The 72,089-nt window shown below is 39.5% G+C and overlaps 1 protein-coding gene across 2 annotated transcripts; it reads left to right on the top strand.

Annotated features, from left to right (window-relative positions):
- The first annotated feature begins 18,164 nt into the window (after positions 1-18,164).
- Positions 18,165-67,334, top strand: LOC118820475 (zinc finger and BTB domain-containing protein 7C). Of its 2 annotated transcripts, none has more exons than XM_036588833.1 (3): positions 18,165-18,289; positions 62,623-63,973; positions 65,201-67,334. In XM_036588833.1, the coding sequence occupies exons 2-3, from the start codon at positions 62,637-62,639 to the stop codon at positions 65,781-65,783; spliced, it is 1,920 nt and encodes a 639-aa protein (XP_036444726.1). In that variant the 5' UTR covers positions 18,165-18,289; positions 62,623-62,636; the 3' UTR covers positions 65,784-67,334. The 2 variants fall into 2 exon arrangements, with proteins under 2 accessions (XP_036444726.1, XP_036444725.1); XM_036588832.1 differs by lacking the exon at positions 18,165-18,289 and adding an exon at positions 51,712-51,976.
- Positions 67,335-72,089: the final 4,755 nt, after the last annotated feature.

Here is a 72,089-nt window from a genome sequence, read left to right as displayed (position 1 = left end):
TTTCAGATGTTTAATCGTAAAAGGTGCTTCATCATAAAAATCTCCTCCCACTTCTGTGCACTTTAAGAGAGAAACTCCTATATTTCATATCGCTGTTGTCGGAAGAAAACCTTGTATCTCCAAAATGGTAACTTTACAGGAGAAGGAAAAAAACTTCTTTACTTTTAATGTAAGTCAATGGAACCAGACTTTTTCCAAGTAATTTTGGGCCGTTTCTTTTGGTCCATTCTTCATGAAATTTACACCCAATATAAAGGACAACAGGCATTTTCAAATTATGTCAAAAACTGAAAAACAAAAATGAAGATAGAAGGTTTTCTTCCGACATATGCAATGAGGCAAAGGTGCAAAAGAGCTCAGACTGCCCTTTTGACCTTATTATGGATGATGTGCCTATTTAGTAAATCATGACAACCACATTGTACATGCAAAACAGGGTTTGTGCAAAATTAGTAAAGGTGTGCATGTCCCAAAGTTTTAGACACCTGCTCCTCCAGCGTTTCTTCTGAAATGGAGGGTATTAATAGTGAGTTTGACCCTCTTTGCTGCAGTGACAGCCTCTACTCTAGATGCTCTGGAACATTGCTGTGAGGACTTGATTGTGCATTAGTGAGGTCAGGTACTGATGTTGGATGGTCAGTTCTGGATTACTCCAACTCATCCCAAAGGTACTCCATCATTCCATAGAACACAGTTCCACTGCTCCACAGCCCAATGCTGGGGGGGCTTTATACCCCTTCAGCCCACAGTTGGCACTGGGTATGATGACCTATACTCTAGGTCTAGGTCCAGATTCTACCGGTCAGTGCTTTTCTATGGAGTGCACAAACTGTGTGTGAGCACAATGAACGCCTGCATCAGCGATGGCTGCACTTTACAGGAACCGGATTCATTAGTATAAAATGGCTGTCTAGATACTTTTGGACACATGTATGTTACGTTCTTACAGGTACTAGATTGTTTTTCTGCTAAAAGAAGCAAACTTTTCATTTAATGTGTTTCTATACAAACACTTTGGCAAAAGAAGCACCTCTGAAATGAAATCGTGATCTAGATCCTTCAAGAAGGCTTCATTTTCTTCAACGCAAAACATTTTTATCGCTTTGGAAGAAAAACACAGATTGCACGATTCTGACAGACAAAAAGAACATGTTATCGATCAGTGCAGCTAGAGATGTGGTGAGATAGTTAAGTAAACTTCCTGCAAGCAAACCCACATTAAGGGGGTGATGGTATAAAGTCTTTAACCTTTATAATGTTCTAATGTCAATTTGCATCACACATCCTGCCAACAGTGTAAAAGAACAGAGAAAAAACACCACCACTGCTGCGTTCTATAAAAGGGAAACACGTCTTTGAAACAAATACAGTAAAGGCCGGCAATTAGATTTTACATACTGGAGTGGAAAAAGAACAAAACGCAGACTAAGGTCAGTATCTACAACACTGACCTTTGATTAGAGTCTTACAACTGACTTTGTCCCAAAGCAACTTTACAGGAATGTGGGTCGAGCTCCCTAATAAGCACCAATGAGTGAGATGGAAAAACCTCCTGAAGAACATTAGGAAGAACTTTGAGAGAAAACATAACTCAAAAAGAAACCTCTTAAAAAATGAAGAAGAACCACAAGAGGAACCAAGACTCAAAAGGAGAAACTCCCTAAGAACATGAGGAGGAACCACTTAGAGGAACCAAGACTCAAAAGGCGAAACTGGTTAAGAGCATGAGGAATAAGTACTGAGAGTAAAGATACTCAAAAGAAAACCCACCTTAAAAGAATGAGGAAGAACAACTAAGAGGAACCAAGACTCAAAAGGAGAAACTCCATCAGAAAGAGCCAATAAGAGGAACCAAGACTCAAAAGGAAAAACTTCTTTAAAGCATGAGGTACAACCAGTGAAAGGAACCAAGACTTGAAATGAAAAACTATCTAAGAGCATGAGGAGGAACCTTTAAGAGGGACCGAGGTTCAAAATGAGAAACTCCCTAAGCCCATGAGGAAGAACTCCTACAAGGAACCAAGACTCAAAAGGAGAAACTCCCTAAGAACATGAGGAGGAACCACTTAGAGGAACCAAGACTCAAAAAGCAAAACTGGTTAAGAGCATGAGGAATAAGTACTGAGAGTAAAGATACTCAAAAGAAAACCCACCTTAAAAGAATGAGGAAGAATTACTGAGAGGAACCAAGACTCAAAATGAGAAACTCCCTAAGAACATGAGGAGGAACCACTAAGAGGAACCAACCTCTCAAAACTCTCTAAGCACACGAGGAAGAACCATTGAGAGAAACTAAGACTAAAAATGAAAATTTTCCTAAAAGCATGAAGTAGAACCAGTGAAAGGAACCAAGACTCAAAATGAGGTGTTTCCTAAGAACATGAGGAAGAACCACTGAGAGGAACCAAGACTCAAAATGAGAATCTCCCTAAGAACATGAGGAAGAACCACTGAGAGAAACCAAAACTCAAAATGAGAAACTCCCTAAGAACATGAGGAAGAACCACTAAGAGAAACCAAGACTCAAAAGGAAAAACTTCTTAAAAGCATGAGGTAGAACGAGTGAAAGGAACCAAGACTCAAAACGAGAAACTCCTTAAGAACATTAGGAAGAACGACTAAGAGGAACCAAGGTTCAAAATGAGGAACTCCTTAAGAACATCAGGAAAAACCACTATGAGGAACCAAGACTCAAAATGAGAAGCTCCCTAAAAACACGAGGAAGAACCACTGAGAGGAACCCATCCTCTTCTGGGCTGCACCAGCCAGTTAAGTTACATGATAAAACCCCACAGCATTGAGAGCCATCTCTTATTGGAGATGCGCCACCTCTTTAAAGAGACTAATCAGAGGAGATATCTGAGTGGTCACTGTCCTGCACTGTCCTGCTGCTGACCGGTTTCTTCATTGCATCTCCACATTTTGTGCAGTAATCCACAGAAGACTGGTTCATGTGTTCATTTTCAGAAACACATTTCAAGAAAACTGATTGCAGGTTTTAAGACATTAAACACAACTGTCTAAAGTTTGTCTGAGCAGTCATGTGACCCCATAACAGAAGCCCACTTTGCAAAACACTGCATGCAAAAATCAAAAAATCAGTCTGAATCATTCTACAAGCCAAATGCGTTTAGTTACAAATGACAGAAGACAATTCAGAAGTGTTTTACTGAATGGCTACAGTTAAAACTATGTATATTTGTGCTAATTGTAAGAAATATTGTAAATTGACATAAAATATGCATATTTTTGTGTTTGTGTGGTGGCAGAATGCTCTAAAATTTCTTTTGCAACCCCGTCCAAACAAAATAGTGCTCAGTCATATACCTGATACACATGGTTTAAAACTATCCATCCATCCATCATCTAAACCGCTTATCCTTCTGGGTCGCGGTGGGGTGCTGGAGCCCATCCCAGCTGTCATTGGGCGAAAGGCAGGATACACCCTGGACAGGTCACCAGTCCATCATGGTTTAAAACTAATATAGCTTTATTTTGCTACAATATTAGGCATTGATTCTTGTTTCTTATGTACAATAACATAACAATGTGCTATACTGATATAAGACATATTAAAGGAAATGTTTGGGAAAACATCTAATTTACATTTTTACACTTATCTCTGAGTTTGTCGATCAGCCAAAATATGTTTGGCATCCAAATTTTCCTTCTTTAGTTTTAAGACCGGTTTAAAATGGAGCTGTGAGGCCAATGCTGCTAACAAACAATAGAAGTCAATAGTCACCCAAATCACACAAACTTCTCTCAATCTACTCAACACACACAAGATTGTGCAGACTTGTAGGTGTGGTTTGGGACACAGTTCACTTACTGTGAATTAAATCTATGAACACAGCTTCACAGTGTAGCTGGATGCAGTGGGCAGTCTATTTTTTATAGCCTTACAACTTTTGTCTAAAGTGGCCTCCAGTGTTCAGCTGTATGGTGAGGTTTTGTTCACGTTTATAGTTCACAGTAAGGCACGCTGTGCTCTAAACCTCACATAAAAGTTAGCGTCAAAACTAAACCCCTTAAAATCCCAAGCTTATTACATATTAAGGCTTATTATTCAGTAACTACAGGGACTTCAATGCAAACTGGTTGAGTTATTCTTAGTTTATAGAAGTGTGTAATAGAACAGGGCCCTGGCCATTTGAGGGGTTAATGAAGACCTGCACTGCAAAAAATAATATCTTAACAAGTGAAAACTTCTTAAATGCAGGCGATAAAGCTGATATTTCTCATTATAAGATTGTTGTGAGAATATTATAAGACTATCCCACCTGATTCTCTACATTTCGTACTGTTTTAAGTGATTTTATCTAGTGAAGGTGTCTTATTCTATTGGCAGATTACTTGTTTCGAGAAATAATGAAGATAATTTGGCTTATTGCAAGAAGCAATGCTTAAAACAAGGAACATGATCTGCCAATGGAATAAGACACTTTTATAAGATAAAAGTGCTTAAAAACAAGTAAAAATGTCTAGAAATAATTTAAATAATCTTACAACAGTCTCATAATGAAAAATATTAGATATATTGACTACATTTAAGATGTTTACACTCGCTAAGATATCATTTTTTGCAGTGTGGGGAAGTATTTACAAGAAAAATTTGGGTGACTACTGACTTCCAGCATTGGTTACCAGAATTAGCCTTGCAGCTCCAGTTTATAAGTTAAGAACAAAATGTGGACACCAAACGTGTTTTGGGGGTTCTTGCATGTACAGCCTCTTTCGAATCCCACAGCATTTCAATAGGATTCAGATCTGGGCTTTGACCAGGCCATTCCACAACCCGCTTCCTTTGAAGCCATTCTTTGGCGGATTTACTTGTATGTTTGGGATCATTATCCTGTTGGAAGGTTCACTTCTTCAGTGTCAACAGCCTAACGTTCTCCTCAAGCGCTCTGTGGTATGAAAGATAATTCATACTCGATTCTACGTCTGCAGGTTGGCCAGGCCATGAGGCAGCAAAGAAGCCCCAAGCCACAACACTTCCACCATCATGCTTCACAGTCGTTATGAGGTTCTTCTGATCAAATGCTGCCTTTGACTTCTGCCAAACATGAATGTATGGATCATTTGACCAAATTGGTCCAAACAGTGTAAAACCTGATTAAAATCTTTTTGCTTTGAATGACCCTATGGCTTCATTATGTTTATTTTTACTAAAATAAAAGATTTTTAGTTCCCAGAATTCAATAGGCCTTCTCTGAAGACCTAGGAGGCCCTGAAAGCTCCCCACTGAACCTATATGTAATAAAAATGGTCTAAACCTTACCACAACTTTAACCTGAGGAACCATAAATTAAGACTTTTGTTTATTTATGTCTAGAACATGTCTAGAAATAAGGTAAATAATCTTACAATATTCTTACAACAATTAGAAATATTAGATATATTGACTACATTTAAGATGTTTACACTTGCTAAGATATCATTTTTGCAGTGTGGATATCATTTGTGTGTGTTAAGACAAGTTTTGGGGAAGTATTTACAAGAAAATTTTGGGTGACTACTGACTTCCAGTGCTGGTTAGCAGCACTAGCCTTGCAGCTCCAGTTTATAAGTTAAGAAGGAAATTTGGACACCAAACATGTCTTGGTTGACTGATTACATCTACGCTAAGCAGAAAAACAGTATAAATTTGTGTCAGTTTGTCGTGTCGTCGAGCCGTTTCTTCAATAAAGATGAATACACTGAGGCGTCATTTGCGCTGACAGACAGACAGACGTGCTTATTTGCTTTTGAAACTCAAAGCAAAGGCTGTTTCAGTGCGAGTGAAAGCGTTTGGGGGATTGAGTCAGCGGTTTAGAAAAAAGCACGCTGTGTTTGGAGGACGGAGCTGCATGAAGCTGTAAGGAAGATCTACTGCGAGTGAGCGTGTGCGGCACCGATGGTGAGGCAATAGGTGCAGCTCCAACCAGCGGCATGAGCAATAGGCTAACAGCCTCGCGCAAACAAGTTTAGACACGAGGGAGTGGGAGCGTGAGAGCATGTGAGGGGGTTTCGAAGGCTGCGGCTTACCCACCTACCCTGCCTGAGAGTGAGAGAGAAAAGTGAGAGAGAGAGAAAGAGAGAGAGAGAGAGAGAGGTAGAGCGAGAGAGAGAAAAAGGGGCTAGAAGGAAAAGGAGAGAAAAGACAGGGGGGAGTGAGAGAGAGAGAGAGAGAGAGAGAGAGAGAGAGAGAGAGAGAGAGAGAGAGAGAGACGGAGGGCTGTGTGTATGTGAAAATGTGTAGGAGAGGCTAAGAAAAACATTCCGGCTTGGCAGCAATATCATAGGGGTGAGAGAGAGAAAGAGAGAGAAAGAGAGAGAGAGAGAGAGAGAGAGAGAGAGAGAGAGAGAGAGAGAGTGAGAGAGAGAGAGAGGGTGTGTGTAAGGGGAGGGGGAGGTAATATCTGAGTGTGTGGTTAGATCACATTCCTCTCCTTGCCTTCTCATGCAGTGGGCCTGCCTCAGAGAAAGAGAGATAGAGAGAAAGAGAGAGAGAGAGAGAGAGAGAGAGAGAGAGAGAGAGGGGAGTTGGTTTGTGTGTGAACCAGTCGGACCACTCCAGGGGTGTAGCCCTGGCACGGCCTCTCCCTGAGAGCCACTGGCACTGCCAAACGGCACGCACATCTGCCTGGTTTCTCTCCTAGGTTATTGCTTTACATTAGTTATTTCGGTGCATGGCGTACAGCCCTGTAGGCTCAGACAGAAACGCAAACAAACCCAGCCAAGCTTGTTTTTATACATCAGGTCATGGGGTCACACACATACAGTCACGTAAAGAAGTGCACCCCACAAAATGTTTTGTTTTTTTCGAGATATGTGGGGATATCAGTACTTGATCTTCAGTTCAGTGGTACGTACAGCAAAATATTATGCAATAGAACAAAAAAACAAAAGAAATTTGACTTTGCAATCATTTAATTAAAGCATAATTAACTGAGATGAAAGTAAGTACACCCCTGGCTTCAGTAACTGGTACTGCACCCTTTGACAGAAAAAAACCTTCACGTAGGCGTTTTCTATAACTGTCCACCAGTATCTTCAGGGAAAATCTTTTGCCCACTCCTCCATGCAGAATTCTTTCAGCTGTGCAATGTTTGAGGGGTTTTTGCATGTACAGCATGTTTCAAACCACCCCCCCCACCCCCTCACCAGCATTTCAATGGGCTTTGGCTAGGCCATTCCACAACCTGCTTCCTTTGGAGCCATTCTTTGGTGGATTTACTTGTATGTTTGGGATCATTATCCTTTTAGAACGTCCACTTCTTCAGTGTCAACGGCCTAACACTCTCCTCGAGCGCTCTCTGGAGTGAAAGATAATTCATTCTTGATTCTATGTCTGCAGGTTGGTCAGGCCCTGAGGCAGCAAATCAGCACCAAATCATAACACTTCCACCACAATGCTTCACAGTTGTTATGAGCTTCTTCTTATCAGATGGTGCTTTTAGTTTTTGCCAAATATGAATGGATCATTTGACCGAATTGGTCCAAACAGTTTAAAACCCATTTTGGACTTCAACTTAAGATTAAAATCCTTTTGCTTTGGATGACCCTATGACTTAATGATGTTTATCAATACTAAAATGAATGATTTTATAGTTCCCAGAAATCATTAGGCCTTCTCTGAAGACCTAGGAGGCCTCGAAAGTTCCCCACTGAACGTATATGTCATAAAAATGTTCTAAACTCTAACCTGAGGAACCAAAAATAAGGGCTTTTGTTCATTTAATTTCTAAAAATGAAACATTTAGCACCTTATTATAATCATGTAAGGTTTTAATAATAATAAATGAAATAAATAATTACTCCAGCACAAAATATAGTTCCTTTAGAGTATGTGATTGTTGGACTACTGAATGAGGACAAGAAGGTTCAGTCACAAATCACTGTATATTGCAGTCATTTGATTAATATTTTGTCATATAATAAATGAACATAATGTAGCACTGTTTAATACAATAAAACTTCATTTTAAAGTAGTTTTACTCAGCAAATTACCACCACAACAACAATGCTGATTCCATTAGTGCCTCTCTGTGATTTTCAGTCTTATTTAGCACCAAGCTAACAGCGTTGCATGTCCCTCCTCCCACTCTGGGGCTGAACCTCAGATGGCTCCATGCTCCCTACATACTGCACTATGTAGGAATTAAAATGCCAGCTCTGGCAGCCAAACAGTGCATAAAACAGCTAACAAGTACTGATCTGGGATTCAGCAAAGTTACATAGCACCTTATAGGAGGAAGTTATTTGAGATTCAGCCTGAGTTTGATGCTACTTAAGGCAGATCTGACGACATTTGAAGCATGTAAGACATTCAAGTGACATATTTTGTCTTCTTATTGCATTTTTACAGTGAATAATATAATGAGTACTTTAATTCAAAGTCGGTGACATTAAAAGAGGAGTTGATTAGCCTGTTGGCTATATGTTAGCCTGTTAGCTAGTTGCTCATCCTAGTTCTAGGCTGTCAGCTCCTCAGTTTAAACAGAACTGAGTTCTCTCTTCATCAGTACAGTCGGTGATCCATGAGAGCAAAAAATATATTCCATTCACAGAAACGACTTTTCATGATTTTTTCCATTAATTTTTTTCCAGTTCAATTGTTGTGAGCCGGTCATTGGGGTGTGTATACGAAGTATTTTAGAACAAGCTTAAACATGACTCAGCCACTCAGATTGAGGATCTATGCTATAAATGAACTTAAATTTCAGCCAAAATGTAAAGTTTATAATGAGTGAAAGTTTGTGTGAGGCTGCCAGCAAAAGTCTGTCTCCAAAATCTGACTAAATGGCACTGAACCAGGCAGCAAAGTGTTGCACAGAGTTTTCATAGGTTTTCCATATAAACCTTAATGGACTGTATTGTATTGTATTGTCCTAAAGACAGGAAGCAGATAATCCAAGCAGGTAAAAGGACAGGAAGCGTTGCTGATATCGGATGGATGACATTACTGATTGGATCAATTGTTTGGCTTTTTTAAAGGCAAAACTGACCGATAAGGATTATTCAAGTCACTTGTACTAACGTTATTTCATGGGCATTTGGATTCATTTGGAGTGGTCATTGAAAGAAATTTTTGTTTCATACCACATTTATGTTTGTAAGTATTTTTTATTTTGATTTGAGTTTGATGGAGTTAGTTTTATACATACAGTTTTGTTTTGTGGAAAGAAAATCCTTCCTTTAGATTTTTTCCAGTAGTTTGTACTGTAGTAGATGGAGATGAAGACTAATTAAGGCCTGATCTTGAAGGTCTTGAAGAGGACTCTCGGTTTTGGTCTTGACTGGGACCCCTTTTAGACTCGGTCTTGACTCGATTTGGTCATGGACTCGGCCTTGGACTCGACAAAGGTGGTCTTGACTACAGCCCAATCCTGTTTAATCGGATTTAGCTCAGCACAGTAGTTGAAATTTTAAATAAAAACAATTTTTATTTGAAGTTTCCGATGGTTTTGTTCAAATGCGGCACTTCAGGTTGTTTCTAGTCTGTTCAAACTTATCAAATCTCAAAAAAAACAAAATAGCATATACTGTGTATCATAAAAACGTCTTTAAGCATTGTGGTGTTATATTCGTGTCGTATTGCCCACCTTTAAACTCTACCAACTCCAAAAGAGCTTAAAGTAGATATACAGTAGTGTTCAAAAGTCTGAAATGACTTGCAGTATCAAAAGGTTTTGTAACTTTACATAGAATAATAAGTTATATAATGTGAATTTAACTAGTTTAAAATGATTAAAGTGATCAAAAGATGTTTTCTGGACATTTTATTCAGTATTTAAAGAATTCAGTGAAAAATAGCTGAATAAAATAATAAAGAATTTACTGTAATAATCAATTTAGAATCATTTGTGTCAGGATATCTACACTGAGATTTGAGCTCCACTATGAAATATGATGATGATGATGATGATGATCCTTTTTCTTCTAGGCCCAATCTAATTTCACCCCTCGCCCCTACCGCTTAGCCCTTGCCACTCCGTTTTGCTCCATTTAAGGTGGAATGGGGAAATTCGAACAAGAAGCTGGTGAATATCTGACTTCAGCTTCATATCACTGAAGAATTAGGGGTGGGTGATAATAAATAATTGCCCCCCTCTTTGAAGGCTTATGATGTCCTAAATGTAACTAAAGCCCAGCAGTGAGGAGCTGAACTTTACCCTCCTCTGCTGTCACTGCAGACTGGCAGGGTCGTCTACAGAGCAGCGCTAGTAGCTGTTAATGAAGTCATGCTCTTTTTATTCAAGAGTCCCATTTCATAGGGAAGATTTCAACCTTTTCCCCTTGTAACTCAGTTCTGAGGGGCAAGTTGACACTCGAAAACAAGGGGTAGGGGTACAAATAAGAAATGGGACTGAGCCTTAGAGTCCTTCTAATTATTTGAAACCTGTGACGTTGTACAAGACTAACATATTACAATGATTTTACACACTTGTTTGCAATCAGATTTGTTTTATACTGTTGAAAACATTGATCCCAAACTTCTGAACAGTAGTGATGTGACTTGGTCAGAAGGGGTTACTGCTGTTCTTAGCTTGCTAAAGCTGATGAGTTACTGTATTTACCTGAAGCTAACAGTTATAATGTTTTTACAGTGGTACGGATGCAAAAGGTAGACCGAGCTTTATGAAACGTCATAAGAAAAAGTGTCCTGAAGTCAGCTGATTGGTCAGCAGTTTACGACGTCTTCAATAAAAAGCAGAAGAGACTCTGAGACGGTTCTTCTGAGAATAGTTTAAAGATCGCTTTCCCCGTAACGTGAGCTGTGAAAGTTACAGACAAAGCATGTAGGAGTTTATCTGTTCATAGAACTGCACAGAGGAAGATTTTTAACTTCTCAGAAGAGAAAGCGTCGGCTCTCCCCTCGTTATTATAATGTTGGAGCAGCAATGAAGTTAAAGTAGAGTTGTGTGTGTGTATTTAGCTCTTTACGGGGACCCAGTGCCCCCCCAGGATGATGAAAACAGTAGCATTTACACACGTTCATACAGAAGACCATGGAAACACTGTGGGTGTATGTGTGTTTTTGTCACCTTCTGGGGACCTAATGGTCCTGTGATGATATGAAAAAATGCTTTGGCATAGTATGATTATTTTTTTTTTGCGAAGAAAATATTTTTATACACAGAAATACAGTTTTTAGTTGTAAAGACTTTTGGTTATTGAGAGAATGGGACGGTTGAGACTTCAGAAATACTACAGAAACACACAGTTCAGTGGAAACTCCCCATAAAAAAATGTACAAGTGTGTGTGTGTGTGTGTGTGTCACCTGTGGTGTACGGCAGGATGAAAGACACACAGTGGCGAAGTGTGAGGAAGTGGTTTATTCTGCCAATTCAGCTGAAAACAGAGAGAGAGGGGGGGGTGTCATAATCTGCTGTGTGTCACAACCTGACCTCATCGTCAATCTGCAGAGAAAGAAAGAGAGAGAGAGAGATATGAATCGCACTGAGCTGAACTAAAACATACAGATTAGGATAAATGCAAAAGTCAGAGACCACCTTTCATTTAAGCCATTTCCAGTCAAAACTCCCATTAACTTATTCATTTTTCAGGAGATATTTCTGAGGAGACTAGATATAAGATAATCCACCTGCATAAGGAAGGAGAAAGTCAAAGGAATCAAAAAATAACTAAGAGCTACAGAGAAAATCAGGCTCCTAACAACCACCTGGAAGACCTGGTAGACACTAAAACTGTCCCCATCAGATAAACAGCACTGAAAGCTCTCATCTCTGAGAGAGAGGAGAAAATCAAGCTGCTTCAGATCTGAAAACATCCACAGGTGTTTCTGTCCATCCTTCCACTGTGAGAAGACGACTCAGCGCTGTGGGTCTGAAAGGATGTGTAGCTGTTCAAGAAGAACCTCACTGAGAAAAGGAGACGGACACATCAAACAAAGAAGCTGAACAATGGACTGACCACCCCGGAGTCCAGACCTCAACATCACTGAATGTGTTTGGTTACTTCAGAAAATGATCAACCAGCTTCTAAGACTGAACTTTGGAGGCGTGGCTGCAGATTCTTTCAGAAACTGAAAGCGAGTCTCCAGAAAAGAATGGAAGCAGTAATAAAAACAAAGGATGGGCACACAAAATAAAAAAAAAATCAATATTATATGTTTTTCCTGACACTGAAAAATGAATAACTTGTGCTTAAAAGCCATTTTGACAGGAAGTTCAATAAATGAATGGTCTCTAATTTCGTTCTGAAAAAAAGCTTAGCAGACAGCATAGCGGTTTCATTGGCTGTAATACAATGATGCCACTCACAGAAAACAAATGCAGCTTAAAAAAAACATTCTTTGCCTATTTGATTGGGTTGGCCTGTGATCAATCTGGGTGGACTCTACGGCCCAGTGTATGCCTGGATTTATGACATAACTAGACCTGATGACGTCAGGGTGGACCAGCCCAGCAGGGTGGGCCACCATAGGCACCACCTCTGACTATTTGGCATTTTCTGAAGTACCACATGTGTGAAAACAGCTGTATGACACCAAAACAAACACGAATCAAAGGCGTAAGGGTTGCACTTCTGCGAAGAGGAGAATGTTTAATATTGTGACAGAAATGGACATCTGTCACGCCTCTCCTCGGCTCTGTTGAAACCCCTGCTCCTCGCTCCATTGCGAACTCCAACTCCCAGAATCCTCTGGGAGGTCACCTGACTCCAGACTCTGTACAGCCCACCTATCCACGTTCAGCCTCGCCTGATTACTGATTGCTTTCACCTGTTTCCTTTGTCATGTGTTCCATTAGAGTTAGTATAAAGGCCGGGCTTTCAGACCAGGTTCTTTGTGAAGTGTTGCTTCAGCCTGCTGGGAGATACTGAGCCATTTGTTTTCACTGGTTTTCCTGGTTTGTGATTTTGCTTTGGTTTTCTCATTTACGACTTCTGCCTGACCCTTTGGACTCTGTTTGCCTTGATCGTGACCTTTTCGCCTGCCTCTTTGACCTCGTCTACGTCTCGCCTGCATATACCCGTTCACCTGTGTTTGACCTTAGCCTGTCTCTGGATTCCGTCTCTGGTTTGTCCCTTTATTAAACGTTTTAACCAACAGCCAACTCTGCTGGCGTCTGATCCATCCAGACACCTCACAACATCAGCAGATCTTTCAATGAAAGGGGGGTGAAATGGAAATGCCCATTTTTTTTTAGAAGGTGGGAAACTCATATGTGAATAATGAAGGAGGCGATCATGTTATAAGGTCAGGCTCTGCTGACGTGCATGTAAACAACAAAACTAACTCCATCTGCCTACATTTTTTCCGAGTAAACGACTGCGCACCTGTCCGGCCGGACACTGATGGATGATTGTCTGTCAAGCTCTCCTGCTACCCACTTCAGGCCAGTTGCCCACGCCCCAGTCACCGCCACTTGCCCAGCTACCGCCACCTGCCTTGGACTAGCTGCCCACCCTACACTGAAGTGGACTACTAACTACTACTACTACTATTAATATTAGTAGTATAATAATTTTGTAGGTAGTTTGACCAGAGGAGGATGGGTCCCCCCTTGTGAGCCTTGGTTCCTCCCAAGGTTTCTTCCTCAGCTCTGAGGGAGTTTTTCCTTGCCACTGTCGCCCCTGGCTCGCTCACCTGGAGGATTTACATTTCATGTTAAAACTGTGTCCTTAATGGATTTCTGTGAAGCTGCTTTGTGACAACATCCGTTGTAAAAAGCGCTATACAAATAAATTTGACTTGACTTGCCTTGACAATAATATTCTTATGGTTCAGTTGTGAACCTTAAAGAAAAATTCCACCACTTTTTAAAAATTTCTGCATAATTCAATCCCTGAGATGTAAACAAATCGTTCCGAGTGGTTTGGTGTGAAACGCTCTGTTAAAGAGAAAGTATTGTTCACAGTGGTGGTGATAGGAACCAGACATCTGAAGAGTTTAATGCCTCTAAAAGCTCCGTCACAGAAAGTTATTACGTGAAATGAATATGCTGCCTGATGCTGCAGACATTACTTTATGATAGTTTTGCAATAAAATTTAGACCTAAAGTGTATTTTAAATCCATTAAAGGGCAGAGAAGTAAATGCAGGGCATTGTGAGGCAAAATAGTCTCCAAAAATTTTTTTTTTCCAAATTTCTCACTATTTTACCATCATTAACATTACATATAAAACTCAGAAGACCCGTGTAGGTTCACTGGTGGTTTTAAATAATAAATAATTGTATTGTAGACATTGTGACCCCTGGTTCCTATCACTACCAGTATAAAGAAATCTGAGCCTCTGTAATGAACCATTGCATATCAAGCCACTCTGAATGACTTTGTTTACATCTCAAGGACTGAATGATGTAATAAAAGAAGGACTGGGTTCATTTTCCATTGAAAAGATGCATATTTGTACTCACTACTTAACTTTTTTAACCCCTTAAATTGTCAGGGCCCACCAGCAGGCCCACACTTCTATAATCTAAGAATAGCTCAGCCGCATTAGCTTTGCACTTAAGTCCCTGTAGTTACTGAATAATAATGCTTAGTATAAAAATAAGCCCTAGATTTTAAGGGGTTAAACCAAAAAAAACATATAAAAGCCACAAGAGTCAAAACAGGAATTATGGAGTCAATGCAACTTCCAGAATATAATATAATAGCTCCCTGACTAAAGGTGCTGGGGACGTACCCTTGAGGATACCACACCAGTGACTAGCGCTGAAACTTGAAAGCCACAGTTTTGCATTTCTTTCTGAGGGAGTATGAGATTTTCTCACAGTGCTGGTTGGTAAGTTACAGGTAATCTGGGTCTTTAATCTTAATTACCGTGTGTGCTACTCACTGCTTTGTCGGTCAATAGCAGAAACGATCCAGCTCCTAGATATCGAAATGTGGGCAAAATGTTTTGTCTGGCGCAACACAATGTAATCTAGATGTCTAAATGATGGAGTTTGCATAGGGTGAATGAAACAGTAATGTGTTTGTCGAGGCTACTCAGTGCATTGTGAAATTATCTTTATGGTTCACACCTGTTTTCCAACCTGCATGTGCACAAAGCTCAACAATGCCATCCCCACACCCTTTTCAGAAGCCACTTAATCGCACCTAACCGGCCAAACTGATAGCACCCCTCCCGTACAGTCAGCGCCTATTAATTCCTTAACACTGCTGGGAGAGGCCTGGAACCTTTGTACCATGCAAAATACATCTTTTAAGGTGTCCAAAATGTGTTTCAAAGCATGCTGGACAGGCACGTCAGAATAGACTCCTTTTATATTGTCAGTCCAGTCTGGTTTTTCCTATCAAGAGTCAATTTGAGCCAATCACTCAATTCAGTCATAATATAATTATAATTAATTCAATTAATTATTATTAATTCAAGTCGTGTCAGGTTTCCTAAGCTGTAAGTTTAACCCCTTAAATGGCCAGTGTCCGTCAGCAGGCCCAAAGTTTTATTACACACTTCTACAGCCTGAGAATAGCTCAGCCAGTTTGCACTGAGGTCCCTGTAGTTACTGAATAATACGCCTTAATATGTAATAAGCCTGGGACTTTAGGGGGTTAATTCATATCTAAACTCTCTGAATTTGCTGTATTTAGCTGAACCTCAGCAGCAGGACACAAGAGCTCCTGACTTTAACCCTTAAACCCCAGCCTTATAACCTAGTTAGTGATTTTAAAGATGAATTTCACCTATTTTTTTTCCAACTGTCTGCATAATTCAGTCATTAAGATGTAAACAGGGTCATTCAGAGTGGTTTGGGGTGAAGTGGTACTGCAGAGAAACTTACAGACTCAGATTTCTTGGTCACACTTTATTTGAATGGTTCCTTATGAATGATCTACTGACACATAATTAATAATCTTTCTGGTGATACTCTGGTTGATTATCAATAACATTAAGGTTACGGTTAGCTTTAGGTTTGAGATTAGGGATAGATTTAATAGAATCTTTCATACACAACTTCAAATTCAGTCGCATTTAATAGATATTTATTTGCATGTTAGTTAAAGATAGACTGACTGGCATCTACAGCGAACCATCCAAATAAGGTGCTACCGACTTCTTTACAGTGGTGGTGATGGGAACCAGGGGTCACCATGACTACAACACAAATATAGACATTTTATTTACTATCCAAACCCACCAGTGAACCTACACGAGTCTTCTGAGTATTTACATGTAATGTTAATGATGGTAAAATAGTGGTGAGTCTAAAAAACGCATCATCACTGTCCTGGGAAAACAGTTATCTCCAAAATGCTACGTTTACAGGAGAAGGAACCAACGTTCTCTACTTTTAACTTAAGTTAAAAGTAAGATATTTAATATAAGCTACTTTGGAGCATTTCTAATGGTCAAGTCAAGTCAAAGTTTATTAATATACAGCTTTTTACAACAGGTGTTGTCACAAAGGAGCTTTCGCCCCCATGAGCATCACCAATAGAGACAGTGCCAAGGAAACAAGAGGAAGAAACCTTGGGAGGAACCCGGACTCAAAAGGGGAACCCATCCTCCTCTGGTCGACACCAGATAGAAAACAGTGTTAGTACAAACTATTAAAATACAGAAACGAGGAAAATGGTTCATTCACCATGACATTTGAACACAATGTAAGGGTGGGCTGCTCAAATGATGTTGAAAAATTGAAAAAATTTGTAGATATTTGTTTTTCTTCAGCGACAATTTGTTCCTTTGGGGACTAGTTTGTCCCCAATTAACACCCTAATAACACCCTGCATCTACACTTCCTCCATGAAAGGATAAAATAAACACATTATAGGCCAGAATTGTATCACAAAACTATGGTAAAACAATGTCTCAGGCATCAGGCTGTGTATTCGTAACTGTTTCATGTGAAACTTTGTGAGGGAGCTTTCAGAGGCATTAAAATGTAGATAGAGGAAACTAATATGTAACTAAAGTTATGCAATTATGAGAATGACGTTTGCATTGGAATGCCAAAACTGGACATCTGAGATGTGGAGTGAAGTTTTATGGACTGAATTTATAATCCGGAATACTCGGCTTGTAAGAAGCAGAAAATGCAACCAACTTCTAAGACTGAACTTTGGAGCTGTGGGAAAAAATATTTTTCTTTAAAAAAATGAAAGCGAGTCTCCTGAAAAAGAACAGAAGCTGTAATAAAAGCAAACTAAGCACTGAAAAATTCTGTTTTTTTCTTTTTCTGTTAAACACGTTTTCTGCCTTTTTTCTGATGTTGAACACTAATTTTGACTGGAAATTAACCCCTGTGTGGTGTTGATGTTGTTACTCAGTGGTCTGGTGGACCCACCACATTATTGTTTTTTTAATTCAATACAGCCACAACTGTTTATGTAAAAACACCAGATGTTTAAAATATCACAAGTGTCCAGCGTAGGGTTCTCCTTTAGCAGCTGTAGCCAGTCAGCAGCCTGTCCATGCTGTCCACCCTCACACACACACACACACATATATACACAAACACATACACTCACAGACACACACACTAAAAGCAGGCCATGTAGGAGGAGAACAGACTGAAGGACACAGCACCTCCACACTTTTACTCCCCGCAGGTTCACCCAACACCACGTGTAATATAAATGTGTGGGGGGTGAACAGAGTGAAGACACTGAAAATGGGTTATTTTATATGTTCTTCACAGAAAATGAGCAAAATCCAAGAATCTGAGGTTGAAATAATAATAAATCACATCATTTTTACTTTTGGTAAACATTGAAAATGGGTCCCACAGACCTGAACACCACACAAGCGTTAAATAAAATAAAGGTCTCTTGAACTTTTACACAACCCCCTACATAATACATATGGGACGTAACATCATTCTTGCATTTATGTACTTATGGTTATATATGGAACATGACCCTTTGTCCCGACAAGGTATAAAAACAAACCTGTGTGTGCAGGTATGCTGGCAGGGGTGTGGGTGTGTGTGTGTGTGTGTGTGTGTGTGTGTGTGTGTTAGGCTCAATGAGCCGTGGATCAGGTGGACACGTGAGGCTGACTGCCAAAATACTTTTGGTTTGGAGGGAGGGATGTAGGTGGGTGCACACGTTTGTTTGCTTCGCTATAGTGATCTCTCTCTCTCTCTCTCTCTCTCTCTCTCTCTCTCTCTCTCTCTCTCTCTCTCTCTCTCTCTCTCTCCCTCCCTCTCTTTCTCTTTCTCTCACCCTCCCTGAATCTGTGACACACCTTCCTGCGTGCAGCTCAAACTCTTCTCCTTATCGCTCTCTCCGTCTGACGTTGGCTCTCACTTTCGCGTGCTTCAGAGGGAAGATAGCAGCCTTTCTTCCTCACACTGATACAGCGCAACTCAACCAGCAAAAGGTCAGTGAAGTCTCTCTCTCTCTATCTCTCTCTCTCATTGTTGCAGTCGTATGCTCTTCTTACCCGTACATCTGCTGTTATCATGTGCTGATCGCTTTGTAAAGTACTGGCCGATGCGAAACGCACTAAAACTTCACTTAAGACGGAGCTGTTTGCAGCGCGTCTTTCTTTCTGTCTCTCTCGTTACAAAGTCTGATTCAGTAAACGGAGATGACAGGTCTGATATAGCGAGTTTGATTGCATCTGCACGCTTGCACACTCATAATAATGACCCAATCTGGTGTGCTATAAGAGCAGATTGAGGTTTAGATAAGTTTGCTTGGCTTGTTGCTCGTTATACAGTTTTCAGTGAGCATTTCTAAAAAGGACGAAATGCTGTCGGCTGTGTTTAGAGGTGACATGATATCGCTTCTTTCCCGATACTGGTACTGAAATCTAGAGCCGATACCGTTTTCTATAAAAATGACTAAGCTTTAAAATTAGCTATTCGTAAATGAAGCCCATTGTTCTTGCCTTTTTTCCTCCTGGGGTCTATGTTTGAAATTTGTGGGGTCTATTTTTGGAATTTGTGGGGTCTATTTTTGAAATTTGTGTCAGTTTATATACCAAAAATAGTCATAAATAATTTTTTACATCACCTCTTTTATCCCTGGTTGGTTTTGTTAATGTGCATTTAAGACTGATGTATGTAGATAAGCTCTGCTCTGATTGGCTGCCTCATTCGAAAGCAATCCAGGCTGAAACACTCCTTATGACTTCAGCGTGAGTGGGTGGGGCTAAATCTGTTGTAGGCTGAACAAGTGGATATATGTAAATGCACTGTTTTTTATGCAAGTCCAGAGAGGCCATGAGGTAGTTATGATTTTCTGGATTGTTATCTTGAGATAACGTGTTAATTATTTTGCCATCGCCAGATAACAAAGTTGTTATCTTGAAAAACAAGTTAATTATCTTGCTATCCCGAGATAACAAAGTTGTTGTCATGAGATAATGAGTTCATAATCTTGAACTTGTTAGCTCAAGATAATAATAACAATAATAATAATGAGGTAGTTATGATTTTCTGGATTGCTATCTTGAGATAGCGAGTTAATTTTCTTGTTATCTCAAGGTAAAAAAGTTGTTATCTTGAAATAACAAGTTAATTATCTTGCTATCTCAAGATAGCAAAGTTGTTATCTTATCTAACAAAGTTACTTTTCTTATCTAACAAGTTCATTATCTTGTGATCTCAAGATAACACAGTTGTTATCTTGAGATCACGAGATAATTAACTCGTTAGCTCAAGATAATAATCTAGAAAATTATAGCAACAGCTCATGGCCTCTCTGGACTTTGTGACATCACAGTAACAATGCTGGCCTGGCGAGTGAACATCACAATTTGAAACTTTAACCCTTTAAAACTCTTCTGATTCCTAAAGCAAAGCATTCAGGGCCTTTAAAGCCATCGCTCCCAAACTACTCATGCACTCTTACTATTCCACAGCAAGAAATACACAACTAGCCACACAGGACTGAGAGCTATTTCTGTCTGATTTGCTTTTTCCTTCCGATATCCAGCTGGGCATTTTCCGCTGATACCGATGCCCATTGATACTGATACACCATCTCTAGCTATGTACAGTCAAAGTCCCTTAAAGTAAGCTTTTCCAGTAGAATAAGGCCACAGAAAGTGCATTTCTGCTAGAGTTTGAAGACCTGAGGTGCCCTCTGGAGAAACTTGGCACAAGAATGAGCTCAAATATTTCACCTTTTCATACATCAGTGCCGTGTGTGTGTGTCTGTGTGTGGTGACAGCGCATCACACATTCCTTCATTGTTCACGCGAGTCAAGCGGTCAAACTCTCACAGCTCATCCTCCACAGCGCGCACTGCTCGGGTTTTTGTGCGTTTCACTTGACTCCACGCGTGTTTGTTAACAGTCACGGCAAAGTGCGAGAGGAGAGGGCCGCCGGCCTCGAACGGTCAAGGATACGGCTGAGCAGGTGAATAGGCAGATGACTGGCACTTTCAATTATTCATCCATTTATTGTGGCCTGGGCACACTGCACAGGCCGCGAGATTTCCTTTCAGAATCAGAATGAATTGCTTTCAGATCACTCAGTCAATGTTTGGTCTGGGCCTCGAGCACGCACCGATTAGTCAGCTATTGATAGCGAGTGCAGAGAAATGTATAAAGAGTTAAACACCTAAAGGTACGGACCCCTCCCTGTGAGAGAGGGAGGGAGGGAGAGAGGGAGGGAGGGAGGGAGGGAGGGAGAGAGAGAGAGAGGGGTTATGTGGGGATAGGCACCACGCCTTTGTCTTTTCAGTCACTAGGACAAGGTTTATCGAAGTTGAACCTGATCCGAGGGAGTCTTTTGTTACAGCGTGGATACTTTTACATTGGCGTGTTCACAAACATTTCAGCAGTAGCCTCCCTCTATTTGCTTTCCTCAGGGGGGTGTGGGAAAGAGGCAGGCTGCACAATGCTCCAGCTTCAGCTACACAATTACACCAACACTAACTCCCTCACTGCAAACCCCCACTCAAGACACACACAGGTTCGTTTTTGTGCAGTGTCAGGACGTGTGTCTCACTGTCGCAATCCGAATCTACAAAAATAGAAACTTTTCAGGAGGAGGAACTTTTGGTGTCTTAACTTATAATGTGAATGTAAAAAGATTTTTTTTCAAGTAATATTGGAAATGAAATATTTGCTTTTATGTTGCATCATAGTTGATGAAATAAGGAAACTGCATATGAACAATATAGCAACAAAATATATAATAGCATGTAATAATAACAAAACGTCACTTTGTGATGTGCTTTATATATCGCTGTTGTTGGAACAAAACCTCGTATCTCCAATATGGTAACTTTACAGGAGAAGGAAAAAACATACTTTCCTTTTAATGTAAGTCAATGGAAGCAGAGTTTTTTCAGAGTCATTTTAGGTCATTTCTTTTAGTCCATTCATCATGAAATTTACACACAATGTAAAGGACAACAGGCTTTTTAAAATTATGTCAAAAACTGAAAAATGACAAAAATTGAGATGCAAGGTTTTGTTGCAACAGCAGCGATATATATATATATATATATATATATATATTCTATATTCTAATAATGTGTTCCACATATAAATATGTAAGGATCTATATGTACTAATATATTTCATATGTATTATGTATATAGTTGCCATCACATAAAAATCCAGTATCTCTATTTTTGTCATTTTTTTGTTTATGCCTAATTTAAAAGCTCTGGTTGTTCTGTGCATTTTGGTCAAATTTTATGAAGAATGGACCCAGAGAAATGCTCCAAAGCCACTTGGACAAAAATCTATTCACATTAACTTACATTACAAGTTAAGAATATTTTTTCCTCCTCCTGTAAAGTTACCATTTTGGAGATATGAAGTGAAAGTATGTATAAGTAATAATAATATGTTGCATAAGTTTAATGTAAGTCAACAGAACCAGACATTTTTCCAAGTACTTGTGAGCCGTTTCTTTAGGTCTATTCATCACGAAATTCACACACAATGTAAAGGGCAACGATGTGAACGACAAAAATGAATGTGCAGTTCATTTCTTAGTAATTTTTTAGAGGTTTAGTAATATATATTATAATACATATTATATTTATTGGAACAAAGCTAAAAAAAATAATTACAGGAGAATTGAAAATTTTAATTTTCACTGTGAGGTAATCTAAAAAGAGTTCATTCCGATCGTCATTGTTTATTCTAACAGTCATTTCCGTCCATTTCTAAAGGCTGCTGGCATTTTCAGGTTATGAAGAATATCCGGTTATGAAAAATTGAAATATTAATCAAGATAAAAAGTTTAGTGTGTGTGTGTGTGTGTGTGTGTCTGTGTATATTTCTGGTTTGTATATTATTTTCTAAGCTTAATCTAAAACCAAATCCTAATTTTAACCTCAGGAACCCAAAAGAAATGGTTTTAATATTTCAGTCTAAAAAAATGAAACATGCATCTTTTGGAAAGAACGTTTTACAAAGTCAGGACTATTTCTGTCCTGAAGAGGCATGAAAAAAAAATCACATTTACACACTGTCACAAACACACACACACACACACACACACACACACACACACACACACAAATACAGAGACACACACAAGATCACACACTACTCAGCGCACGGCACTTCACACATAGCTGATCATGGACAATGCCGTCTTGAGATGATATCGGCCCGGCCAAGGGCCGGCCAATTTGTTACTCGCCGAGGGACATTTAATGATAGTCCATGCGACAACGAGGCAGAGATTTAGCCAAAGTCCTCACAGAGAGAGGCGGAGAAAAGAAGAAGAAAAAGTAGAAAAGAAAAAGTAAGAAGCACCTGCACAAAAGTCCACTTGAAAAGACCGGGGCACCAAAAAACTGATGAAACTCAAATACGCCGGACAGACAAAAAGAAGGCAAAACAGGACAAACCGGGACCAGCAGGAAGCTCACTTGAAGAAAACCCGATAGCAGAAAAAGAAAACAAATATCACAACATCTTCTGTTTCATCTATCTGAGCAGCATCGGCCCAGAAAGGAAAGAGAGAGTGAGTAAAACCCCTCCTTCACTACAGAAAGTGAATGTGGGAGTCTAACAAATGGCAGCAAAGTGAGAACAAACAAATCATGTTCCCATCGACTTATCTCAAACCATCTGAGATGAGTTGCCCAATAAGAAACGCCACGAGGGTGGGAGTTCCGATCTGGGGTCAGTTTCTGAGTTTTCCAAGTGCCATTCGTTAGTAGGTGAAAGAAGGTTGCTGAGGCTGATCACAGATCAGGGCGGTTTGACTCAGCATAGGAAAGTCTTTTCTACACTTTTTACTTTCCACCAGCTTTTCACCCCCACCGAAACACTCTCTTCTTAGAGTACATCACGAAATTTATGATAAACAGCATCAGCTTCTTTACACGTCTCACACATTTGCAGTGTGGTCTGCAGTTTTGGTAACACTTTAAAGAGCCCACAGTAGATGCTGTGTAGATGAAGTCAGCGAAATATCGATAAAATTGACCTTAACTCTGCCTGCCTCCACTCCTGAGCTTAATCTTGATCTTAATCCTAACCTTCACCCAACCGAACGCCATAGAGAATCAACAGATGTGTTAAAAATTGAAACGTCTGTAAATAATCTATAGATCATCTATACAGTGTTTTTTAGTATCATTTATTTTTAGTGTTATTTAATTTGTTAATGTATTATGGAAATTGTGCTTTATCATATTCAAAAATACATTACATGAAGTATATTATACTGTTATATGCAAAAGTCTGGACACATTTTGTAAGTGACATAGTTACAAAAAGTTACATAGTTGCATCCCATATCACAGAAGAAAACCTCGTGTCTCCATTTTTGCCGTTTTTCAGTTTTTGACCTAATCTGAAAACGCCTGTTGCCGTTTAAGTTGTGTGTAAATTTCATGATGAATGGACCAAAAGAAATGGCCCAAAATGACTTGGAAAAAACTCTGGTTCCATTGACTTACATTAAAAGTAAAGTATGTTTTTTCCTTCTCCTGTAAAGTTACCATTCTGGAGATACAAGGTTTTGTTCCAAAAACAGCGACACATACCTACACAGGTGTGTGTGCCATAACTTTCGCACAGGGCACATTTTATGTTTTTCTTTCAGCAAATAAACAGTAATTGTGTATTAAAATGTGCAGAAGTGTGTTCTCTGTAGAGGACGTGTTAAATTATCTTTACTTAGAAAATCGACAACACATATAATTTGACCGGGGCGCCCAAACTTTTGCACACAACTGTGCAAAATCCTGTATCTATTACATTCACCTTAGTGGTACCTAACCTCATTCCTGCTCCTGATCCTAACCCTTAACCCAAAACCTAAACGTAACCCTAACACTAGTCCTAATCCTTATCCTCACTGTCAAACGTTGGCCCCCCCATCATCCCTCTGCTCAGAGCTCCATCTTCACGAGCTGTTGGACTGGTTTAGAAATGTTCCCATTCACACATATCGCTCAAAACTTCTCATGGTTGTCCACAAATATTCCCTTATGAGGTCGATTCTGGCCCCGTGAGGCTAAACTTCAGGCCCAACTGAACAACAACAAACTGGAAAACTGTGAACACTGATCCAAACGCACAGACGTCACGTTCAAACCACAGATCTGCAATGCTGGAAAGTCACCATCCAGCAGACCTGACTCATTAGCATTCTATATGATATTGTGTTAACCCTTGTGTGGTGTTCAGGTCTGTGGGACCCATTTTCAATGTTTACCAAAAGAAAAATGATGTGATTTATTATTATTTCAACCTCAGATTTTTGGCCTTTGCTCATTTTCTGTGAACAACATATAAAATAACCCATTTTCAGTGTCTTCACTCTGTTCACCCCCCACACGTTTATATTACATGTGGTGTTGGGTGAACCTGCGGGGAATAAAAGTGTGGAGGTGCTGTGTCCTTCACTCTGTTCTCCTGCGGTTATTGTGTGTGTGTCTGTGTATGTGTCTGTATATGTGTGCGTGTGTGAGGGTGGACAACATGGACAGGCTGCTGACTGGCTACAGCTGCTAAAGGAGAACCCTACGCTGGACACTTGTGATATTTTAAACATCTGGTATTTTTACATTGTTATGGCTGTATTGATTTAAAAAACAATAATGTGGTGGGTCCAGCAGACCACTGAGTAACAAACACATCAACACCACACAGGGGTTGATTAAAATGTCTCTTGGAAATTATCTCCAAAATAGTAACTTTACAGGAGAAGGAAAAAAACTTCCTTTACTTTCAATGTAAGTCAATGGAACCAGAATTTTTTCTAAGACATTTTAGGTCATTTCTTTTAGTCCATTCATCATGAAATGTACACACAAAGTTAAGAGTAACAGGCTTTTTCAAATTCTGTTAAAATCTGGAAAACAACAAAAATGGAGATGTTTTCTTCCGACAACAGCGATATATTCCCAATTTTCTCATATCCAATTCCACCCACTAGTTAGGACTCCCCCAATCACACAACAGCACCAGTGCTAGTAGGGCTAAGGCTAGCACAGACGTCCTCTGAGGCCCGTCAAGCGCCACTGCATCTTTCCGAACTGCCGCTAACACAACGTCATTTGACAGCTGTACGCGCTCAGAGGAAAGCGGCAATCACCAGATCTGTTACGTCAGCTAAGAGACGCCTGCACTGGCTGGCATCATTCTGAGTGATGGGGTGGTACGGGGGGACGGAGGAGTCATCCTATTCACCCAGAGAGCGAGGCCAGTTGTGCTCTCTTGGACTCCTGGCCACGGATGACTGTAGCAACACCAGGGATCGAACTTGCGTTCTCCTGATGATCAATGCTTAGATGGTTGCACCACTTGAGAACCCAACTTTACATACATTTCTTCATTCATTCTTTATATTCTGGTTTAACATGCTGACGTTAAACGCAGACATGTTGGCAGACGCCTATGCAAACATCTGTGCGGAACGCCTGCGCGTGTGCACAGCTGCACAGATGCAAAATATAAACAAGCTTTAACCGTATCGAACCAACAGTCTCGCTGGTGATCCATACAACTTGTTTAAATCTGGCGGCAGAAGAGTTATGTGCATGTATGCTGACTTTGGTCACAGTGAAACGTGTCAGATTGTAGAATCTGAGCTTCTGTGATCCACTATGTTTCCTATCACTGTACCAAAGATGACAATTGCATGACTTTTCCTGTGCAAGCTCTTCCAGAGCGCGGTTCAGATCAGTAAGCACTTATGATGAAAGACTAAGGTTTATCAGCGTAATGTAAACCGCTACTGACTATTCATGTGTTTGCTTGTTCAAAAGCATAGTTTGTAAGAAAAATGAACAAATAAATATATGAATCTTCAGCTTTGTCAGGTCACATTTTTCACATATGAAGCAAACGCAACTGCAGCAGTGAGACGTTCTATTATTAATGGAATATTTTTACATCTGCCTTTAATGGTTAAGAACCGGGATCAGCAAATACACCTGTTGCTGGTTGTTATAACTTTAATAACTTTAGCTTAGAAAGTAATTAATAACCATGACAAACATTGTATTCAGAGAGTGTCCCAAGGCTACTGCTGAGCGCTGCGAAAAATGGGGCTAGTTTGTATCCTTAAAGATTTGAAGGGAAAAGGAATGTGGAGAATTCTAGTGAATTATGAGATGGTGTAATTGTTATTGTTTGTTATTATCGCTATGAGCACAAATGTTTTACGCTTGGCAGCACAAACATCAACCCAAGTTGGGCTGAGCGAACGTGTACATGTGTGAGTAAGCAGTGGAGCGATTATGGACGGAAAGGAGGCTGTAGAAGGGTGTCGTGGGTGTGAGCTTGGCCAGCTCACTGACAACAGAGACAGTTTGGGGGATTTACACACACACACACACACACACACACACACACACACATACACCACACCTCTGTCACGATCCAGCCAGCTCATACCGATGGGCCTTCACACACTGAATATCAGCCCACCTCTCTCTATCTCTCTCTCTGCTTTCCTCACTGTTATTGTTCAGGGCCGCACTGTAAAGCCAAGCTGTGCAGAGTGGAGCACTAGCCTTGTGATTTCACAATTGGGGTACAATTACACTCTTGTGATTCCTAAAAATGAGCCTTTACCATTTTTTTTCAACATTGAATCCAAGAAAGCATGTATGTAACCATTCAAAAATACGATAATCCATCTCAGGAACAGTATCTCACCTGTTTATTTGTTGACAGTGGCTTAAATGAATAACAAGGATGAATATTAATGTTGCAAGGTTGAGTTTTTTTTATCTTAGTTTTTTTGCATATAGACAGTTTCTGAGTTCAGACCATGCTTTGAACATGGCGGTGGTAGTATGAGGGAAGACTGACTGAGGGAGGGGAAAGTAGTAGTAGGCTGTAGTAGGACCGATGCAGGACTGAGGAACAGGGGGGAGATGGGGTGGCGGTGGGGATTGCCAACGCTTCGCCACGGAACGGAAGGTGAGGAGGTGTAGGGTGTTAGATTGGAAGAAGGAGGGGTTTCAGGCATGTTCCTCCCCCCCAAACTACATAACGTGGTTAACTAGCATCCATGCGAATGGCAAGAGGACATTAACGGTTGTCTAATGATTAACTTAAAATGTATTTTTTTTAATGAATAATTTAGGCTGCTTTCAATCTATAATCTGGGTAATAGGGTTGAACTTTTAAAGTTCAAGTCAAGATCACAATATCACTAAAAATATTTTTTTAAATATTATATCAGATATAAAATATATTCTCTTCTCATTTTCATGAAGATGACACCAATTCTGCTGAATATGTGATTGTGGAATATTTCATAGTGGTAAATGTGTTCAGTTAACAGCACTGAGTTTATGGTAGAGGGACTGACATGTACATGTGTCAATAACAATAATGTATAATGACTTATGAAAAGAGATGTTCAAGATGTTAAATAGACATATTTATGCAAAATATAGTATTTTATTCAACATATTGCAAGGTAAAGTGTAGTTATAGTGGGCTAGAACTGGCAAACATGCTGTTTTCTAAGTGCTGTAAAGAGGTATTATTAATATTTTCAGCTGTCTAACATGCTAACATGCACATAAGTTGTTGTGAAGGACACTTTATCCATGTTTTAAATGCCCTTCACCTTTGCTTTTCATGCACATTTGTAAATGTAATATCAGTAGAACACAAATGGCACCCTAATCACCCAGCCAATATGGTGGCGGCTAATGCTAGGCTGTCACTTCACCTTGGACTAGGAAGACATGTCACTCCCATTTCTTGCCTCACCGCCCATCTTAACTAGCCAGAGAAAGAGAGAGAGAGCGAAAAGACACATATAGTCAACCCCCAGCCTGCCCTATGGGGACAGTGACTAACAGGGAGCTTCTATTAGCATGTAATCCTGCCCTCGGTTTCTAATAGTCTGACTCACCCTGAAAACCCACAGTTAGCGTCTTCAGCTCAGGACCTGCTTCTGTGAGGTGAGTTCTGCTTCGCTTTGCTTGTTGCTGGGTATCTGTTTCAGTAGTGCGACCCATATTTACTGCATACGTAGCTGAGCTGTTTTCCCATAGTGCTAAATATTCAGATTCAGCATCGTGTTAATAACATCAGGCTTCAGGGTAAAAATGAGCACAAGTAAAAAATGACAATCAGAGCTGGACAGGGTAGCCTGAACCCACACTCAAATAAAAGTATGTTCAACTCCGTGAAAAAATGACCAAGTAGAAGTAAAAAAAGTACCTTTTCAAAAAAAAAAACAAAACAAGCAGCTCAAATAACTCCTCCAGTACTGAGTAACTTTAGTGGAACTTCTTAGTACATTCAGCATGTTTTTGATCCTTTTGGTCTAAAATGAAATATTAAAACCTTAAGAGTGAGAGGTGTGAACGATCGCGAAGCAGTAGAGATTCTAACGAACACAGCAGTGGAACACAACACTAACACAACAGTGAAAATATAATTCCAAAAAAGGAATTAGTAACTAAATTTTAGTGACTGGAATGGAACGATTGCCTTTCCCGCTAATAGACTTGAGTAGGAGTCAAAATATTATCACTGGAAAATGGTTAGTTTTACTGCAGTAACTGAGTAAATGTAACTTTTATTAGCCCCTTAAATGGTCAGGCCTCAGTTTCCATTGTGTTTTGTACTGAATAATAAACCTTAGAATGTAATATATATATATATATATATATACATCATCTAAACCGCTTATCCTTCTGGGTCACGGTGGGGTGCTGGAGCCTATCCCAGCTGTCACTGGGTGGAAGGCAGGATACACCCTGGACAGGTCGCCAATCCATCACAGGGCATATACATATATATATATATATATATATATAAACTAATTCTGCTGCTTGTCGTATAAGCTTTTATGCTCTGCTACACTGTAAAATAAAGGTTCTGTCTGTGCCTGTATGCCATCAAGGTATGAACAAAGTAAATGTGCCCTAAATTTAGTAGATTACGGTACATTATGTTCCCTGAAAGGTGCTGAATATGTACCCTTGACGGATACGGTTCCACCCCAGTGACAGTTAGGACCCTTTTCTTAGAGCATACAAGCAAAAGGAGATGTTCTGCCGTCATCTTGGGCTGCAACTGTGAAAACAGTGCTCTGAGTGGTCAGCTTGATTCTTTATGCTTCTCCAGAACACTGAAAATCAACCTGGCTTTAATGAGCCTTTTTCAAAGTAGCCATAAAATGCAATTTGCACCTGTTTTGGAGGAGGTCCCTCAGTTAAACCATGCATTTTTTTCTACAATAATGCTGGCGAACATAGAAGGAATGTGTACGTGTGGGAGTTATTAGTTAGTTACTCTGTTTTAGCTCGGCACGGCCGTCTTTGTGGAGAGGTGTAATTTGTTTTTCACAGCAGGGGGTTCTTACCACTCTCCTTTCACCCATCATTGCTCACTAGCAGCTCAACACAGAGTCACAACATTTCACACCCAGAGACGACAGTGTCTTAGTTAATCTAATAACAGAGAAAGATATTTTATTTATATTAATATTCCACCACTAGGGGGCCTGAATGTAAGTTTCAGACTATGTTGTGAAGGATGTTCACCTGTTTCATTGTAAACAGGCCTTTAAACTCACCCGATTTAAACAGGCCTTTAAATTCACCCGATTAAACAGGTCTGAGACCAGTGCACTCGCTTACTAAAGCCACTTACTGGACTTTTTACAAGATCACCACCACTGATCTGATCACAGTCGGCTTATTAAAGCTAGACTGCTCTGATCGAGAGCAGGTGAATCTGCACAGAAGCTGTACTGTACTATTTCCACTGGTGTTGTTTAGGTACAGTGATGGATGGGAATGTTCTGAAATCAACCATTACATTACCGGTGTGGTTCATAATGGCACATGTGAGCTTCTGTAGGTGTTTCCTGTATAGTGCTTGTAACCACGGGCAACCTCTCGACTTTCCTACCGCTGGCGGCCTGTGGGCACCGTTCACAGTTCACCGTTCACGCACAGCCACGCTGATCAAACGCGTTATTAAGGGCAATGCACAACAAAAAACACATCTCAGGAGGAGATCGATGGAACACTCATACAATAAGAGGTGGTTTTGTAATGTTTCTGTAAGATTTCGATTTTGAAACTGGGTCCACCCACTGGTACGAGAGAAGGAGAGGAAAGGAGGAGGGTGTGGGGAGAGAGGGAGGGAGGGAGAGAGAGAGAGCGAGAGAGAGAGAGAGAGAGAGAGAGAGAGATGAGTGTGTGGGTTATCACTCACTCTCTCAGTTTAAAATAAGGACACATTGATCCACCCACCCACCCCTCCATATAACCCAATATCTCTCTCTCTCTCTCTCTCTCCCTCTCTCTCTCTCTCTCTCTCTCTCTCTCTCAGACAGATAGGGCTGATACCCTGGCAAAAATGTCCAAATTATCCCGTTGCTCCTAAAGGGAGCTGCTATTGGGTCTGATAGTTTGAGATGATGGGCAGAGGGTGCAGTGGATAGCTGGAGATTACCACACACTCACAGTAGTGGTAAGATGGCACAAGACTTTCTGCTGGAAACAGTGATGAGTGATTAAAAAAACTGTGTTTTACAAAATAAACGCGTGAGGGAAATGAAAAATGATCTGCTAACAGTGTGAGGATTTCATTCTCGCAAACTATCTTGAAAAAAGGTCAAACTGATTGTACACACGAAGAGCTAAGTGAAATAATGAGACTCACGAGGACAAAAAATATATATGCTGAAGATATTATAGCTATTATATATTATATTATATTGTATGATGTTTAATAGCTGTACGAGTCATGTGTGCATGTTTTAAGTTGATTTGTGGTTTCTTATGAAAAAAGACACGTGGATTAATGAGGCCTGTACATGCACTCGTTTCATAGGTACATTTTTATATGTAATATAAAATCAGGGTTTTTGTTTTTTTTTTGCAGATGCACGTATTAAGTTATACTGATATGATGCTAATATTCCATAGGGTTCAAAGAGTTTGTGTATATATATATATATATATATATATATATATATATATAGTCGCTGTCCAAAGAAAAACAAGTATCTCCAAAATAGTAACTTTACAGGAGAGGGCAAAAACACTCTTACCTTTTAATAAGTTAATGTAAAAAAGATTTTATTCCAAGTGATTTCTATTGGTCCATTCAGCTGGTGTGTAATACAAATCCACAATAATGGAGATACATGGTTTTGTTTGGAGAGCGACGATACATACGAAACCTTGTATCTCCAAAACGCTAATTTTACAGGAGAAGGAAAAAACCTCATTTACTTTTAATGTAAGTCAATGGAACTGGACATTTTTCCAAGTAATTTTTGGTCCTTTCTTTTGGTCCAATCATCATGAAATTTACACATAATGTAAAGAACAACTGGCATTTTCAAATTATGTGAAAGAGTGAAAAATGAGAAAAATGCAGATACGAGGTGTTGTTCCGACAGCAGTGATATATTTTGCTCCAAATTAATCAACAAAAAAATTCTGGAACAATTTTTTTTATTTACTTCTATTGTAAATTTAAATCATTTTTCCTTTTCCTGAAAAGTTACTATTTTGGAGACATAAGTGGTTCCGACAGCATATTGTCATGTCAAGCAAAAACCCTTGTCTGTCCACTTTTTTTTTGTCTGTCCACTGTCATTTTTTGGCATAATTTTAAAAGTCATCGTGTCAAAATTTTATGATGAGTGAACTGACGGAAATGGTTCTAAATTACTTGCAAAAAAAAATTGTGTTCACTTTTATTAAACGTTAAGAACGTTTTTCCTTCTTCTACTAATGTTATCGTTTTGGAGATACGAGGTTTCGCTCAGACTGCTAACACGTATATTATATACGCGTTAGTGTGTCACTGAGAGTGGATGAAGAGCACGAGATCCTGGATGTAATTTGTGTTACTATGTGTGCAGTTTAAGTGGATCAGTCAGGCATGTGTATGTACTTAAGTACTGATGTGTGTGCACGTATGTGCTGGTATATTGTATTTGTATTAGTATATCATTGATTGTGACTGAAGAGAATGAACGCCTGGATCTAATTTGTGTGTGTGTGTCTGTGTGTGTGTGTGTGTGTGTGTGTGTTGCCACTGCTATGACAGGCATCTGTCTCCTGTGCCCTGCAGCCTGGCTGGTTTTAATTAGGAGGAGCCAGAGAGCCCGAGGGCAGACAGAGGCTAGCTATAATCACACACACACACACACACACACAGACACACACACACACACACAGGTTAGACTCCCCCTCACACACGCCTCCCTCTTACAGTCACCCGCCGAAAAATGTCCTAAATCACCTTAGAAGACAGGACACAGGCAGAAATGCACACTTAAAACTAAAATGCACAAACTTGTATGCATATGCAGATACCGGTGTTGGTGGGCAACATCTCAGAGACCACCCATTATTCATTCCAGTTCCAGTCAAAACCATCAATAAGTTCATCTTTCAGCATCTGGAAAAAAGGAGAAAATTTACATTTAACAGAAAATTACAAGACATCTGCAGGGACGTTTTTCCAGACCTCCAAAGTTCTGAAGTAATCAAACACATTCAGTGGTGTTGAGGTCTGGACTCTGGGGTGGTCAGTCCGTTGTTCAGCTTCTTTGTTTGATGTGTCCTTCTCATTTTCTCAGTGAGGCTCTTCTTGAACAGCTACACATCCTTTCAGACCCACAGCGCTGAGTCGTCTTCTCACAGTGGAAGGATGGACAGAAACACCTGTGGATGTTTTCAGATCTGAAGCAGCTTGATTTTCTCCTCTCTCTCAGAGATGAGAGCTTTAAGTGCTGTTTATCTGATGGGGGCAGTTTTGGGGTCGACCAGGTCTTCCAGGTGGTTGAATAAATTGTACTTGATGGCTGTTTTGACTGGAAGTGCAATAAATGAAGAGTCTCTGACTTTTGCACGGCGCTGTACGTCTCAGGGAGGGCAAAATTAATTCTGCATGATTCATTTAAAACACATATGCATTATTAGTGCCCTAATATATTAACATATTGGGGAAGAAAATAGAACATATCATGTGGCCTGTGCAAAAGCAAAGGCATATATATATATATATATATATATATATATATATATATATATATATATATATATATATAATAAATTTACTTATTTATTTATGCACAATATGTTAAATTCAGCAAATAAACAGTAATTGTGCATCAAAATGTGCCTTTGAATATGACAGCATATATAATACAGTACAGTCTTAAAAAAGACAGTGCTTCAAGGGTTCTTTAGTAGAGAAAACGGTTCTGTATAGAACCATGAACATTCAAAGAACCCTTTGCATGATTAAATGGTTCTTTGCATGGTGAAAGCGTTCTTCAGACTGATGGAGAATGTGCTGTAGATGGTTCTATATAGTACCAAAAAGAGTCCTTCTATTGTTACAATGTCAACCTTTTCACAATAGGAGAACCCTTTTGGGTGCTATATAGAACCTTTTCCAATAAGGTCCCATATAGAACCATCTATAGCACATTTATGCTTATTTTCCATCAACCCAAAGAACCCCTGCATGATACAATCATGCAGAGGGTTCTTGCAGGGTTCTTTGAGTGTTCAAGGTTCTACACAGAACCATTTTTTTTTACTAAAGAACCCTGGAAGCACCATCGTTTTTAATTGTGTAGGGTTTATGTCTTGTTTTAACGACAGATACTCATTTTTAAGCAGCTCAAATAAATAAAGGCAAACCGAATTAAGTGATACTTCTTCTGGTCTGTGTGTATCAGTGTGTGTGTATATCAGTAACACTGTGTGCAGGCAGACAAGTGGGAGAGCATGTGAGTGAGTGTCGTCCTTGGATATGTTTTTTCCCACCCGACTAGCCCTGGGAGTGGTGGGTGGGTTTGTCTGAAGCGGCAGAGATGACACAACTTTTCCCAGCCTCCCCTGTCCTTCTCTGTCTGACCACCACCCTCACGGCCAGCTGGAGATTCACCAGCTCAAACTTGCTCAGATCACAGAACCCTTGTTTGAACAGGACATAATAGAACACACTTTTGATAGGTGGGGCCAGACATCAGGCAGCCCAAGACAATGGCAAAGGAAATGGAATACAGTCATAAGCAAAAGTTAGAAAGTTCGATTCTCTAAGTGAAAATGACTTCTAACACATCTTCTACAGACAGCACACTTAAATATGGAATTTTTATGCAAATTTTAGTTCATAATTGCTATTTATTTGCTAAGATTTTATATATTTACATATATATGTACATAGCTGTTGTCTGAACAAAACCTTGTACCTCCATTTTTGTCGTTTTTCAGTTTTGACATAATTTGAAAAGGTCTGTTGTCCTTTACATTGTGTGTAAATTTCATGATTCACATATATATATATATATATATATATATATACATATATACATATATAAGAAATTTCTTCTTAAGAACAGTTGGTGAACGAGGCCCATGGTTGAAACAAAACACTGTACCTCAAAAACAGTAACTTTGCAGGAGAAGAAAAAATATGCTTTATTTTTAATGTACATTAATGTGAAAGGTCAGACAAATTTGTCACTGAGGCGGTCCCCTAACATCACTCAGCTCCTTTAGTTATGGAATATAACTGTACCATAATCAACTCCAGCATATTTTTAAAGTTGTATTGACTCCACTACACCCTGTCTTGACACCTGGCGTTTTATTTTAATTTTCTATGTAAAATGTTTTATGTGAGTTATGAAAACTGTACAAACTCACACCTTTCTCTTTGGAAAATGAACCTTCAAACCTAATTTACACAATTGGACCTTAAGACCATTGTTGTACCTTTGAGGGGACATTTAATAACACTGTTCGTGCCTCGCTGAAGGACCCTTTTGTTTTTTTGGCCATTTCTATTGGTCTATCCATCATAAAAGATTCCCACAAAGTAAAAGGAAGCTGGTGATGGAGATACATGGTTTTGATCCACAGGGTTGAAATATTAGTGCTGGGAATCTCCAGGCGCCTCATCCAATTCAGGCTGCCAAGACACAATTATAATATTCTTTATGCATATTTATTTTTGATTTCTGAAGACTGCATTATGATTTTTGTCCTATACTGGTTCAGCTGTCACTTTAGCTTAGCTGTACTCAAATGTGACGTGCAATTGGAGCATTTCTTGCATCTGTAGGCCTAAATATTTTAGTTTTTGATCTTCATGTCACATTCTGTACAATATAGTCTATAGTGTTTCCTCTTCATTAGAAACGCTGCTGCTGTTGGCGTTTTTCAATTAACAGCAATAAATCTTAAAACAACAACAAACTTTTGTATGTAAACCTGTGAAAACGTCAGATTATGAGGTTTCATGCATTAATGCAGAATCTTTCAGGAGAGAGAATCCTAAGAGTTGATCATTACTGTCACTCTTAGATTACACTGCAATATGTTATGAAATGGGTTTCATAGCAGTTTCCTGCTATGATCCTGTGTTAATATCAAGACGAAACATGTTTACTCAGCTCCCACAATACTACGATAGTGTGTCACTGCTTGCAGCGAGCGACCTGATTGGTTACATTCAAATCCATGCAGAAGGAAACCAATAGCAGAGGAGCAGAGGTGCAGTAAAGGTTATTTTTATTGCATTAATTGTGATGCAGTTACACCCAGTAGGCCTACAAGCTGCCTTAAAGGGGAATTCCCCTGATTTTTCAGTTTTCTACGTCTTTCAGATGTAAACAAACGCATCAGTGGTTTGACATGAAATGGTGTGTTTTAGAGAAAGTTGGTGACTAAGATTTCATTGCAGTGGTATTGATAGGAACAAGGAGTCACAATGTCTGCAACACAAATATAGCTGTTTTAGTTGTTATCCAAAATAACCAAAATGAACCTACACTCATCTTCTAGGCTTTCTATGTAATGTTGATAACGACAAAATGGTGATAAATCCAAAATGTATGTTTCTTTGGGTGCTATTTTGCCTTTCCCATGTAAGTATTAAGAAATAAATCAGTTTTAGGCCAAAGTTTATTGTAGATCTATTATAAAACAGGGTCTCAGACAAATCAGGCAGTGTATTCATAACCATTTTATGTAATAACTTTCTATGAGGGAGCTTTTAGAGGCCTTGAAATTCTGCAGACCAGACGTTCCTATCACCACCACTGTGAACTATTCTGGCTCGGTATGTTTCTCTAGAACGGAGCATTTCACACCAAACCACTCTGAATGACGGTTTACACCCTAACCATTAAATAATGCTGAAATTTGGAACAATCTGTGGAATTCTCTGTAAGCGTCTCTGATGTTGTATCAGACTAGGCAAGGTAATAAATTCATGCCTTAAACATAAATAGGACAGATCTGTATGATACACTGTGAGTGTATTCTCTCCATGATAGGTGGAGGCAGTGGAGGTGGGAGGAGAACCATGATATTATTGGCTGATATAGTTTTGCCCCACCCACGGGTGCATGGTGACCTCATCAAAAAATCAGACGACCTTTTAGAGGTGAAAGTGATTACATTTAGATGGAAGATCAAACAAAAATGCTTTCTTTTAAATGATATAATATGAAGTGTGCTTAATGGAAAAATACATTTCTTTGCTTTTATTTTTAATAAAAGACTTTACTGTAGTATGTGAACACTGTTACAGTCACCCCCCCCATACAGTCCATACAGTCTATATGAGGAAACTAAGCTGCAAAAACAGCCTGTTTAGCATCCACTTTAATGCTCAATTTTTATTAATTTGCTGAATTTAACATATTGAGGGGTAAAAAAAAAACATAGGATACAAAATATCTTGTGCAAAAGTTATGGCACATGGCACAAATAAACATTGTGCATTGAAGTTTGCAGAAAAAAAAAAAAATCCATATTTTTAGGTTTGCTCCCCGTAGGTTTGTTAACTTCTTCCCACTTGGAAAATCAACAAAGCATGTCATTTGACCGGGGTGGGGGTTAAACCTTTGCACATTACTCTACATCCACCTAGTCAGCCTACAGTAAATTAGCCCCGCCCATTCACACTGTAGCTATAAAGAGGTTTTTTTTTTAGCAATGACTGCTTTTTGAATATGGCACAATACAGAGCAGCCAATCACAACACAGCTCACATTTTTCCATCTTAAAGGCACAGTACACTGTAAAAAATGGCTTGTCGGATCAACCTAACTACTTCATGCGATAAGAAGTCTTAAAATTCACATTTTATTGGATTCTTCTTACTATTATTATCTTGCTGTTCTTATTATATTATCCATTTTTGAATGATGGAAAGAATCCATCCATTCAAAGTATTTCATTAGGTTGAATAAAACTAATTAATTTACTTGTTACCACATGAAGTCGTTTTTTTAGGTTCAACTGACGAGCCATTTTTTGCAGTGTAGAAAAAATTGCTCGTTTAATTTTAAGGCATAAAGAGAGGTTAGAAAATCGTCATGTGCAAATGAGTTATGGCTGTTTTTGGTCTGTATATAAAAAAAAATGCAGGCCCTTTAATACGACTAGGGTAAAAAAATATGCAGGTCAGTTTTGATTTCAGGTTGACTTTAAATTACCAAGTTAGTGCGGAACATTCCTCACATTCATCTCTCTGACTCTCTTCCTCCGTCTTTTCCTCTGTACGTAAAATGTGTATGTGTGTGTGTGTGTGTGTGCTATGACAGGAACTGAGTGTGATCACAAACAGGTACTGCAGAGTCCAACGCTTACTCAGCCTGTCCTCCTGAGTGAGAACAGACTACGCACAAACGCACGCACACGCAGAGCCGCCCAGCAGCGCCGGTTCATGTTTACGATGCAGTTAAAGAATTTTTTTAAACAGGTTGAAAGAATCAGCTGCTCATCTTTTCAGTTATCCAGTAAACTCAGTTATCAAATAAACTCTTAAGCAAGTACCTAGCACCTCCTAGTACCTAGAAAAGGTTCTGTGAATGTGGGCCTTTTTTTGTATGTCTGTACAAATAATACAAAATAAAAAAGTCCATCATTTTTGGTTCATTTCTACTTCTTAGAATCATCATGTTTGTTGTATTAAACTCGAAGTATTGTAGTAATATTCTTACTTCATTGTTAAGTTTTGGCGGGAAAAAAAATGGTTAAATTCTTGAAATACCCAACAGAAAATGATCCAATCAGGACAGTTTTTCTCTGTGGTATCAAGATAGACACAGACCAAGTGAGCTCTTGTTTTTTTTTTTTTGAAAAAAAAAAAATCACTCTAGTTCCTCTGGAAGTTCTAGATACTGTGAATCGAGCCATAGTCTAACCAGGTTCCAGATGGTTGTTAGGAATGGAGAACAGCGGCAGCAGCTCTATATCAGAACTCTTTACTGACTCACTGTAAAGCTGAAGATAAAAACGTGTTTATGTCTGTTACAAGCTGTAAATGTCTGTGGTTAATCTAGAAAGGTCAAAAAATGTTCATGTGCATCGCTGTTAGCTTGGCGCTAACATACTACTAGAATCCAAGAGGGGTGCTAGCAGGTGTTAGCATTAATGTAAATATGTTTTTTCCTCATTTTTGACCATGTTTGGACAATTATGGTATGAACTGAAGGCCTAGCTGTATTATTCACAGTTAGCCAGTACTTGTAACAATAGCATTTTGATGCTAAAGAACAGGAGAAGAACCATTTAACTCTTTAAGGCTGATGCAAATATGTGTCTGTTTGTACTGTTAGGACTGCTTTGATATTATAAACTACGTCATTTCTTGTAAAGAACTGGAAATTCATAGATTTTTTTTATTAAGTTTGTCATACAAACTACATTTTTGAGCAAACAAACACACAAATAAGAGTGTAAATCCAACATCAGTCCCACTTTATCGCGCTTTACTCCAAACAAAACAATAAAATGCACTTATTGATTCCAACAGTAAAGGAAGACTTTAGAGTAGCTCACAGAAAGCTCTGATTTTACACCCTGACATGTTTCACGGTGGTCCAGCGCACATTCAGGCTGCTCAGGAGGCAGATTCAGACAGGTTTCAGGGGTCATCGCTAAATTCTCAGAATGGAGCACCTGCAAGATGCTCGCTTTAAGGGTTAACCGCACAAAGAACCACACATTCATTCAAATGGTGTTCATGGTTCTGTATAGAAATACTGTCTTTACTAAAGAGCCGTTTTTGGAGGGTGTAACTCAGTCCAGTTAGAGAAAATATCCTCAAGCAAAGGTCCGGAACATCGTAATGTCCAACTTGCATCATGATTCAGTGCCATATACTCTATACTGAAGTAGCCTAGTAGGTATATGAGCATCTTATACAGTCAACAACTGAATATCAAATCAAATAAAGTGCAATTCAGTCATATTTCAACAACATTTATTGTCAGTTTTCTCTTTTTGGAGCTCACCATGTGAAATAACTTCCCTCTGACTCACTTTCTTCTCCGACTGCTGTTTCTCGCCTCGTCCCTCCCCTGTGTGTGCATCACTCATTCGAGTCTCAGCGCTCATCGTAATGCACAGATCTGATTGACTGAGTAGCGTCACGTGTGATATTTACAACGCATGCGATTGGTCTGTGAGTCTCCCGGGCTGCTAAAGCTAGGAAAGTTACGCTGATTAAAATAGAACCACCCTGTCGAAATTAAATAATTCTCCATAGTTTATCGGTTACAGGTCCAGGTCCGCATAGGATAGCGTCTGGGTCTGGACTCGGACTGCGATCCGCCTATTAGTGACCTCTGGTGTAACTATATGTCTTTTAAAGCTACACTATGTAAGTTTTTGGAGGTGTGAAAGAACATTTTGTAACACTGGCTATGCTTCGATCCCCTTCCCTGAGCGGATGAACCTGATCACTGAAAGAGAATTCAAAGAGAACTCAGTCAAAACTTGGTGAAGGACGTCAGTGAATTATTTACTATTGTTATTATATCTTCATCGATATATTGTTGATGTTGCATTTGAGACCTAAATATCGAGCCAGGCTTTCTTTTTGGGTCTGTACATGTGACGTTAATACATTAAGACCATTAAGTTCACCATATTTTAGCCTGTTTTTTATTCTCCACACTCAGTAACGACACTTCTTTCACGTTTCAACAAAAATATCTCACATAGTGGAGTTTAAATTGTCCAGCTAATGTAGCGAGCGAAGCCGCAGCGCTCTGCCTCTCCGCTGTACAGCGAGTGCATGTGAACGATGAGATTTTGTGTCTAATATAAGAAGCTTTCCCAAGTGCAGCGAGTCCACCAACTAATGAAGAGTTACCTGCTCAGGCCCAGGTTTCTATGACAACTAACTGAGCATTTCGGCCTGTTTCAGTGTGTGTGTCAGTGTTTCCCAGTGTGTGTTTGGCTGTGGGATTTCTGTGTGTTTACACAAAAGTGAAAGCTGAGCTTCTTAAAATCTCACCATTGACAAAACAGCGTGGCTGCCCGGGCCGAGGCTGCGGCTGAGTGAACTCCTCCCCGGGGAAAACGGGCTGCCAGTTTTTTGGTTCCACATGCACCTTTCGCCAGACGAGCAGACATCTACAGCTGCTGCCAGACACTGAAAGCAAAACAACAAAAAAACAGCAGGGCTGAACAATATATCACTTGTTAATTGTTGTCACAGCTGATATCACAGAAAACTACAACCCTGCAAACGAACGGAAACGACTCATTTGTTACCTGCTCTACTGCTTTAAGTCGGAAGTCATAGTTAGCAGTTTTTAGGTCAAAATCTCTGGGCTGTTTTGGGGTTTTACTGGTTTCTGCTCCGCTTTCACACTGTATATCATTGTGAAATTGTATGTATAAATAATATATCGCTGTTGTCGGAAGAAAACCTCATATCTCCAAAATGGTAACTTTACAGGAGAAGGAAAAAACATACTTTACTTTTAATGTAGGTCAATGGAACCAGACTTTTTTCCAAGTCGTTCTGGGTTGTTTCTTTTGGTCCATTCATCATGAAATTTACACACAATGTAAAGGGCAACAGGCATTTTCAAATTATGTCAGAAACTGAAAAACGACAAAAATGGAGATACGAGGTTTTCTTCCGACAGCAGCGATATATAAAACATAAATATGTGATGTATAAAAAATAAATATAAACTGGGAGATCCCAAACATAAAGCTACTTTCAAGAGAAAGCTGTGTTTAGCTGCGAAAGCTAGTGGACTGTGCATCATATATGTCTTTTGTCTTAAGTTAAAGAGGAATTTCGGATATTTTTCAGAATTTCTACATACTTAAATCAAAAGGATGTTAACAAATGCTGGAATTCTCTGCTCTAGGGAATGATTCTGACTTGATCTCAACTACATAATTAGAGAGAAATTTGAAAATATTAGTGAAATCCCTCCTTAAAAACAGTGGGCCTCGCTTACCAGCCATTTTATGTTCTTCAAAGCCGCTTATGCACTTTTCACAAATATTCTGATGTTCACCAGTGTTTTCTTATCTGGGATTTGTTCTTAGGTAAGAACAGAATCTACACACACTTACGAGCACAAAGGAGTCAACAGTTCTGTGGTTTAAGAACACGTCATGAATGTGACGTAGACTTTTTCTTAAGACCTTTCTCAAGAACAAACCTAGGAAGATACTGGAGAATGAGGCTTAATGTTGATGACAGTCAATATTTAAAACTGAACATATGGAGTACAAAAATATGAGATTTTCCTCTTTAGCAATGTAGATCAGGGTCAAAGTGGCCTCAAAGGCCCATATCATTAAACAAAAATCATATATATGTACATTCTACACCAAAGTAAAATAAATATATATATATATATATATATATATATATATATATATATATATATATCGCTTTTGTCGGAAGAAAACCTTGTATCTCCAAAATAGTAACTTTACAGGAGAAGGAAAAAACCTACTTTACTTTTAATGTAAGTCAATGGAACCAGACTTTTTTCTAAGTACTTTTGGGTCGTTTCTTTTGGTCCATTCACCATGAAATTTACACATAATGTAAAGAGAAACAGGCATTTTCAAATTATGTCATAAACTGAAAAACGACAAAAACGGAGATACGAGATTTTCTTCCTACACATACATATTGTTCCAAAGTTTAGAACGTACCATTCCCTCCTCAGTCTATAACAGCGAAACAAAGCTGCTTTGAGTGAAGCGTTTTTCGTGATGTCACAAAAACAGCGCATTTACATATATCCTTCTATTCAGCCTACAGCAGTTTAGCCCCGCCCATTCACACTAAGGGTATAAAGAGTGTTTCTGACCAGACTGCTTTTTGACCGAGGCTGAGAACAGAACCGAATCAGACCAGAGCTCATTTACATATATCTGTCTTAATCTTAAAGGCACATTAACATTGGTAAAGAACGACTGATTGTAAAGGATATGGAGAGGATGGAAATAGTCATATAAAAATTAATTATCTAGTACATAAAGCCACACGAATATATCACACAGCACACCACAAAAGCAGAACATGGGCTCTTTAAATGTACAGGAGTGAGTCTGCTTGTTTAAACAGTATCATCGCAATTTATCGCGGTGTTTCACCTACGGCATGAAGGCGTCACTGCCCCCAATTTTAAATGTGCGTGCCAGTGTGTGTGCCAGTTTGCACATTATCTGTCATTATTATCACAGTTTCACTGTTTGCTTGCAAAATGATGATATTCATTGTTATCGCCGTAAATTACGTCACAATATGCGTTTCTGAGCATATCACGGATATCGTTAGTACACTGAGCGTAATTAGATCTGTTTCATTGTCTTTGGAGCAGTAAAGTGTGAAACACTGAATTAAAAATCATTGCACTGTCTAACGTCGGGAGGACAAAGTATTGTGGTGCTCCACTGTGGCCGTCCTTAGCTGCCTTATCGCTGCATCTCTGCATGCTAATCTACGCGAATGATGTCTAAGCGTTTATTGCAAACTTTAAGGCCCTTTTTAAAAATTATGACAGTTACTGGTTAAAAATGAGCAAACCTCATCTAACATTCGGAGCACAGAGATATTCCTTCTTTAGAAATGTATAAAACTGAAAATGTGGTTCTGGGTCAAAGTGACTCAAAAAGAGCAGGAGGTCACATATTTACGATGTGCTGTGCGTAATCTGCCCACATCAGACATCAGATGATGATGATAAGAACTTTTTTAGCACATTTAGCACGTTTTAGTTAATTTAACAAATGTAAATAATTTTGATCATAATAATGCAAGTCGGTTTTCTTACCATGTCATATAATGTATAACTGTCAACATTATATATATATATATATATATATATATATATATATATATATATATATATATATATATTTATTTATTTTTTATTTTTTTCATACTGTACAACTACCTGGAAGGAAAGGTTCACCAAAACCCAAGTTTGCACAGTTTTCTCCCTTTAGCCCAAACATAGTCAATAGGCCAAGACATGGTTTTGTCTGAGGTTTGCTTCTTTAGTTTCGCACTGGAGTTACGAGGCTAATGTAGCTAACAAGCTAATTTTACTACACAGTCTTATGCAAAAGTTTGGGCACACCTGGTCAAATTCTATTTTTTGTTGATTTAAGTGAAAATAGGTCTAAGTGAAAATAGGCGAATGTATCCTTTTGTTTAAACAAAAAGAAAAAACAAAACATGAAATGTGCCAAACGTTATGGCACATTTGATGCATTTTATGTTTTTTCCAGTATGTTAAACAGAGAAGAGTTTAGCTTATAATTATTTATAATAACTTCTAATCACATATTTGGAATTTGACTAGGGGTGTACAAACCTTTTGCTGACTTGTATTAGACTCATAGTTCCAGTGCAGAACTACAGTTTTGCAAACTTAATGCACCAAATGTTTCTTGGCCATTTGACTACATTTTACCTCTTTCTACAGGCCCCTGACTGGTCTTTCCACCAGTGGAAACCGCAAATATAATGAATCTTTTTAATTAATATAATGAAATATAATATTTCCAGTAATTCTGTTATCAGGTTAACTAGGTCTCTCTGTGTGTGAAATGGTATGGGTGTTGAGCTGCTAGTGAGCAATGAGAGGTGAAAGGGGAGGGGTGAGGGCTGTGAAAACAGTCAAAAACACTTAAAAGCCATTATATATATATATATATATATATATATATATGTTAAGTGTTAAGTGTTTTTTTATCTAAACATTCAAAAGTTTGTGCTCTCCTGGTTTCAATACATCAACACATATTCATTTTCTCAACACAATTTTTGGCAAACTTCAATGCACAATTTCTATTTATTTGTTTAACATATTGGAAAAAACCCTTCAATATAAACTGCACCATAACTTTTGCACAGGCAATATTTTATGTTCTTTTTTGTCAATTTCAGCAAATAAGCAGTAACTGTGCATTAAAGTGTGCGGAAGTGTGATGTATACTTATTTACAAAATCAACACAACATGCCATTTGACCAACTTTTGCACACAGTTATTAATTATTTATAATAAATATAAAATAAATGTTGACTTTGCAGTTCACTTCCAGTCTTGTAAATCAGACCCATTTCCAGTGTGGCAGGTTGAACAGAGGGACCTCCAAAGCAAACGGAAATGCATTTCATGCCTACTGTGAAAATGTGTTACGATAAGGTAAAGGTAAAATGAAGTCAATTAGATTTTTTCTGTCAAACTAGTCCTTTAAATCCCAAGTGTAACATTAACATTAAAAGTTCTTCTGCTGTCTGTTAGAGAGTGTCCGTTTACCCGTGAGGCAGGCAGTAGAAAGCAGGTCAGCTGAATGCGGTTCTGAATCAGTCATAAATTGCACAACTAGGCGGATTCCTGATGTCATTTAGGAAATCCTGTCCGTGTACCAGAAGCCCTTTAAAGCATGCGGTGATGATTTAAAGACACAGTGCTAATTTAGACTGGGAAAAACCGCACAGAAAGTCCACCTACAATGACAAACAGCGCCGGACGTGCGGGGGAGGGGTATCTAAAGGAACTTCAGTCGTTTCATTGTATTAAGAAAGTGGATGGAAAGACTTTTTCTAAGTCAGCATGAATGGGAAACCATAACTCACTCTCCTTCCGCACTGCGATGTATTTGTGAGTGAAACAGGGCCTCGGGCAGGTGGAGGAGGGGGTCATATATGCTGTTATTGGTTAATATTACTTTTCCCTGCCCACTGGTGCAAGGTGACATCATCAAAACTCAGGAGACATTTTGGAGGTGGGGCAGAAGTCAGAACATTTTAACAGCAGATTAAAGGAAAACAAGAATTTGGTCTTTTAAATGATATGATACACTCTGGGGCAGTACCCCTTATATCACTGGGGTGGTACCCTCAAGGGCACATCTCAGTACCTTTAGTCAGGGAACATAACTGAACCATAATCCACTGAAATGATATGTTCTAAGCTGTACTGACTCCACACACCCCGTCTCGCCTCCAGGCTTTTATTTTACTGTTCTGTTTTAAAACATTCGGTTATGAAAAGGTACAAATATGAACTTTTCACCTGAAAAAACTTATTTAAGGTGCAGAATCAGACCCTAAAACCACTGTTGTAGCTTTGAGGGAACATTTACATTGTTTGTACCTTGATGAACGAAAAATGTACCTGAACAGAACCTTTATTTCTAACAGCGTATGATATCATGCTTAATATGTCTCTTCAGTTTGAACCACTTCACTTCAGAGCGCTGCAGATATTTGCTAAGCTGCCAAGTTGTTCATCAGACATAAAGCTATGTTTAATTACGTGGTCTGCAGTTTTTAGATTTAGGTCAAAATGTAACACATGGATATGTCTGATCTTTGAGTGATGTCACAGAAGAACCACTTTTGGTTCCCTAAAGGACAAATCTGGTCGAATACGAAATTAGTGAAGAAGGAGAACCCTTTAAAGGTCTATAGAACCTTCACTATACCACTTTAGAGATTTTTAGAGAACCATTTTTGTAAATGAGTTTTAAACAAACTTTTACATAAAGGTTCCCTTAAATTGGTGTAGAACCTATGCGTTACGTGAAGGTTCTTCACATTCACATATCTCTTCTGCAAATCAGGAAACCAAAAGTGGCATCGCCCAAAGAAACCTTTGTGGAACTTTCATTTTTGAAGAGTCTGCAGTATAATAAGGGCGCCAGACTCAGTTCTCTGGAGTGATGCCATAGAAAAACCACTTCTGGTTCCTTAAAGACGCTTTGAGTGAATGGTTCCATAAAGAACCATGTTTGAAAAGAGATGTATGATTGTGAAGAACCTTTTACATATTTTTATAAAGTAAAAACATACAGTCCTAATATAACAGTTCTCTACCAATTTAAAGGTTTTTCCTAGAGATGCGACGCTACCACTGTTTCCCTTCCGATACCGATACCTGATCCTTTAGAATCGACCGATACCGAGTATCGGTACCGATACTAACTCTATCTAACCTAACTCGCATATAAGTCCTGATATTTATACAATTACATTTAAAAAACATTTTTATTTTGGTAAAATCTAAGTTCTGCATCACAAATAAAACACTCGGCTTGGCTAGATGGCATTTATTTGTCGGATTCTATTTATTAGAAAACATTTTTGTTTATTTACTGTATCTATTTAGTATTTACTATTATATTACTAGAAATAAGAGCCACGTTTATCAATTTACATAAATGTAAAATATCTGTTAAAAACAGAACTAACAGTGAACAGATAAACCTGTGGTGTTTACACATCAGCACAGCAGCTTCTCAGGCTCAAAAAAGGAGCTGAATGTTGTTTCACAATCAGATTTCTCGAGTCGTTTGTCTCAGACGTGCGTCTTGTTCACTCGTGCTGCGTCTCTGAGTGTCAGTTCAGTATCAGCGACTTTCAGAGTTTTTCTGGTTTGGTTGAAGCGACAGGCCATGAGACCCCGCTGCTTGGTGATACAGCTGACCGACAGAGGCGCAAAGCAAGCAGGGCTAGTGGACGCACAGGCCCGGCTAGTGGGCTGCTGTGCTAAAGGCTAAATCGAGGCTAAAGACTATCATTATGCTGAGAGTCTGGTGGTTCCTTCGGCTCTCTCAGTAACATCAACTCAGACTGTAAGTGACCACACAGCGGCAGACGAGTGATTACTGAAAGAAGCAGCTCAGCCGTTCAGATAAGCGGCTCTGTTAGCGTGTTTTTCTCACCAAATGCTGCCGTTACAGATTCTGCCATGAGCATTTTTACTGCTGCTTGTCGTCCCACACTGCTGACGTGTCTACTGGCGCGCATGCTCGTGTCAGAAACTGCTTTGTGGTACCGGTCATATATATCGGTATCCCCATCACGATGCTGATACAGTGTTTAAGTGCCAGTATTGGCACAGATACTATACAGTATCAGTATCGGTGCAACACTAGTTCTTTCAAGAATCTTCAGATTATGCAGAGGCTCTTCACACTCACAAACATAAAAGCTTCTTTAGGGAATCAAAAGTGGTTCTTTTATGGCACCACATCAAAATAAACGTTTTTGGCACCTTTATTTTTAAAGAGTGAAGCTAGAACTCATTTTATCACTTATTTCTTTCACAGTGGATATAATGAGTGAGAAGAGCAGTTTTTGGACTGCTATGCTGAATACCAACCTCTAATCAAAGGGTTGGAAGAACAGATTTTAAAATACGCTATGCATTATTCAAATAATCATGAAGCTAAATGCTCACCCGACTGAAGAAAACAACCAAACACCCCTTAAAAATACATCTGCACAGCAGGGGAAGGTTTCGGAAGAGCAGAGCACACAGGAAGTTGAGTTTTCTGTCTGTTGGAGGTGTGAAAAGCGTCCTGGCGTCGCGCTGGGCCTGACTTAACATTAACATCAGCGCAGAGGCCTGTAGAGTGGCAGAGACTGAGAATAACCGCAGGATCCAGTAGTGTGGTCAGAGCCTGTCCCACATGTGAAGGAACACACATGTTTCTGACATGCTCACACGTGCAGAGATCAATCACTATCGCTCATTCAGCTGACAGTCCACAGCGGCTTTTTACTTTTCTTCCTTCCTGTCTTTTGTTTTTGTTTTTATTCGTTTTATCTATCTTTCGTGTTTCAATACAATATTTTCCATTTTGTGCCACTTTTTTCTCTTTGTTGTGGAAAAATGATTACTCAGATGTTCTGTGGCGCAGGGCTGAAAAGAGTCAGAGTAATTATTTTCCTCCAGCTTCAGGCTATTTAAAGCTCTGTTGATTGACGGACAGACAGTCTGCTTTTACTATGTCTCTCTTTACGGAGCTTCTGCTTGGCCACGCGTTTGAGGTGCTGTGATAAAATCCTTTCTGTCTTGTAGAAATTAGAACTTATTCTGATTACCGACTCTTAAAAATATCATGCAGTACTAGGTTTCCCAAAAGCATCTTAGTGCAAAGACGATTCGTGAATGGTAGAGCGAGCATCACACCGAACACTGTCTCTACCAAGATGGTCTTAACACTAAGATGCTTTTGGGAAAACTGGACCCAGAGCGTCCGGTATAAACTGGCTTGGTATGCTTGTCTTCCTCAAGGACGTGTACTTCATTCTTCATTGAATACCCTACACAAATGGAAATTCCACTAATTTTTCAGAATTTCTGTCATAATTCAGTGGTTGAGATGTAAACAGAGTCATTCAGAGTGGCCTGATGAGAAATGGTTCATTGTGGAGAAACTTAGAGATTTCTTTACAGTGGTGGTGATACGAACCAGGGGTAACCATGTCTACAACACAAATATAGCTATTTTATTTACCCACACATCTTCTGAGTTTTTATATGCAACGTTGATAATGGTGAACTGCCTTACAATATTCTGAATGCATCTCTCTGCCATGAATGGATCTCATAAAACAGACCCAGTCAGTGAATTCATAACCATTTCATGTTTCTGTGAGGGAGCTTTTAGAGGTGGACGTCTGGTTCCTATCACCACCACTGTAACAGTTCTGACTCGGTAAGTTTCTCTAGAACAGAGCGTTTCACACCAAACCACTCTGAATGACTTTGCTTACATCTTTAACATTTAATTATGAAGAAATTTTGAAATATTGGTGGAATTCCCCTTCAACACATAGTCAGGCGTTAATAAAGTTCTCAGAACTTTACATAATAAAAAAATCCCATTCTTACTATCACTGTACAGTCTACATTCAACCCTCGTGCTGTGTTTGGGGTATTGTAGACCTCAGTAGGCATAACTGACTTGGTGAAGTTTCAAAAGTCCTCTACAGAGAATTATTAACATCTTTCTATTTCACTGTCAGAATCTACATTTCTTTTGTCTGTTTTTTCATGTTTTGACATTTTAACATGCCAGCTGCCCTTTTTACTGCGTCGGAATTTCACGAGGAATGGAAACAGTCCAAGATTCTTGGAAAAAAATGTCTACTTATTAGACATGTCTACTTAATGTCTACTTATTTCCATTCAGAAAACATTTCTTCCTTCTCCTGTAAAGATTCTGAAGCTCTGAACTGCTCCTACTAAACTTCATTATTTAGTCTGATGGTCGTGTTTATGGTCACTGTTGGGTTTTTACCTTTCTCAGACGTGCACGGCTACTTTTGTGGCGAAAGGGAGGATTAAGGATTGAATCATTTTCTGTCTACTGGCTTCTAATTATATCAAAAGAACTAATTTGAAAAGAAAAAAAGATTAATTTTGAAATGACTATTGTACACTCACATCGTTGGGGTCTCAAATAATGAGGACGTAAAGCTAATCTCAACCAAATACGAGGGTTAATGGAAGCCTGAGTGATGGAAGCTCAGGAGTGACCAATAGCAATGATGACCACACCATTTAGATTTAAACCACCCCAGCTGAAGTACTAATGAACCAAGTCAACATATACCAGAGATGGCGTAACAAAACCTTGTATCTTCAAAATGCTAACCTTCTAGCACACACGTGTCAGGCTCCAGTCCTTGCAGGTCAAAACACTGCAGACTTCAGCACACTGCCTCATTAAACACACCTGATTCAGCTCATCAGCTAATCAGCACGGCCTTCATGAACTGAATCCAGAGTGTTAGATGAGGGTAAATGCTGATCTCTGCAGCACTTTTCCCTGGAAGGTCCCCAGTTTGACATGCCTGCTCTAGCAGAAGCAAAAAAAAAGTCCCAAACTGGCAATTTTCACTACTTGGAGGGTTGATATATTGAAATGTTCCTATTTGTATGGATCTATTCATCATAAACTGTTCCCACAATATAAAGGATGAGGTAAATTGGTTAAAAAAAACACAAGCAAAAAAATTGTTTCAAACTACTTCTATGATCAGTGAGTGTGCCAGCAAAAACACTATACAACATTAAAATACACACAAATAGCAGAAATAATCACTGCACTCCAGCCAACAGCAGCAGCACACCTCATTACAAGGAGAATTCCACTGATTTTTCAAAAATTGTGCATAATTGAGTGGTTAAGATTTCACAAGAGACATTCAGAGTGGTTTGGTGCGAAATGATCCATTCTAGAGAAATAGTCAGAGTCAGAATTGTTCACAGTGGTGGTGATAGGAACCAGACGTCCACCTCTAACAGCTCCCTCACGGAAAGCTATTACATGAAATGGTTATGAATTCACTGCCTGACGTCTGAGGCACTGTTTTATGACAGTGTCGAAAAAGCCTAAAAAGTATTTTTAAAGTACGTGGAGAGAGCGTCAAAAGGCAAAACAGTTTGTTTTTCAGATTTCACCGTCATCAATATTTCGTATAAATACTCAGAAGACCCGTGCAGGTTCACTGGTGGTTTTGGATATTAAATAAAACGTCTATTTTTGTGTTGTAGTCATAGCGACCCCTGGTTCCTATCACCACCACTGTAAAGAAGTCTCTACTATGAACCATTTCACAACAAACCCCTCTGAACGACTTTGTTTACGTCTCAACGACTAAATTATACAGACGTTTAGAAAATCGGTGGGGTTTCACTTTACTTTAATAAGGGACTCATTGGATGAACTAGGCACTGGATGGTAACTGTAAATGCTGACCAGCTTTACATCTCGTTTATTCAGACTTTTGCACAGCCTTGCGAGTGTAATATGCTACTTCATCCTCCACTCCTTCTTCGTCTTCTTCTTCTTCTGCCCTCTGTTGTGCTGCCCTCCTCCTGTTCTTTTCTGAAAGGCCCACATTTCTGTAGATGCATAAATAGTGTTGGCACGACTGGGCTTTTTTTCGTCCCCCCCACCACCCTCCCACCCCTCCCTCGATCCCTGCAAATCTGCTGTAAGAAAACCTAAAAATTCATTTAGACTGACCCCAAATCAGAGGGTGTCTGCGCCGCGGCCTTTATTACACACCGTGCCTAACTTGTGTTGTGGAGGAGGATGGGGTATTATTATCTCTGCGCTACCCACCCAGCTATAAAAACTAGTGGTGCAGCATCTCTACATCATGCTGCCCCTGCACTACTCCTCTCTCTATTCCTCCCTCCCTCTCTCTCTCTCTCTCTCTCTCTCTCTCTCTCTCTCTCTCTCTCTCTCTCTGCTGCTGTACAGCGGGTCCACCTCTTCTCTCTCTCACTCCCCTCTTTCCTGCCGGCTCACCCACTTGCTCTTGCTCTCTCCGTGTGTGAGTGAGAGAGTGAGAGCGAGCGCTGTTGTCTCTCTGCCGCTGGCGGACGGTGTGCTTGGGGGGGGGGACGGTTTTGTGAATGGAGGGAAGATGACTGCGTGAGTGAGAATGGACAAGGAGCGCGGCGTGAGCGAGAGCGGGAGATGAGACAGACAGAGAGAGGGAAGGAGAAAGAGACAGAGTCTTCGTAGTCTCGGGAACACTGGCGTACGCTCCGCGGGAGGCTGGGGGTGAGTATGTCGTGCGCTTTTAAAGTGGAATTCGGACACTTTGGAGAGGCTGCATGCTTGTCTGTGTGTCGCACAGACGCCAGTTTGAAAGTTGTCTACATTTTTGTGTTGGTTTGACAGACATAGCCTGCATATGACACATAACTGTGTGCGTATGTGTGCTCAGGTGTAGGCACAGGGACAGGAGCGCGGCGGTGGACACGGTAATTTGGTGACTCACGTAATTATTTGGGTTGTAACCTACTGTAGACGCAGCGTACAAAACTAGAGTAGCTTCTGGCCGCTGGGGCAACGGGTAAAACATGTGACCCGTCCCGTCAGATACTGTTCACCCAGTTTGTAGAGGAGTCGCTATGACAATGTGTCTAGTTCATGATTATTGTGTAAGCAGGTGCTCTCCCCTGTTTCCTGCTTTGGGTGGCGACATTAGAGGCGTAGTTTTTCATAAACTGACTGTTGAGACTGATGAGTTGACCCCATTGCAAAATTCTGAAAAGACAAGTTTTGTTTTTGTGGAAAACAGCAGTTAAAAACAAAAAAAACACAAAAAAGTAACTCATTTTATACACACACTGATTATTTTATGCACACAAACACACACACGCATATATAATATATATATATAAATATATACCACTGCTGTCAGAGCAAAACTGCATATCTACATTTTTGTCGTTCTTCAGTTTTTAATGTAATTTGAAAATACCTGTTGTCTTTTATACTGTGTGTAAATTTTATCAGGAACAGACCAAAAGAAACGGCCCAAAATGACTTGGAAAAAATTCTGGTTCCACTGACTTACATTAAAAGTAAAGTATGTTCTTTGCTTATATATATATATATATATATATATATATATATATATATATATATATATATATATATATATAAACGATAATTTTTTTTATTTTAACTCATTGGTCGTGTTAAAAATTAAAGAAAAAACGGGCCAACAGAATTGCTCCAAAATTACTTCTATTCAAAGGAAATAAGGTTTTTTCCTACCATTATGGAGATACACGGTTCTGTTATATACACCGAAATGCAGAAATGTTAGATGTATCCCAAATGATGAACAGAGCTGATGAAAATGTCATAATGACCGAAAAAGCTGTAGTAATACAGTTATAATAAAATTAAAATCCAGAATGCCTCATATTTCAAAACTGGTGATCAGACAACTTATCAAGAAAATACGATAAATAGATGATGACTGTATTTTTTAAATCATTTAATAACTTCTTGATGTTTCCAAACTCTGTGAAATACTAAAAACATCTTACAGTGTGTGCTGGCGTCTCCCTTACAGTATTTCAGTCTATTATTCTGGACTAAAATAACAACAATTATCGATATGACATGTGATTCTAAACTTTGGAACAGTAGTGTGTGTGTGTGTGTGTGTGTATGTATATATATATAAATATATATATATATATATATATATATATATATATCAAATATATCATCAAAAAACCCTTACATCTCTATTCCTGTAGTTTTTTTATCATTTGAAAATGCTAGTGCCCGTTCAAGTTGTGTAAACAATTCATAATGGGAAAAAATTGGTCAAATAAAATATCACATTAAGTTACACTGCATTAAAAGTTGAAAACATTTTTTGATCACATCTAGGTTTGTTTCATGCTCACACTTTGTTTCTCTCGTCAGTACAGCCCCTGTGTACATTCTGAAATATCAACCCACACAGTACAGCATCGAGTTTAATCCTGATACTTTGCTGTACTGATATTTTCAACACAGTTCTAGTGATCTCGCATTATTCGGTTGACTCGCGAGCGCACGGCCTCAGACAAACGGGTCTGACAAAAAGGCAGAGAGCTGAGTGAACTGTGCTGAGTGAACACTAAGGTGACTTAGACAGATAACAACAGGTGTAAATTACTGTTTGTGGGACGGAGGGTGACGCCTTTGATGATGGCCTGCGTGCAGTCCTGCTTCATGTACTTACAGAAGAGGAGGATTAGGGCAGACGTTACCCAGCCTCAGCGTGTTTTAGTAGCTGCTGGTCCTAATGAGAGCTTGGTGTGCAGGCATTTTCACGTGTCTTAGGAGATTAGAGGAGTTATTGATGGTCTGTTGGCCAACACAACACCATGAAGACAAAAATATGAAACTTGTCTACTGAGCAAAGGTATTTTTGAAACAAGGCATATTATATATATATATATATATATATATACACACATTTATTTATTTATCTGTTGTTGGTGTCAGAACAAAACTTTGTGTCTCCAAAATGGTAACTTTACAAAAAGGAAAAAAATTTACTTTTAATGTAAGTCAATGAAACCAGAGATTTTCCAAATCATTTTGAGCCATTTTTATTGGTCCATTCATCACGAAATTTACACACAATGTAAAGAGCATCAGGCATTTTCAAATAATGGCAAAAACTGAAAAATGACAAAAATGGAGATACAAGGTTTTGTTCCAAAAGCTGCCATATTTTATTCTTTTTTAATGACGTTTTATATGCAGTGGTGTAAAAAAGTCAGACACCCCTCATTTATTTAATTTTCCATCAAAACGGCCATTAGGTACAAGTTATTTATTTCTCACTGTCAGAAAAAAACAGAAAAAACCTGAAAATGACCTCAACAGCTAAATATAACATGTTTTTCAAAGAAATCTGAATGGATACTTTCCAACACCTCCAAAGTTCAGTCTTAGAAGTTGGTTTCACACTTTCTTCTTCTCCCAATCCATGTCATCACACATTCAGTGGTGTTGAGGTCTGGACTCTGGGGTGGTCAGTCCACTGTTCAGCTTCTTTGTTCGATGTGTTCGTCTCCTTTTCTCTGTGAGGTTCTTCTTGATCCGATACACATCCTTTCAGACCCACAGCGCTGAGTCGTCTTCTCACAGTGGAAGGATGGACAGAAACACCTGTGGATGTTTTCAGATCTGAAGCAGCTTGATTTTCTCCTCTCTCTCAGAGATGAAAGCTTTAAGTGCTGTTTATCTGACGGGGGCAGTTTTGGTGTCTACCAGGTCTTCCAGGTGGTTGTTAGGAGGCCCTTTTTTCTGTAGCTTTTAAATCTGCTTCATTTTGAGTTCTGTAAACTTTTTCTCCTGACGTTCTCCTTGTCTTGGACAGTTTTATACCTAATCTCTCTTTTTAGAAATGTCCCCAGGAAAATGAATAATACTATACTATACTATAATATAATATACTATAATAATAATGTACAGTAGATACAGTGTAAGCCAGTGAAGTCTGATTTTCTAATTCCTGTAAACAGATTTCTTATTTTATGAGTCAGAAGCGCCGCGCAGATTTTTATCTCATGAAATGCTCTACTTCGCGTTGTGCTACATGAATAAAACAGGCCGATAATGCTCAAAGTGTGTCAAACGGGCAGCAGACCTTTCAATGAACTCGCAGTATGTGCAGTAAGCCAAGCTGGAGAGGCCGAAGCTAAAACCCTACAGTTTATTACGCCGTCATTACGCCTGGCTGAGTGAGTCGGACTATGTTACTCCACCAGTGAAACCAAATAAACATCAATGAAAAGCAACTGCAAAGCACTGAATGCATACAAAACAAAACTATTCTAAATATCACAATGAAATGGTCAACATTATCCTTCACAATCACCATATGCACGATACAAATGGTTCTATGCCACAGAAGAACCACTTTTGCTTCACTCTTCATAATCTAAAGGTTCTAGGACGAACCCTAAACGTGGTTTAAAATAAATAAATAACCTTTTTTAAAGTTTAAAGGTTCTTTACACAACTTAATCTCTTTTCAATCATGGTTCTTTAGTGAACCAAAAGTGGTTCTTCTATGGCATCACTCTTTACTGAATATGTTCTTTGAGCAATGCCATAGAAGAACCATTTTGGCTCCCTAAAGAACGTTTCAAGAAGTGATTCTTCAGAAAGCATTTTTTTGTAAAAATGAAAGGTGCAAGTGTGAAGAACCTTTTTCAGGTTTAAAGAAGCTCTGCATAATCTAAAGGTTCTAGGACGACCCCTAAAAGTGGTTTAGACGGTGCAGAGAACCTTATAAAAGTTTAAAAGTTCTTTACACTATTTAACCTCTTTTCAGTCATGGTTCTTTAGTGAACCGAAAGTGGGTCTTCTGTGGCATCACTCTTTACTGAAAGTGTTCTTTGAGCAATGCCATAGAAGAACCACTTTCAGTTTCTTAAAGAACCATATCTGAAAAAGAAAAGAACATTTATATGCTGTGTCTGTGGTGAAATTATTTTCTGCACATCAAATTATTATATAAAAGTAGAGCAACAGAATAGAAGAACCACTTATAGCTCCCTAAAGAACCTTTCAACAAGTGGTTCTTTAGAAAGCATTTTTTGTAAAAATGAGAGGTGCAAGTGTGAAGAACCTTCTTAAAGTTTAAAGGAGTTCTGCATAATCTGAAGGTTGAACCCTAAAAGAGGTTTAGATAGTGTAAAGAACCCTTTAAAAGGTTTATACTGTAAAGAACTTTTTAAAAGTTTAAAGGTTCCTTACACAACTTAATCTCTTTTCAATCATAGTTCTTTAGTGAACCAAAAGTGGGTGTTCTATGGCATCACTCTTTACCGAAAGTGTTCTCTGAGCAACGCTGTGGTTCCTTAAAGAACCATATCTGAAAAAGAAATGTGTGAGTGGGAAGAACATTTACATACTGGGTGTGTTGCAAGTTAGGTTGGAGCAAAAATCTGGAAGTGGTTCTTCAATGACTTCATGAAACTATTTTCGCACAAGAAATTATTCCACAAAAGGTGAGCGATGGCATAGAAGAACCACTTCTGGTTCCCTCAAATTGGTCCTTAGGAACTCCAAATTGTCCACATTCCCCTTCTGATGTGTTGGGTTGGAGCAAAAATGTGGACTGTCTGGGGGGCCCTGAAAACAGCTCTACAGACCCTGAAAACAGCTCTAAAGACCCTGAGAACAGCTCTACAGACCCTGAGAACAGCTCTAAAGACCCTGAAAACAGCTTTAAAGACCCTGAGAACAGCTCCAAAAATATTGATAACAGCTCTACAAACCCTAAAACAGCTCTACAGGCCCTGAAAACTGCTCTAAAGACCTTGAAAACAGCTCTAAAGACCCTGAAAACTGCTCTAAAGACCTTGAAAAGTGCTCTACAGACCCTGAAAACAGCTCTACAGACCCTAAAACAACTCTACAGACCCTTAAAACTGCTCTAAAGACCCTAAAAACTGCTCTAAAGATAGTGAAAACAGCTCTAAAGACCCTAAAACAGCTCTATAGACCCTGACAACAGCTCTAATGATATTTAAAACAGCTCTAAAGACCCTGAAAACTGCTCTAAAGATATTGAAAACTGCTCTACAGACCCTTAAAACTGCTCTAAAGACCCTGAAAACTGCTCTAAAGATATTGAAAACAGCTCTACAGACCCTGAAAACAGCTCAAAAAGACCCTTGTTCGAAAAAGAGATGTGAGTTTAAAGATAATGTAAAGATCCTATTTAAGTGAACCTTGACATCTCATTTTCAAAAATGGTTCTCTAAAGAATTTAAACATTGAAAGGCTCTTTCGGAAACCAGACTCGTTCTTCCGCGGCATCACACGAAGAACCTATTCCGGCTTTATTTTTTAAAGTGTCCCGAAAACGCTGACAATATTTAGAATGCATTTCCTCAAATGCTGCAGAAACAGGCCAGTTAAGATTCATCTGCTGTTACCGAACGGCAGCAGAGTCGCTCATTACCCGTGTTACACCTGTCATTACCACAGTGCTTGTCTCCTCTGTCTGAGAGACACATCAACAAAGTGGAGAATCCAAATCCAGAACCATCTGTTCAATTATTGCAGAGCCATTGCTAAGACGCCGGCGAGCACCTAGTGGCTGTAAACAGTCTAAATAAGTGTCTATGCTAACGGCTAGCAGACTGAACCTACAGGTCACCCTCCAGCTCAGCCTTTGGAAAGGCCCTCAAATGATCTCCCTTAGGACCCACTAACCCAGCGCTGGATTGAGCCAATTTACCACCAGCTTTTCCTCACATTCAGGTGCAGCCTAATACACGTCTGTTCATTCTCTCTCCCTCTCTCTCTCCCTCTCTCTCTCTCTCTCTCTCCTGTCGGTCCGTAACTCTATCTCTCTCTCGTGTCTGTCTGTAACGCTGTCTGTCTTTCTCCCTCCTGTGTCTGTCAACACCCTTGTGTCTCCGGCACCTTGAGATATGATGAAATATGTCTGAGATATGTGGACTGTTTTAACTTTTTCTTTTGGTAGTTTTGGTCTTAACTTTACTCGAAGCTGATTAGCGACACTCGTCCATTACATTCACCTGTTATATGCTTTTAAAAACGATCCAGCAGCAGAAGCAAAAAAACAAGCGCTCGCTCTTGAAGTATTTGCCTCTATGGAAGCGTTTGAGGTTCTTTGTCCTCAATAAGCTTAACAGAGAAGAGTATATGTTATTTCCAGAGATCAAAGGCAGCACCTGCCGGAGACGTTACTTGTGTTTTTACTCAATTAAGTGACATTTAGGTTTTGAGGTAACCTCAGTGTTCGTGTTTCGGCTTTCAGAAGTCATCAGAGATTATTACTCATAATTTCTGGATTATAGAGAACCCGGTTATAGAAGAAAAACAGACAGTGGCTGAAATATCTCAGTATAACGTAAAAAAATCTGTGTTCAAACTAATCAAAATCTGAAAAATATTAAAATTACACATTGTGCAAAGATTGGCAGGGTTCATAACTGGAGGTACAGCACTGTACACACTTAAAAAAGATGGTTCTTCAAGGTTTCTTAAGAAATGGTTCCATATAGCACCAATAAAGGGTTCTCCTACTGTTACAGGCTTGACATCACTCTTTTTGGTGCTATATAGAACCATCTACAGCACATTCTCTAACAATCCGAAGAACCTTTTCATGATGCAAAGAACCCTTTAATCATGCAAAGGGCTTTTTAAGTGTTCATGGTTCTTTATGAACCATTTTCTTTACTTAAGAACCCTTGAATAACCATGTATTTTGAGAGTGTAGTAGTACTGTGTAGGCCTAACGTTGGTCTACACCACAATACATACTGTAGTGATGGACTTTCTCAATGGCTGTGGTGGTCCTAAATCAGTAAGCCATATGATGGGCTCCTGTAATTACATGTTGAGTGATAGAACAGCAGTAAATGGTTACTTGCCATAATGTGCAGATTACTGTAAGATTACAGTAAGGCTTTAACAGAGAGATGTGTTTTTCCTGCCACTCTCAACTAGCCAATCAAATTATACACCTGTCTTAAAAATGAAGGTGCCCACAAGGGTTCTTCATGTGGTGCCACAGAAGAACCACTTTGGGTTTCTTGAAAATTTTTCAAAGGATGGTTATTTGGAGAACTATTATTATAACTGTTTGAAGGAAAACTAAACTGAGAACATTTAAAAGGTTCATCACACAAGAATTTTTTTTCAGACACGATTCTGTAAGGACCCAAACGTAGTTCTCTTAGAACCCCTCTGTTGGGGTTGATCACCGCTGTTGGAACAAAACCTCATATTTCCACAATTAGAACTTTAAACAGAAGGAAAAAACGCTTTAATCTTAATGTAAATCAACAGAGCCAGACTTCTGGTCCAAGTAATTGTGGGCCATTTCTTTTGGTCCATTCATCATGATATTTACATGAAAAGGGCAACTGGTCTTTTCAAATTATGTCAAAAACTGAAAAATGACAAAAACGGAGATACGAGATACGAGCAGCGATATTTTGATGGAAAATGTAAGATTACGGAATCAAACCAGATATTCATGTTCATAAGTGAGTCAACACATATGAAAGTGTTTTCATTGCGGCAGTTGTACACAATCAAGAAAGAAAGCTACAGCTGTGCTGTCAATTCCACCTTTTCCTTTATCTTTGTTTTAACAGCAGGGGGTCCCTTTAACCCACCGTTGCACGCTAGCAGCTTAATATTTCACACACAGAGAGGCAAGAGTGTGCTAATTAACCACACGAACCTGACAGACCCGTGTCAGACCCAAAAGGAAGAAAGCTGCTCATTTTAATCTGCCACTGTTGCGTGCATGTTGCCATTGGCAAGTCATCTAAGCAATTTCAGCATGTAGAACTAGAGCTTTCTATGTGCTTTCATGTTTCCTATCACGATATAAAAGATGCACAAGGCTTCCTTTCTTGTTGGATGTGCCGTGAATTTTAGACTAAATCACATTCTTTAAATCTAAATTGAGAAACTGCACTGAGAAATCACAATACTAATGGAAAATTATATTAGCAGATAAAACGATAGACAGCTCCAGCCTTAAATAAATCAATCAGATAACAGAGTTACGGGGGAAATATTTTATTTTAATTACTATATTAATATGTGAGTAATGGAATGGATGGCCACTGGGGGCCAGCAGAATAAGGCTTCAGCTCTGGTTCAAGCCAGAAAGGACTTTACTGGCAGGCCTTCTTGGTGATCTCAGGTCCGAAGGGTTAAAGCAGTTAGTCAGCAGCGCTTTGGGGTGTGTTTGAGTCCGTGGTGGTAGCCCTGTAGGACGTTACAGTGGGAAAGCAGTGCCCTCCTTCCCTCTTTGAGCATGTGTCACATCCTGCCCTTATCCTACACACACACACACACACACACACATACACATACAGACACTCTATAATTAAGGGAGTGTATCTGTGAGGACAGGGGAGGGGAGGAGAGGAGAGTTAGCAACAGAGGTTGCACGTGTTCCCAGAGTGGGTGGGATCTACTGTTGTTTTTAGCTCTAAATGCCTGTTTGACTTGGCTGGATTTTCCAGGGAGGGGCACCGTCTTTGGTGTAACCTGTCAGGGAACTTCTGGGGACATCGGATCCCTCGTTCGCTCCTCTTCTCTTATTTTTCTTCTCTTCTTGTCTTATTTTTTTTTCTCTCTTCTGTTGTGTTTGACCAGTCTGAGCCCACCTCAGTAAATATAGAGACTTTCTGTAGGGAGTAAAAGTGTTGCCGTCCCACATCTAGCAGCCTTTCTGAGTTTGCAAATATGCCTGCAATTCTAGCCTGAGCTGCAGCCAATTCAAGCAAAGAGCCAACCCTCCCTCCCCACTAGCACAGAAATGTGTTAAAGAGGAATACCCACAATATTTATTATATTACATACAGTAAATTGCCTTAAGCCAGACACACTGATAAGCCTGAATGGCTCAGTGCAGCACACTTTTGAAAGAGCTGTTCAGAAATACGCCGTCCTTCATCCCTGTCCAGACATACACATCACTCTATTGAACGATTCTTCCTTTTCTCTAAATGACATCTCAGTCCCCCACCCAAGCCCGCTCGTCGTGTTCGGTATACAGTTCTCCTCATTTAAAGACGTTTTTTTTTTTCTTTACTGGACTATATGTCTAACTGGTAATTATAGCAACCGTCTCCTAGCAACAGTGCAAGGGATATTCAACAGTTGATTGGTAAGTGCTCAGATTTGATCGAGACCGAAGAGATGCAGCGAGAGAGAAAGACTTAAAACCGGCGTTCATGTACTTTGCCGTTGGAGCGGCGTTCAGAGCAGATAAAGCCAGTCAACAAGCCCGGTTTTGGGCTGGGCGTCTGAAAGCATCCATCCAAATGCCTGCAGTGACCGCCGCAGCAGACACACTGAGATTATGCTCTATTCATAGCTGTGAATGAAGGACAGTGCTGCCAAACAGCTCCTTATAAAGTCAGCGTACACATTTTCAGCAGACTACGCAGGTACAATCCGGCTTTCATTCATCCACGCCTGCCGTTCTGCAAGAAAGAATTCGCTCACAATGCTCAAGTCTTTCGCATGAAGTACGGCAACTGCGTTGAGATTATGATCAGACCCCGCTAAGGGCGCATAAAGACTTCTTAAAACGTATAAAGACTTCATAAACACATGCATAAGCAATGCTCAAATACTTAAAGTACACGACTTTGTATGATGTAAGGGACCTTCAACTAAAGCTATAACACAGTTGTGAAGCATCATTCCCAAGTAATCGAACTTGTGTCCTTATGTAGTTAGCTGTCAAATAAAATGTGTTACCAAATATTTTGTATACAAAACAATATGTGCATTCAAAGGTGAGTAAAAATAAAAATATATATATATATAGAGAAAATTAATTGCAAAAAAATTAATTTACCGGTGAACAGTAAACATGATGAATCTCAGGGTACTGATTGAATAAACATGTCATAAGGAAAAAATATAAAATGGGTTAGGGGGAGGTGCAATCACTCTTGCCCTCCAAACTTATTTCCTTGAGATTAGAAACTAGAACCTGACCCCCTTTGCCTTCCTGTGTTTTGTTTTCCGAATGTCACCTAGACTACTGCATGTGCTTAATACACAAAAAAGTAGATAAAACACTGGTAAGTCTGGCTTTATCAGGCTTCAGACGTTGTGATCTGGTGTTTGTGAAAAGCTGACTGCAGAATCTATAAACCACAAGACAGAGAGAACAAGAAGACTGGCCTCATAAATCCATCACTGGTCTCTCTGTATGATACTGGTTTCTGCTCCACAGGAAGTTCTTAATCACTGATATTTGTACACTTTGATTCAGCAAAGTTGTGGCATCTGGGCAAATAACGGGCACTTCAAATGTCACAAAGAGTGGTAACACCTATTCCTTCTTTCTGTGTTTCTTCTCCGTTCCTCTGCAGATTCCTACAAAATTATGGCACACGGTGAGGAAGACCTGATTGGGATCCCCTTCCCAAACCACAGCAGTGATGTCCTGTGTAGTCTGAATGAGCAGCGGCGCGATGGTTTGCTCTGTGACGTTGTCCTGGTGGTGAAGGACCAGGAGTACCGCACCCACCGCTCTGTGCTGGCTGCATGCAGCCAGTATTTCAAAAAGCTTTTCACTGTGGCTACCGGCGACGGTGACCCAAGCCAGCATGGCATCTACGAGCTGGACTTCGTAGCGCCCGAATCACTGACAGCAATTTTGGAGTTTGCATACACATCGACGCTGACAGTGACCGCATCTAATGTGAAAGAGATCCTGGGTGCGGCGCGGCTTCTGGAAATCCCCTGCATCATCAATGTGTGCTTGGAGATCATGGACACAGGAGGAGGGGGAGGAGGCACCGGTGGTGGAGAAGGAGAGGGGTATGAGGAGGAGTATGAAGAGGAGGATGAAGACGAAGATGAAGAAGAAGAGGAAGAGGATGAAATGGTGGAAGAGGCGGGAGATGAGTCGAAAGACGACGAGGATGACATCAGTGAGCGATCCGTACAAGCAGATGTTCCAAACAACCAGGAAAGACAAACTGTGGGGGGAGAGAGAGGTGCAGAAAGCCCACCCTGCAGTTCTCAGCAGAAGGTCCACTCAGACAGAAACCGCCCTGACTCCCAGAGATGCAATTCGGACACTCCAGACACCCTACAGGGTGACAAACCCAGAGAGCAAGAGGGACTGGAAGGCAGAGCGCTGAAAGACTTTTCCATCGAGTCCCTTCTTCAAGAAGGGCTGTACCCAAAGATGCCAGGGCTGGAGAGAGGGACAGGCTTTTCCTCGCTGCTTCCTGGATTCTATCCCCCAATGTGGGCCACAGATTTCCCAGGCTTCCCCCAGCTCCTGGATCCCCACCGCCCACCTCACCTTTACCCCTCTGCCCCACTGGAGAGCGGACCCCTAGACCTTGCCATCAAAAAAGAGGTCATCAAGGAGGAGCTGAAAGATGAGCTTCCCAACACTCTACTCCACAAAGACTTCCTCAAAGACTTCATGAGCCCCGGGGTTGGTATGGGCCCTGAGCCTCCGCTCAGCCAGATTAAAGACGAGGCGGACCTGCGCAACTACCTGAGCTTTCTCTCGGCATCCCACCTGGGGACGTTGTTTCCCCCATGGCAGCTGGAGGAAGAGCGGAAGCTGAAGCCCAAAGCGTCGCAGCAGTGTCCCATCTGCAACAAAGTGATCCAGGGTGCGGGAAAACTACCTCGGCACATGCGGACACACACTGGGGAGAAGCCCTACATGTGCACCATCTGCGAGGTCCGCTTTACAAGGTAAGACGCCTCCTGACCATGGTAGACTTGCCAGATAGTACTCAAGTGGACAGACTCTGGGGCAGGTGAGCCAAAGGTCCGCTCAATGGGGCAGCTAAAAGCAGGTCTCAGGTGATCACACTCAGAAAATGCACTCGGCAGGAAGGTGAGATCTATGTTGCTCAGGTGTGAAAGTCAAAGTGCTGGTCATACCCGCTGACTTAAAACCGAATTAGCCTTAAACTGCAAGGGCCCATATGCAGCCTCACTCTCATAACTAAATAACATACATATTACTTTTGTAGCAGTTACTGAATAATTAATAGTAGCAACTAAATTACAAGGCTTTTAAAGGAATAAATTACACTGAATGAACAATATAATTTGGCAACTGATATTGGTCAAATGTTGGCAGCAGGAAAAGTAGTACAGCAAAGAATAGCTTAATCATTCATACCTCTGAGGACAATCTGGGCACTGTCGTGGGCAAATTGCCTTTATTGCTCATGCTAAAGAGGAACATAAATGTTGTAAAATGTCAGCATTGCTTCTTCAACTTGAGTCTTTCAAAGGGTTTTTTAGGGACATGCTTCATAGTCCTACATCAAAGTTTTCAAAAGCCTTTTTGAAGGTCATGTAGTCATATAGCACAGTGACAATGAATGGCACAAATAACAGGAAGGTTGAGGAGTCGGCTAGACCAACCGTGTCAGTCTCACAGGGAGAAGGTGCGAGAGCAGAAGAGCCTGTCAAATAGTGCACCCCACGCATGCAAATGCAACTGTGAAACAACTGTGGTCAACCTCCTTTAGAGCTTCACAGCGGTTTCCATACTGTAATCACATGTAACAAAATACCACCTTTATTTCGCTTCTCGAGGGGCACCCACTGTACTGCAGGATGACAGACGGCTCAGTGAAAAAGACTGAAAACGAAAAGCTGATCAGAGAAAGGACAGGAACGAAATGATTCAAGCTGCTGAATCACTCATCAGGAATACCACATAAAATAAGTGATACGTGCCCTTTCATCCTTTCCTGCCTGCTTTTAACCATAAGAAGCCACCAGTGTGCGCATGTGGGTAGATGCTTTCGGCACCATTTGTCTTGAGGTTTAACAGGGATTTTTTCAGGCACGAAAGTCACGTAAAGCTGCCCTATCTTTCATAACTGTCGAAGGATAACCCCAAACCCTCTTGTTTACTCACTGTCTGCCTCTCTCCCTCTCTTTCTCTTTCTCTCTCTCAAGGCAGGACAAGCTAAAGATCCACATGCGCAAGCACACGGGCGAGCGGCCCTACATCTGCCTCCACTGCAACTCCAAATTCGTGCACAATTACGACCTGAAGAACCACCTGCGCATTCACACAGGCGTGCGGCCGTACCAGTGCGAGCACTGCTACAAGAGCTTCACCCGCTCCGACCACCTGCACAGACACATCAAGCGACAGAGCTGCCGCGTCTCGCGCCCGCGACGGGGACGCAAGCCCTCCGCCTGGCGCTCGTCCAGCTTCCTCTATCCTCCGGAGCCCCACGCGCTTCAGGGGGAAAGGACCCTGCGGCTGCCAGCCCATGGGCCGCCTGTGCCGGGTCATCTGGCGGAGGCGCGCCCCCCGGTCGGGAGGGGGCTGGAGGATTTGGACGCGAGCAGCAGGGAGAGCCTGTCAGACAGGAAGCTCATCTCAGAGGAGGTGGAGAGGAAGAGGGGGGTGTTTGCCTTCGCCCTGGCCAGGGAGGACATTCTACCACACCCGCCCTTCTACCCTGCCACCCCTGACCCCTGGACCATGAGACTGGAACGAGCGCCGCCCATCCCCGAGGCCGCAAACTGACCCTCCAAACTCTTTTTTGTTGAGCACAAACTCTTAACACTTTGCTTTGATTTCATTTTTTTTCAGCTTCACCTGGAACGAGAAGAAAATTCTCACCATCTTCACAGACTCTGCAAATCATATCTGAATTTTTAGATGTTCCTTTTTTTTTTTAATTGTCAGCTTCCTAATGTGATGACAGGGATTTTAAATAATCGAAAAGCGTTAATATCTTGGATGTGTATTTGTATTTATGATTCTTATGGTCGTTTATGCTTCTGCGTTTGCTAACAAGGGTAAATTGAAGTGGCACCTGCCCACAGACTGTTAAGTGCAATCCAGTTTTTTGTTTTTTTTTCCATTCCAAAGTTTCACAGGTAAGTCAGGTATCTAAGGGACAGAACACTTTCCACAACCTCCATCAGAAATAAGCTAAAGACAGTGATGTTTGCGTCATATTGTGCTTTCAGACAAGCTATTTTAACCTGTTCAAGCTTACTGTATGTGTACGTCTATGCAAAAAAAAGAGAAAAAGAAATGTTTAGAAAAAAATGTGAATTTTAACAAAAACACCCACAGAAAAAAATTTAAATGTAAAATGTTTTCATGACAGAAGATGTTTGACTTAAATATAAGAAAGTGAACAAAATTTAATCCAAAATGGGGGAAAAAAAATCTGAAAAACAGAACGTTTTTTGTTTTATTTTACTCTCAACGTCTCTAGTTTACCCTTGGTTAGTACCCGATGCTTTGTCTGCACTATTGTACATATTTTATATGATGTTTTACATAATCTTATGGTGAAGTTGCTATAATTGTTGTAAAGTATTTTGACTTTTTGAACATTGCAAAACATCCAAAGATGTGCTGTTTGAGAACAAACTTGAAAGTCTTTTTGAAATCACATTTTTAAATACTTTTAAAATCTCCTAAATTGCTTGACTAAAGGCTTTTAGTCTTCTATCTTTTCTTTTTCAGCTATAATTTGCCGGTTGAAAGTGTCTTGCAGGTGCTTGTCTTGTACAGAAATTAAAACAGGGATGGTGTCCACCCTTTTGATATTATGGTTCCTCTTTTTATCTGAATGAATCTTGTACGTCATTGTTGTTTGACCTGAAATGGAGAAAATATTTTCATGCTATTTATGCATATTTAAATAGGCCTTGGCTATATTTTGCTAAGATGTTTTATAAAGACACTAAAATGATTGTGTCCATGTTTGTATATAGAAGAGATTGGCCTTTTGTAATGAGAGAACGTGTGTCTGTGTGCTGTTCAGGTTATGAATTAGTTCACTTAAGCCCTTTTGAACTGGAAACAATCTCAGAAATAAAAACCCCCCACTCTTTCATTTTCTCTCTCGCTGTAATACTTCCTCCTTGAAAGCACAGCCAACTACAGCTAACTTTCATAACCGTCATGAAGAGAGCCATGAACTTTTTGAAGTTCAAATCAGGCCTGTCACAGTCATTCATTTTTTATTCATTACATGCAGCCAGGGTCATTTCTGAGCATTCAGGGACCCTAAGAGACAACCCGCATATTCTTCAGCAAACAGGAAATAATTAAACTTAAAAAAAAAAACAATATTAAAAAAAAAAAATCAGCATTTTGACAAACAATACTAGAGCAATTTTATAAAATACAGGCTCGGAGTCCTTAAACCGTATTATAAACCTGCTTATAGAGCATACAGCATCAAACGGCCCTGCATATTAAACTATTACACAATTACTCATTGCTGCCCTCTAGAGGTGTTATTAACAAACATCAAATAAACAAACTTTACTCACCGCCGCCCTCTAAAGGTGTTATTAACAAACATCTAATAAACAAACATTACTCACTGCCGCCCTCCAAAGGTGTTATTAACAAACATCAGATAAACAAACATTACTCACTGCTGCCCTCCAAAGGTGTTATTATCAAATGTCAAATAAACAAACTTTACTCACCGCCGCCCTCTAAAGGTGTTATTAACAAACATCTAATAAACAAACATTACTCACTGCCGCCCTCCAAAGGTGTTATTAACAAACATCAGATAAACAAACATTACTCACTGCTGCCCTCCAAAGGTGTTATTATCAAATGTCAAATAAACAAACATTACTCACCGCCGCCCTCTAAAGACGTTATTAACAAATGTCAAATAAACAAACTTTACTCACCGCCGCCCTCTAAAGGTGTTATTAACAAACATCTAATAAATAAACATTACTCACTGCTGCCCTCTAAAGGTGTTATTAACAAACATCAGATAAACAAACTTTACTCACTGCTGCCCTCTAAAGGTGTTATGACCGAACATCAAATAAACAAACATTACTGACTGCTGCCCTCTAAAGGTGTTATGACCAAATATCAAATAAACAAACTTTACTCACCGCTGCCCTCTAAAGGTGTTATTAACAAACATCTAATAAATAAACATTACTCACCGCCGCCCTCTAAAGGTGTTATAACCAAACATCAAATAAACAAACTTTACTCACTGCCGCCCTCTAAAGGTGTTATTAACAAACATCTAATAAATAAACATTACTGACCGCTGCCCTCTAAAGGTGTTATAACCAAACATCAAATAAACAAACTTTACTCACTGCCGCCCTCTAAAGGTGTTATTAACAAACATCTAATAAATAAACATTACTGACCGCTGCCCTCTAAAGGTGTTATGACCGAACATCAAATAAACAAACATTACTCACTGCCGCCCTCTAAAGGTGTTATTAACAAACATTAAATAAACAAACAAACATCACTCACTGCTGCCCTCTAAAGGTGTTCCAGCACTATTTTAAGGTTTTTTTTGTTGTTTCTGAAAGACCCATGGCGGATCTCAATAAAAGTATGTTTTCTGCTTTACTTTGTTTACATGCTTTCGCCCCAACCCAACAAATGAAACGCACACAATATGAAAGCTAACAGTTGTGGAAAATAATTGAGGAGAGCTTAAATAATTGTGACTTATTTCAGATCAGACTTTCAAGCATTATTTCGCTGTCACTATTAAAGCTTGATAAAATACAAGACAATGAGAACAATGATGAGCAAATGAACAGTTCTTCCAATTTAACAGCGCATTGCTCAGTGTGACGATCCACAGAGCCATAAATGGCAATTCTCCGTAGAGTTTCTGCGTCTGCCCTTTGGTGACTATTGATAAGAATATACTTGCACTATTTGTTTATGAGAGGAACAACAATAATGATTTCTTGTGAAGTGAAAACAGTCACATCAAATGTTTGAGACATGCACTTTACTGGTCCTGTCGTGAGACGGGTCTCCACCAGAGTTGCTTATAATAAATGTGCATTTTGTTTGTGCATTAAACTTCATCCCTGGTAAACTGAACCAAATTACTGAATGAATTACTTTGAGGTGTGGAACAACAAATAAAACCTTTTGCAAAAATGAAGAGCATCTTTTCTTTTGTCTTTGACTTTTGATGAGAATTGATTCAAATCTAAGCAGCGAGTGTGGTTTTGTCATTAAACACACTTTATAACATTGGAATCAATACAAATAAACATAAATACTGTACAACATATTGATTTATTTACATAAAAACGCTATTATTATTGTGTTGTTTAGAAGAATACAATAAAAAAATTAAAAAAAAAACCACAGGTTTGGTTCCTGCACTCCAGCTATCACATGGATTTGTTCAGTTCCATCAGCAGCTTCATTTAATTTGATTTAATTTAATGAATGACTGATTAGATGAAGTGAGTGCTGGATGGTAACTGTAAATTCTGAACCTCCAAATCTGGAGAGATTAAATGATTAATCTACCAACACAGAACAGTCACAATGGACTGTTTATTTGTATTTATTCTAATGCTGTGGGGGTCTTTAATCTCTTTTTGGGGGACCCTCAGTGTCCATTCTGCCAGCGGAATAGAAATTGACTCAGATATTTTTAGTTAATATAAGCAAATTAAATAGTTTCCCCATAACTCTGTTAGGAGATTAACTGTCTCTCTGCATGTGAGATGATGTGACTCTGCATTGAGCTGCTAATGAGCAATGAGGGCTGATAGGGGAGGGTGAGACCCCCCTGCTGTTTATCTCAATCGTGCTGAGATAAAACAGACGACTGCAGTTTTCTTCATATCAAACAAACAATTATTCTGTTATTATATTGAATAATTATTATAACTGATGCAACAAAAAAGTAGCATTTAAGCTCCGTAAAAACATTTTATATATGTTGACCTGTTTGCTCATCTTCAAACCTGAAAATCCAGTTTGCTGGATTATGAATCTCACATTTCCATCTAAACCCATTCCATCAATACTGTTGAAGAAAAGTATTGCACAGTTCAGTACTGTTGCAAAAAGTATTGTTTTCGAGGAAGCTCCAAGTAGAAACAAGTGGAAAATGCATTTTATGATTATTTTTAAAATGGATAAACAAATAAATGTTTGCTGTCCACATAAACAACACATATCATCGCTGTCCGAAGAAAAACAAGTATCTCCGAAATTGTAACTGTACAGGAGAGGGCAAAAACACTCTTACCTTTTAATGTAAGTCAATGTAAAGAGATTTTATTCCATTTCCATTGGTCCATTCATAGTGAAATTTGGTGCCACTTTATATTAAGTGTCTCTAATAACTGTGTAGTTACATGTGAACAACATATGCAACAACAATGTAACTACTAATGATTTAGTCACTGTTACAGATGGATTACAGTAGTACACCTTATGTAATTACACAAGTGTATCAACTTCAGTTGTGCCTAATAGAATTACACAAGTGTATCTTAATAGCTGTAACAGCCTATTCTCTCTCATGTAATTACACAAGGGTAGTAATAAAAATGTAATTACATTTGTAATCAGACTCCAACACCAGTTTTGTTTCCAGCAGTAAAAGGAAGTATGTGATAACTTACATTAAGACATTACTTGCACTGTATCCGCCAGCTTTCCTAACATTTGGCTAGCGTGTATGTTGCTAATGCTGTGACATTGTAACCACTTTTAACTTTAAACCATACCTACATAACAACTACACAGGAACTGTCCTAACAGAAAAGTCTAACACTACACTACAGTAAAGCTGCTGTGTAGTTGTTATGTAAGTACAGTGTAATTACAGAATGGTATAGTCGATGTGATGTGATTAGGTTTACCATCTTACAACACAGTTATTCCAGAGTAATTATGTTAAAAATAAACAATGTTATGTAAAACATACTTCCTTTAGCTGCTGGAAAAAAAAACTTCTGATCTGTAGTGTATCAATAAAATACACTTGTGTAATTACATGAGGCAAAACTGAAGTTGATACACATGTGTAATTACACAGGCTGTACTTCTGTAACCCATCTGTAACACTGACTAAATCATCAGTAGTTACAGTGTTGTTGCATATGTTATTCATGTGTAACTACACAGTTATTAGAGACACTTAATATAAAGTGGGACCTGAAATTTTCAGCAGGTGTGTTGAAATGGCATAGAAAAATAAAATTCGCCAAAAATGAAGACGTTTTCTTTAGACAGCGACAATATCATTTTCTCAGAGGCTGCCTTTGCATAATACATATTCAGTGAAATATTACTTACCTCCAAAAGTCTGAAGGCTTTCTTTTTCCTTTAAATCTGGAGGAAAAAAAACAAAGTTTTGTAATTTTAGAAAGTTAAAATTATGATAATCACTCTTCAGTACCTGAAATACTAAGAGTGATTATATTCAGGCTGTCACACTGAGATCAGACACCAGCAAAAAGAAGACAAACACCCAGTTTAATCTGTGTCACTGTGGTCTTCAAAAATTATGATAAGTAAAATGAAGTAATCACTAAAGATTTGGCACATGTTTAAATTTTAGATGGGTGACGTTGACCGTGTTAAGGCCTTTGTACAAAAAGGTCAGACAGTTTTTGGGTCTCCTCTCTTTGAAGCTCGTGCTGAGATGACTCTTAGGTGGATATGATGTGCTCATCACAAGATTTTGCCCACGCTTATGGAGTTCATGCAGCTTGAATGCGTGCCAGCATTAAAGCTAAAGAAGGACACATTCTACCAAATACTAAGAAATTTTAAAATTCATGTTAAAATTTGATAGATTTTAACATTGAACTTACACTGTCGAATGCAGTGATATGTTTTACACTAATTAAAATGTGTCCATTTAGAAAAGAATGCAAAATAGAAGCACTGATGATTTCAGATGTTTGAACCTCACTGTATGTGTATACACAGTCACATGCAAAAGTTTGGGCACCCCTGATCAAATAATACTGTCTTGATCCTCTACAGAGAACATGTCCCTCCACATTTTAATGCACACTTAAACTTCATGTTTAT

Source organism: Colossoma macropomum, unplaced genomic scaffold, assembly GCF_904425465.1.
Source record: "Colossoma macropomum unplaced genomic scaffold, Colossoma_macropomum, whole genome shotgun sequence".
Classification (NCBI taxonomy): Eukaryota; Metazoa; Chordata; class Actinopteri; order Characiformes; family Serrasalmidae; genus Colossoma; species Colossoma macropomum.
Note: the sequence above shows the minus strand (reverse complement) of the source record. Positions and strands in the feature narration are given on the sequence as shown.

Excerpts from the sequence above, each read along its gene's own strand:
- LOC118820475 (XM_036588833.1), top strand. The coding sequence starts at position 62,637 with ATGGCACACGGTGAGGAAGACCTGATTGGGATCCCCTTCCCAAACCAC. Across the intron at positions 63,974-65,200 it reads TGCGAGGTCCGCTTTACAAG|GCAGGACAAGCTAAAGATCC; the intron begins GTAAGACGCCTC and ends CTCTCTCTCAAG.